This window comes from Phocoena sinus, chromosome 2 (assembly GCF_008692025.1).
Source record: "Phocoena sinus isolate mPhoSin1 chromosome 2, mPhoSin1.pri, whole genome shotgun sequence".
Taxonomy (NCBI): Eukaryota; Metazoa; Chordata; class Mammalia; order Artiodactyla; family Phocoenidae; genus Phocoena; species Phocoena sinus.
In genome coordinates, this window is record NC_045764.1 from 85,071,322 (window position 1) to 85,143,410 (window position 72,089).

A 72,089-nucleotide genomic window follows, 5' to 3' on the forward strand; every position below is an offset into this window, starting at 1 on the left:
CAAAACTTACTGGCTTAAAACAATGATTTAAAAATTTCTCATGTTTCTGTGGATTGACTGGTCATTCTGCTTCAAATGGCGTCAGCTGGAATCACTTACATGGCTGTATTCAGATGGTTGCTAAGCTGAGCTAGAAGGTTCAAGAAGACCTCTCTCACATGTCTGAGGCCTTGAAAATGTGATTGATTGGGGCATCTCATTTCTTCCCTATATGGCCTTTCTCTCCATGTGGTGTCTCTAGGGATTCCCCATGTGATCCTTCTCTCCAGCAGGATAGCATGGAATTCTAGCATGATGGCTCAGGACTCCAGGAGCATGAAAATGGAAACTGTCAGGCCTTATTTTCACCACATTTTATTGGTCAAAGTAAGTTACAAGGCCGGCCTAGATTGAAGGGGAAGGAAAATGGACCCCACTCCTCGAAGAGAAGAGTGGTATGCTTGTACAGGGAGGGGAAGAATTATTTGGGGGCCATCTTTGACAACTATCATAGTCCACCATCTGGCCACAATTCTTGTCCCACCTACATGCAAAACTATACTCACCGCATACCCTAAAAGTCTCATCCCATGATGACATTAGTTTAAGTTCAATATCTTATCATCTAAATCAGGTCCAGATGTGGAGAAAATGCCTCAGGTATTGTTCCTCAGGTGCAGCTACTTGGGGGTGGCTTCTCTCAGTCCAGATTTTCTAGGATAGAAAAACCACACAAACACTCCCAGTCAGAAAGGGGGTCAGGGAAACGGGAGACACAAAACTACAATTGTTGTTGAGGGCCTCTACACTAAAGGCAAAGGATAGTCTTTGACTGTGGTTCTGTTCATCCCTTTAGTGGTGATTTCCTAATCCATCCCTCACCTTGCTTCTTGGCTCCTCCCTCTGGGATTCTGGCTCTGCCCGCCAGTCATTCTTCCTTTTTCCTAAGAAAAGGAAAGCACTGGGTTGGAAATATTTCCTCTAAACTCTTCTTTTAAATTGAACAGTTCCTTCGTTAGCTCATTTCTCTCTTCTTGTACATTATCATCCATAGCTGTACAAAGTTAATTGGTACTTTCATCACTCTGCCTGGAAATCTCCTTAAGACATCTATAAACTCACCAAGTTCACTTTCTATGTTCTTTGTTATGGCAGGCAGAAGTATTGCCAAGCATTCTGTTACCATATCACTCAGGCCCTACATTTTCCAGCATTTAATAATTTCCTTACTGGCTTCTTCCACCCTCTACTAAGAGTCTGTTTACTATTCTTCAAGGCTAATAGCCTTCTAACCACCTGTATTATGTTTCTCCTGCTTGTGTAATATAACACCAAACTTAGCAGGCTTAACCAACACAAATTTATTATTATATAGTTCTGTAGGTTAGAAGCACAACACTGATCTCACAGGAATAAAATCAAGATGTTGGCTGAACAATATTCCTTTCTGGAGGCTGTTAGAGAAGAATATGTTCCCTTGCCTCTTCCAGCTTCTAGAGGCTGCCCACATTCTTTGGCTTGTTGTTCCCCTCGCCCATCTGCAAAGCCAGCAACAGAGTCTTAATTTCGAATCACTCTGACCTCCTCTTATGTATCCCTCTTCCACTTTAAGGACCCTTGTGTTTATATTGGCCCATCTGGATAACCCAAGGTAACCTCTACATCTCAAGATCCTTAATCATATCTGCCAAGTCCCTTTTACCATGTAAGGTAACATATCCATAGTTTCTGGGGATTAGGATGTGGATATCTTGAGGTAAGGGAGCATTATTCTGTCTACCACAATGACCTTTCAGCCTCCACTAGCAGTCTTCTTGCCACTCTTCCAATCCCCAACCTGCTACCTAGTCTTAAAGCCAGTACCATATGTTTCTGCATTTTGTTAAGATTACATGCTACTCCAGATCCAATTTCTCTATCTGTTGCTGAATAACAAATCACCCCCAAAAATGTAGTGTTTTAAAATAATAACAATCATTTATAAATTCTCTTAATTCACTGTTTGACTGTTTATATTTTTTGCTCCCCATGTGTGCTGGGGTCACTTCTGCAGCTGCATGCAGCTCATCTCACTCAGTCACCAAATGTAGGAAAGGCAGGACCTGAAGCAAAGTGGCTCTCTGCAGTTGAGCTAGACTGTGAAGAAACTGGAAGCTGGAGGTTGCTGACCTCATTCCTTGCGGTTGGGCAGCAAGTCCTTTCTTGAAGATGAATCTGGGCAGCATATCTCTTTGCTTACCACAATCCACCCCTTGCTTCATATAGGTCTATTTCTCCATGTATGTTTAGGAAGCAGCTCCTACAAGAGTGAAGGGGCCTCTTTTCCTGAGGGGAACTTAGAAGATAGAGGTTAGTGGGACAAACTACAGTCCCTACTGCTATAGTAAGGCTGTAGAATACAATCAATACTTGTCATCTCCCCCCTCCACTATCAATTCTAGATTTCCCTCATCCTCCACTACCACCTCTGCTGCTGTTGTCGGCTTACCTGGTGTTGTGACCTAGACCCTCATTCCCTGAGGGGTCTGAGTTTCTGCCACCATGCATTTATCAGGATGGAATTGCTATACCTTCTCTTTATATTCACAATTTGTTAAGTGGGCTCCATATTTACTCTTTCCTACCTTAATGGTGAGTGTAACAGGATCCCTATCTCCTTCTGATGATCAGAGTCAATTATCCCTGGCAAGAAGGTGTCCCCTTTTCTTGCCTGCTGGTCTCTGGGCACAAGGAGCCCAAAGTACCCAGGTAGCAGCTGCAGCTTATATTTCAATGGAATTTTTGCTCTATTTCTTAGAAGTGCATCCCTTTTAGGGACCAAGACCTCTCAATATGCAGAGTTCAGAGTTGTGAAGATAGGAAACATAAATAGCACTTTAAGGGTCATTAGAAGTGATTGTAAGGGCTAAGGACACTTCTGCTTTCAACCCTTGGCTCCTAGACCCATATTTTTTGTACTGAGGCACAGTGCCATATAAATATCTTTGATCGAATGCATATAATACATCTTGGAGTATGGCACCTCACTCTTTCAGAGTATTGCCTCTGAACTGGTATTCAGCTGTACCTTCAGCAGGTTGCTCCGAGGCCCTATCAAACTGGCAGTTTCTGGGTGGTGAGATACGTGACATTATCAGTGGATCCAGTGGATAAGGGTCCACTCCTGCACTTCCTTTTTTTGCAAAACAGGGTCCCTGGTTTGATGTGACATTATGTGAGATCTCATGCTAGTGAATCTATTACATAACACTCAGATGGTGGTACTGGCTCTTTGGGTAGGAAAAGCAACCCCATATCTGGAATATGTGTCTATTCCCGTAACAAGAAACAGGTGGTCACTCCAGGATGGAAGGGGCCTAACGTAGCCAACTTGACACTTGGTCTCAAGGAATGGTGTCATATCGGGAGCTCAGTGTTGCTCTCTATTGCTGGCAGTTGGGGCATGCAGCAGCAGCAGAAGCTAAATTAGCCTCATCAGTTGAACCCACACTCTGTCTTCATCCCTTCTCCAGTGGACACTCCATTCATATGCCCAAGGGCCAGCACCAGTTGGCCAATGACTGAGGCAGATGTCAACTGGGCAATTTATTCAGTCTTCTTTATTGTTTAGTGCCTCTTCAGTAGTGGATGCTCTCTGGTGGGTGTTACATGTGATGCAAAGACCTTCACTGTTCATGCTCACGCTCAGTGCCAATATGTCCATCCATAGGCCTCTATTTCAGACTTCCTGTGGTTGATCTTCCAATATTTCTTCTCCTAGGACAATCGCCAGTTCAGCCACCCAGACTACTCAGTTCTGGACAAGCCTTGTGTGCAACTAAAGAGGCCCACTTTCTGTAGAGCATCAGCCATCCAATTCTGGTATTCTTAACTCTATGAGTTCCTTCATGAGTCTCAAGCACCTGATATCCTGCACTCACTAGTTCATTCTCTTCCACAGGTGAACTCTCTCATTTTACCACTGGTGAAAGCTGCCACCTTGAGCCAGGGGCTCCTTATGTTCCATGTGCCACATGTGATGGGTTCCTCACAGGCACCTTAGACCACTACTGGGACCAACTGTCACAGTTCGGTTCTTTGAACATCCTGAGGTGGAATTTGGGCTGCAAGATATTTATCACAGAACACTTGTCAAGGGAAGGGGAAGAAGCAGATTGTGCAGAGGAAGAAGTCAAGCTGCAAAGGAGGAAGCTCTGGAGTGAGTTTTGCCTGACATAATGTGATGCATTAGGCTGAAATGGCAAGGGTTTTACATCCCCATTGTGTTCGGTCCTCAGATCTAGGGAGGATGTGACCTCAGGTAAAGTGTTTTCTATAGCTGCTGCAGATGAAGTGCTGACAGCTGGAGAATTTCTGTCCTCCACAATTCCTGAGGTTCATCAAGTCTTTCCTGGAAGGGGGATCAAGGCAGCACATCTCCATATCTATCAGAGCACCTAATCCATTTGCAAATCATCTTTGGCTCTAACTTCAAATATATCCAGGATCTGACCATTCCTTACCACTCTTTTATTATCATGACTGCTCTTGTCCAAGCAAGTATCATCTTTCACATGGACTATTGAAATAGTATTCTACTTAACTCCTTACCCTTTTACAGTCTATTTTTCACAAATGAGTCAGAATAATCCTTTAAAAATATAAGTCAAATCTTGTCACTCCTTTGCTTAAACCCTCCAATGGCTTCATATCTCACTCAGAGTAAAATCCAAACAACTACCATGGTCTCCAAAGCATTAAAGATGTGACCCCTTATCCCTACTCCACTATGATCCAGTCCTCAACCACTTTTCCCCCTCCCACAAGTTGGTCCAGCTAAACTGGCCTCCTTCCTATTTCCCAAACATGCCAAGTATATTGTTGCCTCAGGGTCTCTGCACATACTTGTTCCCTTTCCTCAGAATGCTATTCTTTGGGTTACCTGCACACTCACTTTCTCTCCCTTCATTCAGGTCTCTCCTCGATTCTACCTTATTGAGGCTCTCCAAGATGACCTTATTTAAAATAGCATCTCTTTCGTGCACCAGCCACTGTTTGTCTCTTACTCTGCTTTACTTTCCTTCTTAGCACTTATTACTTAATGTGCTATATCCATTACCTAGAAAAGAATCTGGCATGTAGTAGGCAACCAAAAATTTCTGTTGAGTGGATGAATCCTGGGATTTCCCTTTGCTGCTTTCTTGATGCCCTCTCCTCCCTTTTGGTTTCTCCCTTCTTTTCTTTCCCCATATCTCCTCCCTCTTGGGTCTCCCTCCCATCCTCCCTATCCCACCCCTCTAGGTGGTCACAAAGCACTGAGCTAATCTCACTGTGCTATGCGGCTGCTTCCCACTAGCTATCTATTTTACCTTTGGTAGTATATATAAGTCCATGCCACTCTCTCACTTTGTCCCAGCTTATGCTTCCCCCTCCCCATATCCTCAAGTCCATTCTCTACTTCTGTGACTTTATTCCTGTTCTGCCCCTGGGTTCTTCAAAACCTTTAGCTTTTTCTTTTTTTAGATTCCATACATATGTGCTAGCATACGGTATTTATTTTTCTCTTTCTGACTTACTTCACTCTGTATGACAGTCTCTAGGTCCATCCACCTCACTACAAATAACTCAATTTCATTTCTTTTTACGGCTGAGTAATATTCCATTGTATATATGCGCCACCTCTTCTTCATCCATTCATCTGTTGATGGACACTTAGGTTGCTTCCATGTCCTGGCTATTGTAAATAGAGCTGCAATGAACAACGTAGTACATGACTTTTTTGAATTATGCTTTTCTCAGGGTATATGCCTTGTAGTGGGATTGCTGGGTCATATGGTAGTTCTATTTTTAGTTTTTTAAGGAAACTTCGTACTGTTCTCCATAGTGGCTGGGTGAGTTTACATTCCCACCAATAGTGCAAGAGGGCTCCCTTATCTCCACACTCTCTCCAGCATTTCTTCTTTGTAGATTTTTTGATGATGGCCATTCTGACTGGTGTGAGGTGACACCTCGTTGTAGTTTTGACTTGCATTACTCTAATGATTAGTGATGTTGAGCATCCTTTCATGTGTTTGTTGGTAATCTGTATACCTTCTCTAGAGAAATGTCTACTTAGGTCTTCTGCCCATTTTTGGATTGGGTTATTTGTTTTTTGATATTGAGCTGCATGAGCTGCTTGTAAATTTTGGAGATTAATCCTTTGTCAGTTGCTTTATTTGCAAATATTTTCTCCCATTCTGAGGGCTGTCTTTTCATCTTGTTTATGGTTTCCTTTGCTGTGCAAAAGTTTTAAGTTTCATTCGGTCCCATTTGTTTACTTTTTTTGTTTATTTCCAATTCTCTAGGAGGTGGGTCAAAAAGGATCTTCCTGTGATTTCTGTCATAGAGTGTTCTGACTATGTTTTCCTCTAAGAGTTTTATAGTGTCTGGCCTTATATTTAAGTTTTTAATCCATTTTGAGTTTATTTTTCTCTACAGTGTTAGGGAGTGTTCCAACTTCATTCTTTTATATGTGGCTGTCCAGTTTTCCCAGCATCACTTACTGAAGAGGCTATCTTTTGTCCATTGTATATTCTTGCCCCCTTTATCAAACATAAGGTGACCATATGTGCATGGGTTTATCTCTGGGCTTTCTATCCTGCTACATTGATCTATATTTCTGCTTTTGTGCCAGTACCATACTGTCTTGATAACTGTAGCTTTCTAGTATAGTCTAAAGTCAGGGAGCCTGATTCCTCCAGCTCTGTTTTTCTTTCTCAAGATTGCTTTGGCTATTCGGGGTTTTTTGTGTTTCCATAGAAATTGTGAAATTTTTCATTCTAGTTCTGTGAAAAATGCCATTGGTAGTTTGATAGGGATTGCATTGAATCTGTAGATTGCTTTGGGTAGTAGAGTCATTGTCACAATGTTGATTCTTCCAATCCAAGAACATGGTATACCTCTCCATCTGTTTGTATCACCTTTAATTTCTTTCATCAGTGTCTTATAGTTTTTTGCATACAGGTATTTTGTCTCCTTAGGTGGGTTTATTCCTAGGTATTTTATTGTTTTTGTTGTAATGGTAAATGGGAGTGTTTCCTTAATTTCTCTTTCAGATTTTTCATCATTAGTGTATAGGAATGCAAGAGATTTCTGTGCATTAATTTTGTAACTTGCTACTTTATCAAATTCATTGATTAGCTCTAGTAGCTTTCTGGTAGCATCTTTAGGATTCTCTATGTATAGTATCATGTCAACTGCAAACAGTGACAGCTTAACTTCTTTTTTTCCAATTTGGATTCCTTTTATTTCATTTTCTTCTGTGATTGCTGTGGCTAAAACTTCCAAAACTATGTTGAATAATAGTGGTGAGAGTGGACAACTTTGTCTTGTTCCTGATCTTAGAGGGAATGGTTTCGTTTTCTCACCATTGAGAACGATGTTGGTGTGGGTTTGTCATATGTGGCCTTTATTATGTTGAGGAAAGTTCCCTCTATGCCTATTTTCTGCAGGGTTTTTATCATAAATGGGTGTTGAAGTTTGTCAAAAGCTTCTTCTGCATCTATTGAGATGATATGGTTTTCTCCTTCAGTTTGTTAATATGGTCTATCACATTGATTGATTTTCGTATATTAAAGAATCCTTGCATTCCTGGGATAAACCCCACTTGATCATGGTGTATAACTCTTTTAATGTGCTTTTGGATTCTGTTTGCTGGTATTTTGTTGAGGATTTTTGGATCTATGTTCATCAGTGATATTGGCCTGTAGTTTTCTTTTTTGGTGACATCTTTCTCTGGTTTTGGTATCAGAGTGATGGTGGCCTCATAGAATGAATTTGGGAGTGCTCCTGCCTCTGCTATATTTTGGAATAGTTTGAGAAGGATAGGTGTTAGCTCTTCTCTAAATGTTTGATAGAATTCACTTGTGAAGCCATCTGGTCCTGGGTTTTTGTTTGTTGGAAGATTTTTAATCACAGTCTCATTTTCAGTGCTTGTGATTGGTCTGTTTATATTTTCTATTTCTTCCTGGTTCAGTCTCAGAAGGTTGTGCTTTTGTAAGAATTTGTCCATTTCTTCCAGGTGGTCCATTTTATTGGCATAGAGTTGCTTGTAGTAATCTCTCATAATCTTTTGTATTTCTGCACTGTCAGTTGTTACTTCTCCTTTTTCATTTCTAATCCTATTGATTTGAGTCTTCTTCATTTTTTTCTTGATGAGTCTGGCTAATGGTTTATCAATTTTTTTAATCTTCTCAAACAACTAGCTTTTAGTTTTATTTATCTTGCTATCATTTCATTTCTTTTTCATTTATTTCTGATGTGATCTTTATCATTTCTTTCCTTTTGCTAACTTTAGGGTTTTCTTGTTCTTTCTCTAACTGCTTTAGGTGTAAGATTAGGTTGTTTATTTGAGATGTTTCTTGTTTCTTGAGGTAGGATTGTATTGAAATAAACTTCCCTTTTAGAACTGCTTTTGCTGCATCGCATAGGTTTTGGGTCTTCATGTTTTCATAGTCATATTTTTCTAGGTATTTTTTGATTTCCTCTTTGATTTCTTCAGTGATCTTTTGGTTATTATGTACTGTATTGTTTAGCCTCCATGTGTTGTATTTTTTATAGATTTTTTTCCTGTTATTGATATCTAGTATCATAGCATTGTGTTCAGAAAAGATACTTGATACAATTTCAATTTTTAAAAATTTACTAAGGCTTGATTTGTGACCCAAGGTATGATCTATCCTGGAGAATGTTCCATGAGCACTTGTGAAGAAAGTCTATTCTGTTGTGGTTTTTTTTTTTTATTCTGTTGTTTTTGAATGGAATGTTCTATAAATATCAATTAAGTCCATCTTGTTCAATGTGTCATTTAAAGCTCGTGTTGCCGCTCCAGAGCCCATGAGCCACAACTACTGAAGCCCACATGCCAAGAGCCTGTGCTCCACAACAAGAGAAGCCCACACACCTCAATGAAGAGTAGCCCCCACTCACCACAACCAGAGAAAAGCCCATGTGTAGCAACAAAGACCCAACGCAGCCAAAAATAAAATAAAATAAATAAATTTAAGTAATAATAAAATAAATAAAGCTTGTGTTGCCTTATTTTCATTTTGGATGATCTGTCCATTGGTGAAAGTGGCCTGTTAAAGTCCCCTACTATGATTGTGTTACTGTCAATTTCCCCTTTTATGGCTGTTAGCATTTGCCTTATGTTTGAGGTGCTCCTATGCTAGGTGCATATATATTTACAATTGTTGTATCTTCTTGGATTGATCCCTTGATCATTATGTAATGGCCTTCTTTGTCTCTTGTAATAGTCTTTATTTTAAAGTCTATTTTGTCTGATATGAGAATTTCTACTCCAGCTTTCTTTTTATTTCCATTTGCATGGAATATCTTTTTCCATCCCCTCACTTTCAGTCTGTATGTGTCTCTAGGTCTGAAGTGGGTCTCTTGTAGACAGCAAATATAGAGGTCTTGTTTTTATATCCATTCAGCCAGTCTATGTCTTTTGGTTGGAGCATTTAATCCACTTACATTTAAGGTAATTATCGATATATATGTTCCTATTACCATTTTCTTGTTTCAGGTTTGTTATTGTAAGTCTTTTCCTTCTCTTGTGTTTTCTGCCTAGAGAAATTCCTTTAGCATTTGTTGTAAAGCTGGTTTGGTGGTGCTTAATTCTCTTAGCTTTTGCTTGTCTCTAAAAGTTTTAATTTCTCCGTCGAATCCGAATGAGATCCTTGCTGGGTAGAGTGATCTTGGTTGTAGGCTTTTCCCTTTCATCGCTTTAAAAATGCCCTGCCACAGAGCATTTCTGGCTTGCAGAGTTTCTGCTGAAAGATCAGCTGTTAACCTTATGGGGATTCCCTTGTATGTTATTTGTTGCTTTTCCCTTGCTGCTTTTAATATTTTTTCTTTGTATTTAATTTTTGATAGTTTGATTAATATGTGACTTGGCATGTTTCTCCTTGGATTTATTATATATGGGACTCTCTGTGCTTCCTGGAGTTGATTATTTCCTTTCCCATATTAGGGAAGTTTTCAACTATAATCTCTTCAAATATTTTCCCAGTCCCTTTCTTTTTGTTTTCTTCGTCTGCGACCCCTATAATTCAAATGTTGGTGCATTTAATGTTGTCCCAGAGGTCTCTAAGACTGTCCTGAATTCTTTAATTTTTTTTAATTTATTCTGCTCTGCAGTAGTTGTTTCCACTATTTTATCTTCCAGGTCACTTATCTGTTCTTCTGCCTCAGTTATTCTGCTACTGATTCCTTCTAGAGAATTTTTAATCTCATTATTGTGTTGTTCATCATTGTTTGTTTGCTCTTTAGTTCTAGGTCCTTGTTAAACGTTTCTTGTACTTTCTCCATTGTATTTCCAAGATTTTGGATCATCTTTACTATCATTTTTCTGAAATCTTTTTCAGGCAGACTGCCTATTTCCTCTTCATTTGTTTGGTCTGGTGGGTTTTTACTTTGCTCCTTCATCTGCTGTGTGTTTGTCTTCTCATTTTGCTTAACTTACTGAGTTTGGGGTCTCCCTTTCGCAGGCTGCAGGTTCATAGTTCCCATTGTTTTTGGTGTCTGCCCCTAGTGGCTAAGGTTGGTTCAGTGTGTTTTGTAGGCTTCCTGGTGGAGGGGACTAGTGCCTGTGTTCTGGTGGATGAAGCTGGATCTTGTCTTTCTGGTGGGCAGGACTGGTCCAGTGGTGTGTTTTGGGGTGTCTGTGGGCTTATTATGTTTTAGGCAGCCTCTCTGCTAATGGGTGGGGTTGTGTTCCTGTCTTACTAGTTGTTTGGCGTAGGGTGTCCAGCACTGTGGCTTGCTGGTTGTTGAGTGGAGTTGGGTCTTAGTGTTGAGATGGAGATCTCAGGGAGAGCTTTCGCCATTTGGTATTACGTGGAGCCAGGAGGTCCCTGGTGGACCAGTGTCCTGAACTCGGCTCTCCCACCTCAGAGGCACAGGCCTGACACCTGGTTGGAGCACCAAGACCCTTCAGGGAAGTCTGAGGTCTGGTGCCAGCATTCAGTAGGTGTTCTGTAGCAGTTGTTCCACATGTAGAGGTATTTCTGATATATTTGTGGGGAGGAAGGTGATCTCCATCTCTTACTGCTCTGCCATCTTGAAGGTCTCTCCAGGATCTCTTTTTTGTCTAGTGCTTGTTCTTTTTCATACTATACCATTCTTGTTTTGTGAATACAATATAGTTTCTTTTTTTTGAAGAGATTTAGTTTTTTTTTTTCCTTTCGTTCTCTGCTTGTCTGTTTCCTTTGGATTTCCCCCACCTCTTTCTAATTAGGAGTCATTCACCAAGTGTTATTGATGGGTGGTGGTCTTCATTGCAGGCTCATTGAGTGTTTAGCCAAACTTTTCACTAGGGTCTTTTTTTTTTTCCTATACAACCTTTTATTCAGGTGACCAAGTAGTTAATCACAGTCATAAATAATGTACAAATTAAAAATTTCTCTTACTCATGAACTTTATGGGTGAGTAAACTTTTTCTCCTTTGGGGGCTGTTGTTTTCTCTGCCTGGATTCAAGAAGTTTACAACCCTTAACAGCCTGTGTGCATTTAAATGTTTGCAGCTTCAGTGTGCTGTTTCTATCACCCTAAATAAAACACACAGAGTTCTTTCCCCTGAGGAGGTGGTAAGGGACACATTTTTTGTGACCCAGAGCCCTGACTTTTGAACCTGATGCTGAAGATCCCGTGTTGTGTCTGCAGCGCTGATGACTCAGGGAACATTTCAGTGAAGCATTGTTCCTGGTGTATTTTACTGTTTTGTTTCTCTCTGTGGAGCTGGTTTCTATCATCCAGGTTACTGGACACAGGGGGTTGTGGCTGGGCGGCTGAGACTGGTTAAGGGGTCCCCACACTAGGGTCTTTTAATTGTCAGTATTTGGAGGCAAAAGTGTGGTAAAATTATCATCTGCAGTAACATGGAAGACAGAAATGTACCTAATACCCTCATGGCATTGGTGAGAGTTTGAGGCAGAATTTTGAAAGAATAAGCTGGCTGCTATTCACTGCAATTTATAAGGTACTCTAAGACAAGCTCAAAAATAAGGAAGTGGTAATGTAAATATTATTGAGAGGGAATATAGAGCCTAGATTGGAAAATGAAATTGTTTTTCACCAAATCAAATGTTTGATCATTAAATATAACCTTAGGACAAAGAACAAATCCAGGGTATTGCCATTATCATGGCCTCAAGTAAAAGACCAAGCAAGGTCTAACTATACACTTACTTTGTACAACCTCTGAAGGAATTAAAGAGATGCCTTTCAGCTAAATCAAAGGGCTACTAGAAAGATTAAGGAAATTAGAAAAGCGGTATGTTCAATACATATACATTTCTACAAACTAAGCCATGAGTACTTTGAATATCTCGGGCCAAACTAGTTAGTGAATGTTTCTCTAATTCTCTTATGCTGGTCTTCCAGACCTTTATTTCCCCAGCAACTCCCATATTTGGGTGAACCCCAATTCCTTTATTAAAGCTCTTCATTCATGTAATACTTTAATGAATCTGCTTTCCTCACCAAATACAGACTAAACCACCTGGCTTCTCTAGAAAAGAGAGGCTCAGGCAAAAATTAAATCTATTACTTTATTAGAAGGGGCAATCTAGGCTGGTGAGAGTAAGGGAGTAAGGCTAGCAGAGATTGGGAGCAAATGCAAATTGATAAATTACTGTATAGCATTTGGTTTCTGTTTCATGAAAAGCCATGAAGAGACACTACTGATAATTTGGCAAGTACAGTTGTTTAGCTACATGGTACGTCTCTGGGCAGGAGGGTGAAAAACTATGCCTCAGAATAGTCCATGATAAGGGAGAGGAATTTGTCCAATGGCTTCTTCTAGTCCATTGATCCAAGTTTTCCAGACTGTTAACTTCACTGCTCTTCCAGACTGCATCATCTAGCCCTTTTGACAATCACTGGGGAAACCCTGTGGCATGATGCTTCCTTGAGTCCAGAAGCGTTGGGATGGGCCAGAGATTCTGAGCACGTGGCTAGTTGACCTCAGGCAGAAGAATCACTCCAGCCTGCTAGTAGTGTGTCACTATGTAGGGTGGTAGCTATGGCAAAGTGGCTGGTGGCCTAGGAAACAGTGGGGCCAAGAATGTGAGAAGGCACTTGAGGAAGGTGTGTCTGATACTATATCCAAAGATGAGATATATATGGGCACAATAATGCTGTATAATAATAGCTATAAGGCTTCAGAAGCATAACAATGGACTTTTCTTGCTCACAAATCTGGAATCAGATAGGTGTCAGTTAGGTGGTTCTGCTGATCTTGGCTGAGATGGTTCACATATATGGGGCTTGACTGGCTATCAGCCAATCGAAGACAGGATTCAGCTAGGGTGACCAGGGTAACCTGGCTCTGCTTCATGCATGTCTCACCCTCAAGGAGGCTAACCCAGACATGTATGTGTTTATGGTGACAGCAGTAGCACAAGAGTAAGTAGCAATACACCAGATGTTTGGAAATACATATGGCCCAGAAAGTACTTGAGAATGTACTTCAAAGGAGCATGAAAAAAAGAATACAGGGAGGAGTAAAAAACTAGTGTCATTTTTACAGTCTTTCATACCAAAGAAAAACAAGACAAGTACAGACAATTCATTGTTCAAACAGGTATTATTATTACTTGGGGGGAAAAACTTAAGATTTTTCTGGCCTTAGTAATAAATGAGGCTCTTATCTTTCTTAAGACAGCTGTAAGATAGGGGCAAATGAGTTCTTTTATCCCCCCTCTCCCTTTTAACAATTATATTTTGTTGGTTTGGAGAGCCAGTTAAATGGCAATAGATTTTGGCTCAGAAAAGTTCAAATTTAGCCCAGAGGAATCCAACTTTGGTCCTGCTTAAATCAATTCAGGCCTTCTTCTGTTCCCAAGGTCAAGTTCTAAACATGAAGAAATCCATTTTAATTCCATTCTCGAAAAATAACTGCTAGCCAGTTATTGCCTATTAACTAATAGGCAAGTCAGCTAGTTTATCTGGCTAAGAGTATGGGACTAATAATATTCAAACCTTATATAATCCATATTCCTTTTAATGAAAAGCATAATATAATGATGACCTCACCGAACCAAATCAGAAGTCCTAGATTCTAGATAAGGTTCTACCACTAATTAGTTGTGTGACCTTATAGGCAAGTTACTTAATCTCTTTAGGCCTCAACTGCCACATATATATTAATCAGGGACTGCTCTAAAGTACAATGTTTCAAATGTTCTATTTCCACAGTATATTAGCAGGTATTACTTATTCAAATAAGTTTAAGAAATACTAACTTAAATAAAGTTCAAAATGTTTATTTCAGGACTTTTCAGCACTTTCATTTTGTGCCTTTTGAATCTCTAACAGGGGAATATAAGGTGCAGCAAACAAATTTTACCAATTACTCATTTATTCATAAAAACACATGTCCCACTGAGTATACTTTGGGAAATGTACTGTTATTTCTAGCACCCACATGGGTGAAATTTAACAGTCAGTGTCCCAGAAAGAGGGCAACTTCGAAAGGGGACATTTGAGAAAAATATAATAAAATTACTATTTACAAAGGTATATGCAGGGTTTAGGAAAACCAGCAAGGTATAATGACCTACTCTGGGGCTATTAAGACCCTAGACTCATCACGATATAAGTGAAAAGGGGTAAACAGAGGGAGCATGGGCCTGAAGTTAACTGGAATAACCGCTGGGAAAGGGATGCCTGTAGGATGACCTTCAGTAGAAGGACACACCCAACCCACGGTGACCTGCCAGGAAAGGAGCAAGGGAAATAAATAATTTCATTTTCCTTTCAACCTTCAATCTCCTGCAGTGCTTCCATTTGCTGATCCCAAGCAAAAGCCAGTGGTCAAGGGGACCTACCTCACAGAGCAGAGAGCAGAATGGGAAAGAGTGGAGGGTGGATCCAGAGGGCAAACAGAAGCTATTCAGCACAGTAGAGTTCCATTCACAAGCAGCTAGATTAGATGATTAAATGGTGTCCTCAGGACTCAGTCTTTTTATCTCTCCACTCTGCTTTCTTTTGCTGGCTTCATTCTAAGGCAAGTTCTTGCCACCTGCAGCAGAGATGTCACCAGTAGCTCTAGGATTATATACATCATGCTTATTTCACAATTTCATAAAATAATAAAAAGAGTAAACACATTTATAGCACTTAGTATATGCCAGCTGCTGTTGAAAGCCCCTTAGATACATTAATTCAGTTAAACCTCACCATAATCCTAAAATAGCTACTGTATTAACCATCTCTTCAGAAATGAAGAAACTGACAAATGACTGGTAGGTGAAAAAAGAAAGCTGAGACTTAGATTTAGATAGTCTAGCTCTAGAGTCTGTGCTTTTAACCACTGCTTTTTGAAAAATAAACCCTATCTCCTAGAGCAACCATATCACTTATCAAGAAGGATGTTGGGACATGTGCTTATCCCTGGATCAATCACTAGGCACTTTGCTTGCTAAACCGGGTCATACGTCCATCCCTGTGATAGGACATGATTGCTAGCAATTTCTCCCTAAAAAAGATGCCAGGCAGATGAAAAAAGCAACAAATGTCCACCACAGACAGGGTGGACTTAAAAAGAAATAGCCCTATGGGACTGGAGCTACAATTCTAGTTCTGCCCATGTTTGCCATTAACCTTAAACAAATTACTTGAGGAGACTCTGTGAGTACAGGTGGAAAGATATGAAGATCTCTAAACAAATATCTAATTATATCTAATTACATATATATATAAATACAACACATTATTATATTAAAATATGGTAATAAAATTGAGATATGCCAAGTTGAATTTTTCAGCCAACACTATCTCTGAAAACTCCCTTAGAAATAACTTCATTTTAAAAAATATGAAGTAAAATAAATAAAACCTTATTTTTTCAAGTGGTCTTACAGACATTATACAGAAATGTTTCCTAGGAATAAACAAAGCACAGTTATAATTTTATTGATTTTAGCAAAATAAAATTACATTAAATGACTTCCTAAAAACTAATGGGTAAGTTTCCTTGTTTCCTTGTCTCCAGGGCATTTGGCATTCTTTACCAACTGGTGCATAAAAGAGTAGAAAAATAAAAGATTATCATATTGTCCTTTGTATTTCTCTTTTAAAATATCAGTATGATAATCTACCAGAAAGTAGTAAATGGCTTCAATTGTGGAAAGGAAGGTATCTGGCTTTCCTTTTTGATGGCGCCAAAAGCAAGTTTTTCTTGTTTTCAACTCCACTTGTAGCAACCCTGCCAAAAACAAATAAGAGAAGCATAAATATTTCCTGTTAACCACAGGGTGTGGTACAATAATAATTTCCCTTAATTACTTTAAGGATTTTCTTTAAATTCCTTCAATCCCAATTCCAAATAGGATATTTTCTCAAATGTATTAAGGTATATACGGAAGCAATATAAAACACAGGATGAAATCTTATCCATGACAGTTATGTATAAGTCTTGGACCTGTAGCAAATTGGTTAAAAGTAGTTAACATTTAAGATGTTCATCTCTTTCTGTCTTCTACTTGCCAGTGTCTTTTTTGACTTTAATCTGTGACAGGACTAAATTCATCAATTTTCAGAAGAGTTTCATTTCCTTGATAAATTGACATTTAAAATATTGTTCTGAAATTCACTGAGACCAGGTAGGCAGGTTAGTGGTCCTTAATACTGTTAAAACTACTTCTGGATTATCACTTTTTGGCTATTATGTTCATGAACAGAGTACCTAGAGCTGTTTCATTAGCTGTCACATCTGTGTTTGAGAGACTCAATAACGCAGTCAGCTAATGCCTTGCTCCTGTATATTTAAAGAGGAAATGACTCATGAAATCATACAATAGTACTCTCATCTCTTACAACTCAGATGTCAACATACAAACCTAGAATGCTTTTAGTACCTTAGACCAATACTCAGACTCACATTATATTTAGTTTGCAAATACTTTCTAAAAATCGTATTTTATTTTAAAGTGAGAAATAAAAGTGAAGAAGGTAATACCAAAATTGGCCCACTGACCCAGATTAGGAACCTCTGAGTCATCAATGATTTCCTACTATCACGCCTCACTTTAACTTAACAGCTACCTAAGAAATGTGGCAGAGAATGACAAGAAATAAATAATATAAAAACATATCAAGATATTAAGAGATATGAAGGATCAAATATATATCTAATAGGAGTTCTGTGGGAGACAGCAAAGAGAATGGATGAGAGATAGCATTTAAAGAGATAATGCCTATGACTGTTTCAGAAACTATTTTAAAAAATGTAAAGTCACAGATACATGACATAACGTATCTCAAGGAGGATAAACACAAAGAAATCAGTGCAGAGATCCTCCTTATAGTAGTGTAACTGCAAAAGAGCAAGACTAAAGAGAATATTTTAAAAGTAGCCATTGAGAACAGAGAGATCATATACAAAAGACAGGTAATCAAAATGACAGGAGACTTTTTATTAGGAACAATAAAATATTGAAGACTCTGGAATAAAATCTTCAAAGTGCCAAGAGGAAATAACTGGCAACCTAAAATTACCTACCCAGCAGAACTATATATCAAGAACAAGAGTGAAAAATATTAATAGACAAACAAAAATATGCCAATAGACATATGCCAACTGGAGATCCAATGGAATGAATTTCTAGATGTATTTCAGAAAAAACAGTCTGAGTTATAAGAATGGTGAGCAAAGAAAATGGTAAACATCTATGCAAATCCAAAGAAATGATGCCAGTATTAAAGAAAAACAATAATAATATCTGTTATTATTGAACAGATAATAAATAAAAGACAGAACAAAAAATAATGAAGAAAATAACAATAACTAGGAGGGGGATGAATCAAGCTTAAGTGTATTAAGGCCTTACAGTGTTCAAAAGGAGAGGTAAAAATATTGTTTGACTTTGAATTTTTTTAAGTTACATGTGCATAGTACAATTCCCCAAAAGAACCAAAATAGGAATATTAAAAAATGGAATATGAAAAATAAAAAGAAAAGCCAGGAAAAGAAAAAAGTAGTAAAGAGCAAGATAAATAAAAATAAAATTAAGATGATAGAAATAGGTCCAAATAAATCAATACTCACAGCAAATACAAACTGATTAAACCTGCCATTTAAAAGACAATGATTATCAGACTGAAATACAACAGGGATGACCTCCACAAGCCTTCCATTCAATACTGCACTGGAGGTCTTAGTTAACACAGCAATACAAAAATAATAAATTAATTAGATGCACAAGAACTGAAAAGGAAGAAACACCTCTGACATACACAGAAAATATTTTTTTAATCTTTGAACAAATTATTAGAAATACCTTGGGGTAGAGAGGATTTTTAAAAGACACAAAAGTGGTAAACATGAAAGATGGATAAATTCTACACTAAGAATTTCAGTTCCTCAAAAGATAAAGAAATTTAAAAGAGGAGCCACAAACTGCAAGAAGATATTTCAAACATTATTATCTATATTCTAGAATATATAAAGAATTTATACAAATAAATAAGAAAAACAAAACACTAGAAAGATGGACATAGATAGTTCATAGAACAGGACATGTGTATGGCCAAATAAGCAAACAAAATGATGCTCAGTCCAATTAGTAATTAGAGAAAGGCACATTACCAATACAATGAGATACCACTTTATACCCACTCTATTGGCAAAAATCAAACATTTGGCAAGACAATGGTAGGAGGGATTATGATCGATGGGAACTCTTACACATTAACTATGGGAGTATAAATTTGTATACCCACACTTTGGAAAACAGGTGGCATTATCTTGGAAAACTGAACATTCTTATATGTAACAACAGAGCTATTCCGCTTCTAGGTTCGTTTCCTAGAGGAAGCTTGCACATGTCCAAGAATGTTCATAGTAGCACTGTGTGTAACAGCAAAAACTAGAAATAATTCAATTGTGTCACCAACAGGAGAAAGAGTAAACTGTAGTATATTCACACAATCAGATATTACACAGCAGTGAAAATGAATAAACTCTAGCTACAAATTTAGAAACAAAATGGTAAGTTTACAATGTGAGTCCTGAAAACCACATACAGGTCAAAAAAAGCAAAACTAAATAATAATTTAATCTAAAAAGAGCAAATCTTTTTAAATCGAAGTATGCCATATGATATTATATGTTACAAATTTCTAATACTGTGATTCACAATTTTTAAAGGTTATACTCCATTTATAGTTATTATAAAATATTGGCTATATTCCCTGTGTTTTACAATATATCCTTGTAGCTTATTTTATACTTAATAGTTTGTATCTCTTACTCCCCTACCCCTCTATTGCCCCTCCCCCCCTTCCCTCTCCCCACTGGTAACCATCGGTTTGTTCTCTCTGTGAGTCTGCTTCTCTTTTGTTATATTCACTAGTTTGTTGTATTTTTTAGATTCCGCATATAAGTGATATCATACAGTATTTGTCTTTCCCTGTCTGCCTTATTTCCCTTAGCATAATGTCCTCCAAGTCCATCCATGTCGCTGCAAATAGCAAAATTTCATTCTTTTTTATGGCTGAGTAGTATTCTATTCTGTGTGTATGTTTGTATGTGTTTATGTGTGTGTGTATATATATATATATATATATATATATATATGTATATATATATATACGTACATGCCACGTATTCTTTATTCATTCATCTGTTGATGGACACTTGGGTTGCTTCCATAACTTGGCAATTGTAAATAATGCTGCTATGAACACTGGGGTGCATATGTCTTTCAATTAGTGTTTTTAGTTTTTTAAAAATATATATCCAGGAGTGGAATTGCTGGATCATATGGTAGTTCAATTTTTAGTTTTTTGAGAAACCTCCACTGTTTTCCATAGTGGCTGCACCAATTTACATTCCCACTAGCAGTGCACGAGGGGTCCCTTTTCTCCACATCCTCACCAACATTTGTTACTTGTGTTCTTTTTGATGATAGCCATTCTGACAGGTGTGAGGTGATATCTCATTGTGGTTTTGATTTGTATTTCCCTAATGATTAGCATCACTTCATGTGTCTGTTGGCCATCTGTATTCCCTCCTTGGAAAAATGTCTATTCAGTTCTTCTGTCCATTTTTTAATCAGATTATTTGCTTTTTGATGTGATGAGCTGTTTATATATGTTGGATATCACTCCCTTATCAGTCATATCATTTGCAAATATTTTCTTCAATTCAATAGGTTGTCTTTTCATTTTGTTGATGGTTTCCTCTGTTGTACAAAACCTTATAAGTTTAATTAGGTCCCATTTATTTATTTTTGCTTTTATTTCCGTTGCTTTAGGAGATGGATCCAAAAAAATATTGCTCTGATTTATGTCAAAGAGTGTTCTGCCTATGTTTTCCTTTATTAAAGTATCTGGTCTTACATTTAAGTCTTTAATCCATTTTGAGTTTATTTTTGTATACGATGTTAGAGGATGTTCTAATTTCATTCTTTTACATGTAGCTCTCCAGTTTTCCCAGCACCACTTATTGAAGTGATGAATAATAGTTTTAACAATTTTGACTCCTTCTCCAACAAAAAGAAACCATCCTTCCCCACTGCATTCCCCCAAGCCTTTCTGTGGTGGATCTTCAAGGATGTTATGCCATTTTTCACTTGAGGGCTTACATTTTATGATTAAATTAGGCACTCAAACTTCAAATGTTTTATTTTGACAGCAGTAAAACATCTACAGCTCTCTGTCTGTAAAGTCTGGCAAAACAGTATGTTACATTGTTAAGGGGATTCTTAATCTCAACATTCATAATAAGATAACAGAAACAAACATTCCAATACACTACATTTGAGGGTTTAAACTGAGGTTTAGAGTTGGTTTGTTCAGTTTAATCCTATCAAATGATAAACTGTTTTAAAACCTAATGGCAATGATTTATAACAAAAAAGGGCTGTTTCTTGTGGAAGTAACTTGGCTTATCTGGAAACTGGTATTTCACATATGTAGAGATTATAAATATGCCAAGCCCTAAATATTTCCTGTGGTGCAATGAGGAGCCAGAAGAGGCAGGGGGTGAAATAGGGCACACAGAGAAGACTGACTCTAGAAATCCATTTACTTCATGATTTTGAAGGGTTTAAGAAATCCCTTTTAAAATTCTGATGTAGCACAGAATTGAAATATATGATACTTCCTATGTGATCTGAGAAATAGAAATTTTTTGTACAAATGTGATTTGAAGCCTTAAGCACAACAGCTGAAAACATATTTGAATTGTACCTCAACAGTTCCTTTTACAATTTTTTCAAGTGTTATCACTTATGTTCTTCACTTGACCTTTTCAATTACCATATAAAGTAATTTAAAGAAAAGGCTCAGGAAAATCTTCAAACTGAGGAGTAACTTGCTGCTGTAACCATCCAAGGTAACGTGGCAGGCAGTACTCCAAAGAGCGGGACTTTAGGGTTTCATCTATTAAACATTAGCAACAACGCTGCAAATCTTATGCTCCGTCATCTTTCTCTGTCTCTGTCTCTCTCTCATACACACACACACACACACACACACACACACACACACACACACTTCTTTGTCTCTATCTCTCTGCCTATCTGTCACACACACATACACCCAAGCACACAGAATTAGAATGACAAAGCAATCTTTCTAACATGTATGCTGTTTTCAAGAGATATAAACAATATAAATTAAGTTAGGTAAATCTAGCATTGTCGCTCACTTTAGCTTGGGACTAATTATCACAGGATTCCAAAAAGCGTCATAAACTTTCTTTTCTAGAGGATGGATATTTTTAACAATTGCCTGGGAGAAGCTCTCCCAGTTTGAAACTGTTTTGGAAACTGCCTAATACCAGCTGGGTAGCTCTTGTGCTTTCTAATCATACATGGTACACAAATAGAGCCATCAAACAGCTAGAAATAAACCTAAAGTTTTTAGAGAAACTACTGAGAAAGACTGAAGCACTGAGTAAGGTGCAAGGGAACAAGACAAGTAACTTTCTTCATATTACTAGTTGTGTTATTGGGCAAGTAAAGCAACTTTTTTAAACCATTATTATTAGACACTAAGTTTTTCACTCTAAGAGAAAAACATACAAACATAAAACAAAAGAAAGTAATGTTAAATCTGAATTGGAACTATCCATGTGAACTCATAATATATATCTATTTATTTCTTTTGGCTCTGTCCACTGAAGCAATGACATCCAAGCAGTAATAAATTTACTAGATCTTGGTTTCTAATACCATTCCCCACTAAAAGAACCACAGCTCCTTCAAGTAATTAATTCTGGGTCTGGGGCAGGAAAAAAAGTACAAGTGAACTTGGGACATCCTGTTGTAACAGAAAGACTAATTAGGCCATGCCACAAAGGACTTGAAGGGCTCCCAATAGCAAAATTTTAGACAATTTGGACATCAAAAAGAATACAACCATGACACATTATAATACACTGAACTAAAAGGAAATCCGTAAGACCACAGTGATCTCAAAAAGAGAAAAAAAGAAGAGAGGGGAAAAAAGAAAAGCTCTTCTTCACATAAGAATGCCAGCTAACAAATGTAGAAGAAATAATAATATTAAAATTTCATCATTTTGTAATCCTTAATGTAATTACTGATTTAGGCAACAGTCATCAATAAATACTAAAACCACTCAGTAAAAAGCAGTTGGGAATAGTTCACCGTCTTAAAGCATCACCCCACAGATTACTACTAATTTCAATGAAGAAAATAACCTTTATAATGGAGAAATTTGGCAATCACCACTTTAATCAAGGAATTAAAGTTATCAGCAGTAATGGAACAACTTACATTATATCCTCCTGATCTGATGTATACAACCTGAGCTATGAATAGGTTAACCATATAATTAATCAGCCAAACAGCTTCATTTCCGAGAGTGAAAGGGGATGCTATTAATAATTATATCAAAACAATAGATATAAACTGGAATTGTCATGGACAACCCTGTATTTATCCTTATCTGAAGTATCTTTGCAAAAATATTTAAATTGAATCTAATATTGAAACATTCAGACAATTGACCTATCCTCTTCACACAAGTCTAAGTCATGAAAAACAAAAACGGGACTGTTCTACATTAAAAGAGACTAAAGAGACATAATAACCAAATGCAATTTGAGTTTACATGCTGCATCAGAGGAAAAGAGCTACAACAGATACTTTGGGGTTAATTAGGGAAATATGAATATGGACTGCATATGAGATATCATAGAACTTTTCTTAATTTTCTTAGAGTGATAACGGTATAGTGATTATGCAATTATTCTTAAAAGTTGTACACTTAGGTATTTAAGGGTGATGTATTGCAAAGCCTGCAACTTACTTTCAAATGGTTCAACCAAAAACATATATGATATCTAAGTACACAAACATACATATAATAGAGGAGGAAAAATAAAGCAAATGTGGCAAAATGTATGTGTATTCAATGCAACTCTTCTTGCAATAAATCTGTAGGTTTGAAGTTCTTTGAAATGAAAGTTGGGGGACAGAACAATCAAAAACATGCAACATTTTTTTTCTTACCTTGCAGTCTCTCATCAGTGAATATTTTGTTTGTTTGGTTCCAGGTGCTATCTATGAATACAATTTTTTTCAGTGTTGTGTCTTTGCACTTGCTGTCATTCAAATCCTGTTCTTCAGTTTTCTTGCGTTTAATGAATGGCTTGTCAAGGTCATCATTTTTGCCTCCAACATTATTTTGAATCTTTTCTTGGAGATGAAAAGAAATTTCTTTTATTGAAACAGAGTTAGGTCCAGGAAAAACAAGTGCAACCTAAAGCAAAGAAGCTTAAGTTAGTAGTGTGCTATTATGATCTTCAAAATTAATAAATTCTGACTTAAAACTTTAAGAGGAAAAAATATGTTGAGTATCTGAGAAACAAGCATTAGGTTCTATTATATGTGCCACTTTAATATATATGGTAAAGTTTTTGGCTCTTCCCTAGTAATTTATAATCATAATACACTACCTAGAATTATTTTTGTACTTCAAAATAAGTTATTCACCTATTGAGAGAAGCTCAGTTAATTGTACCTTAAATCAAAAAACTAAAGTCTATAATATTTCATAAGATAAAAGGCAAAGTATGGGGTACTTTGTAAAAGAACCATTGAAAAGTGCTCAATAATTAAATACCATTTTCACCTATATAATAAGCAACGATAAAACAAATGATACAGTCAATGCTGGTGAGGAAATGGTGTAATAGGCCTTTACTGACATCAGGTTTAAATAGTATAACTCTTTGTGAAAGCAATTTGGCAATTTAAGTCAAGAGTCTTGAAATGTTCATACCCTTTGGTCAAATAATTTCACATATGGGAATTTATCTTAATAAAATAATTCTAAACACACACATACAATACCCAGAATATTTGTTAAAGTATACTTATTACAGTGAAAAACTAAAACTAAAGAAATCTAACTTTCAAGGAACAATTCAGTAAATTATGGCACCTCCTTTCTTTCAGCATGTTTTTACTGAGACCTTATATACTGTACTGTATATCCAAAGTATAAAAACTCCTGCCACAAAGCAGGCACCCACTAAATATCTGTTAAATGAACAAATGTTGATAGAATTACAGATGTTATCCTCCATACGTTTCTCTATTTCCCAAGTTTTCTTGAATGAAAATGTATCATTTTTAATATGAAAAAAATATTAAAATAAACTTTAAAATCTTGAATTTATAAGCTTCGACATTATAAAAGTTTTTCAGACATTCACAATGCATGCCTACATATCCCCCATACCCAACAAGCTAAGTCCAGGGCTTTTTAGTTTTCTTGGACTATAAGCATGTCACATCTTTTTATATTGACATAGATGATAACCTAGCTGACCAGAGAAGGAAATACAAATATATTCCTAGATCCGAAACTCATATATTTTTTACAAACACAACTTTCTATAAACTCAACCAAAAAATATAAATATATTGATGGGAAAGGAAAAACTTACCAAGTTCTTCCTTGAACAAATGAATGCATTTTTAATTTTGCTTCTAAATTAACCATACCAACAAATGTTCCCCCAAAAGACCTATGTGCTTCTTTCAGAAGTATTCAAGCCCTAGTCTTTTGAGATCTATTGCAACATCACTTTTCAACAAGACCAGCTGTCACTAACGTGACCATTTCAACTATGTGAAAACCAATTAAGAATCTAGAAATGAGTAAGGAAGGCCTCTGAGTAGCCAAAAGAAATATTACAAAGGCCATGTACTAATGCTCTTAATTTAGAGAGAATTTCTAAAAATCCTTCTACCTTAGTCTGTCTCTTCTTCTTCTGGAGAAATTCCAACAACATTTGTAATCTGGTTTCTCAGTTTGTATCAAATTAGACTATCTATGTGTAGTATAGGAAGGAGAATGGAGACAGGAGAAAATTAAAGGCAGGCCTAGTAGTACTGGCAAAGAGTAAAAACCTGAAGAAATAATGCAAACAATAAAAAGTAGAAAGACAGACTCAAAAAAGCTCAACATCTAGGATCATTTGATCTTTGAAAATGATGAAGTAAACTGTACGTTGTTTAGTGCTATATAAGATTTAACCCTAGATCACTAAACAAAATATTAAATTATGTTCAAGTAAGTTCAGAAAGGCAATGGGGTTTAAAATTCATGTTTTGATTCAACGTGAAAAGTTGTAAAAAAAAACATAAGCTGCCTACTTCATGGTCCTTTTCTTCATATTCTGGAATACAAGGATATGTATAAATATTCACAAATTCAGGTGCTAAGAGTTTTGCATGTATAGCAGTGCTTTTGCCGTCTGTTTCATTTGGATGTTTAATGATGTCAATCTTCAATGGAAGCTAAAATTTAAAGAAAAAAGACAAATGAACAAAACAAATATAAAAATTCTAATTTTTACATTAACAAAAATCGTCTTTAAAGCTTAAATAGCAAGTTCACACTAAGATCCTATAAATACACTTATGGATTGAAAAGTCATACTTTTCTAGAACAAATACTAAGAATGGTAACAGTCATAAAGGAAACACAAATTTATTCCTCCATATTGTTAATCATGTACTAGAACAACTATTTTCAACTCATTTAACGTAGAATCTTCTCTTATAGCAATGTTCCAATGTCACTTTCATTTAAATCACATTGGCACTGAGTCATATTCTTTGCATTTCAATATCTGTGCCAAGGACATTTTTTATAATTCCTATAAACTTTTAGGTCTATTAATTTTACAATATATTAAAAGGAAACATAAGTTTGGGCAAAAGCTTTAGATCTAAAACTCAAGCTAAAATTTTGTTCCTTAAACATCAGGTCAAAGGTATTATCTTTTATTTTAACATCATGATTCTCAGCATAATTAACAGCACAAGTGAAATTAATTATTAACCGGAAAAAACAGTAACAGAATGGTTCTAGGAGGTACACTCTTTATATAAGAAATAACTCTCTTCAAAATCATTTTGCCTATTTTCCTTAAGGTTTCATTATTTAATTACTATGAACTATGTCCTGTCTCTACGCAAAAATAATATTATCTGCAAATTTCTTGAGTTAGATTTTTCTATTATTTCACTGACTTGTTTGGTTTCGTTTTCTGTATAATGCTTGTACAAGTCCTGCATTCAGCCATGATTATGAAAATAAAAGACAAGTCATATCTCCCCCATTATATATATGAAACTCTCTGAGATGGATTCTTCACTGTAGAGTTCAAATGACTTGTTATGATAAGCACTCTTCCAGCTCCCATCCCACACTAAAAGGCAAGAATCTAGGCATTTACCCTGGGGCACATAGCTATTTTACCCTGGTTACAAAATAGTTACAAAACTATTTTTCTTGTTTTTTAAAACAGCTTTATTAAAGAGATAAAATTGATACAATAAATATATTTAAAGTGTACAATCTAATCAGTTTTAACATGTTACACCTTTGCACTCATCACCACAATGAAGATAATGAACAAATCCATCACCCCCAAAAGTCTTCCTGTGCCTCCCTCCTTCCCCTTTTCCCCATCAACTACCACCCACAGTCCTTAGACAACCATTGATCTGCTACCACTATAGGTTGGTTTTTATTTTCTAGAATTTTGTATAAATGAAATCATAAAATGTGTACTCTTTTCATCTGATTTCTTTCACTTAGAATAATAACTGTGAGATTCACCCACGCTGTGTGTATCATTAACTCCAGAACTGTTTTTTAAAGGGGCAGTTGCTGTATGCTACTAGATGATCCCAACCGTACATAGTTTATCTTTCAGGATGATTATATGGAAAGAGGATAGTATATACCCTAGAAGGGTCATAAATATCCCAAATAGTTTTCAATCTAGGGTTTCAAACCCCATGTCTCCTACCCTCCCACTCAGGCCTAGTGATCATTTATAAGTTGGAGCCAATTGCATCAAACCATCAAACCAACTTCTAGTTATAGAACATTTGCCATTTAAGTAGGCAGTTCACAAACAATTTTACATTAGTCTACCTCTGGCTGAACTCTACATCAGACTTTCCTCATGACGCTCAGTCCCAGCTGATATTACATTCCCTTTCCCCAGGGTCTCTCAGTACCAGCTCAGCATTATCTTAGCCCAGGTAAGGTAGGAAAGAGGAAAGAAGAAAAAGAAAGCAGGTCATGACAAAGTATTCTAATACTAATGAAATTGACTTTCTAATACGGCCGATGAGTAGAGCTGAAAATTCCAAAGGTAATCACCAACATTTCTGATCAGCTGGCTATCTCTGAAGGATATCATTTAAATCAAAAATGCAGGACTGGGGGATTCCCTGGTGGCGCAGTGGTTGAGAGTCCACCTGCCGATGCAGGGGTCACGGGTTCGTGCCCTGGTCTGGGAGGATCCCACATGCCACAGAGCGGCTGGGCCTGTGAGCCATGGCCGCTGAGCCTGCGCGTCCAGAGCCTGTGCTCCGCGACGGGAGAGGCCACAGCAGTGAGAGGCCCAAGTACCGCAAAAAAAAAACAGGATTGAATGTTATTAATGTATTTTACAAATCATGAACCTAGCTATTATGGACTAACATCTACAAGTATAAAACAATTATGCCAAATTTGTGCTCAAAAAGTATTCCTGGGTGCCCGTCCAGGTATATTTAGTTCCCCCTGAGTAAGCCTGAGAATTATACTATGAAACAAAAGCCCAGACATGGGTCAAATCATGAAAATAGGTAAATATATATTTGTGCTCTAGTTTGTACATTTTAAGGGAAGATACATCTTAAATAATGACAGGGTGCAGAGTAATACCACTAGAGTTGACCAGACTGAGTTCAAGTAGAAATGTTCTGTTTTCAAACATTTAAAGAAGATCAATCTGTTCTCTAACATCTATGTTTTCTATAAGAGATTTACCACAAATCTTTCTGCCCAAATTTATCAAAATGCCATTAGCAGAAAAACCTAAGCCTTTTTCCATGTGATTATCAACTTTCCCAAAGAGAGTCTTTTCAATTCTAGGACTCTAATAGAGCTGAAACTTTCTTTTATCTTATGATTTTTTTTCTCCTTTTTTTAAAAAAAAAACCAAGAGCACCTTTTACCTTTGCTTATGCATTTGTCACGACATTTAAAAAATTATACTCTGCATTAAAAAGATACATATTTATGAATTTAATCCCTAGACTAAAATTTATAGCTTGGGAGGTACTTACTCATGTAGTCATCTTCCCTTCCCAAGCAGGCTATCTAAAAGCAAATGCTAAACAATTTGTAAAAATAAAGTAGAAATTAGAAAGAAAATTTTGTAGAGTTTTTATTACTACTAATAGTAACAGTATTTTAGTATTTATATTAACATATAAAATTTTATTTCTGGCAATTAAAATAAAACACTTCAGAAAATTCTGCACCATCCAGTAGGCCATTTAGAGTTGATCAAACTCTTGGCATAGTGTTTTGAGTCATTTTGATTAAATAGTGGACATTAGACCACTGATTTGAAAAATAATCCTCAATTATTAAATTCCTATGAAAACATTAGCTCTGCCAATATATTATTAACTTTTATTATTCTGATCTTCAATCCTTTTGAATAAAATATATCTTAAGATAAAACTTTTAATGGGATATTTTCTATATGTGGCTATGACATAAATAGATGAAATGATTCTGTGTATATCTCCAAAACTATACTTCAAAATGTAATATTCTTATAAGATAATGGCAACTTTAAAAGAATTATTGTCCTCAGGCTCTCAGTTTTTCTGAGGTAACTGTGAAGCTGATTGGATTCCATTCTTACTTATTCTTGGCCAGTAAACTTTCCAATAGCCTATAAGAGTGATCTGAGACCCCTAAGCAGACCATGGACTTGCCAAGGTGACATGTAGGCTAAACTACAATTCAGGTAACAAAATATGAGTGTTAAAGTATTTTTCTTACTTGAAAACTTAAATGAACCTTAAAATCACCACATTAAATATCTTTAAATATAGTTACAACTTTCATACTGGCAAGTTCTAATGAGTCCATGTGTAGGTTTGGTCTCTTTAAAGTTCTAACAGGCAGCAGTCAAATTTCATACACTATTTGATTTGCTCCTAAAGTTCGGGTCACTGTTAGGCAAGTTAACATACACATAATAAATTTTTTGATTACGTAGACATGATGGTCTACAGACCTTTTATCTACTCAAAAATAGTCTTGGTAAGCAACAAGTATAAGGTAAGCAATCAACTCAAATCAATTTTTTAAATCTGGCTTTAAATCACAACAATTATAACACAGCCCAATGAGTAGGTCTTAGTCTTTCAATTTTAGTTTTGTTTAGTTTTGGTCACTGACATGGGCTCCATCTCCACGTACAGGATGGGGCTGAACTCATGATTTTGCCTAAGCAAAAATCAACCCTAGTTCCTTCAGGATATGTTTTCTCAAAGGGCAGTCCAAAGCCCTTGAGGTAGTTTTTGAGGCTCCTTCATGTAGTCTGTAAACTTGTCTCTTGTAGTATTCAAGTTTATACGATGTTTTTTTCTATGTAGTAAATGAATTATAATCATTAATTTAAAAAAGTAACTGATTTCATTAAAAACAAGAGCATTCATCTCAGATGCAAGTGTTTTGGCAATGTGTGCCTCTTTTTCTAGAGACGAGGAAAAAAAATATAGGTTTACCAATCTACAGGATTAAACTTTCTATTAATACAATTCATTTTCATAATAATATCATTTATCAAGCTTATCAGTTATATTAGAGTAGGTATATATGAGATGTGTTTTTAAAATCTATTTTCCTACTTCCAAACAATTAAAGTTCTCACCAACCTTCACACGTGGTATCTGTTCAATAGGTACATTCTCAACTGGGACGTAACATGTATAGCAGTAGAACATTCTTGAACCACCACACTTGAGACATTTTGATCTTCCATTTTGTTGAGCTTTTTGAAGAACTTCTTGAGATGCTAAGCATAAGTTTTGAAGAGGATATTCTGCAGCTATGGATGTAGTTTGTGACTGTTGTATTTCCACAAATTTTGAATTATCTTCTTCCCTTTCTTTGAGAAATATAGGTGTATTGAGAGACATTTTTCATTCAGACCAAAGTTTAACTTTTATTTCTAAAACACATATCATAGATGCACTGAAAAAAAAAGTGGGAGACAAAATAAAAAACAGAAAACATTTTACTCACTGTTTCTACCAAAAAAAATTACTCAATTTAATTCACAACTGTGTGCTGTTTTTAGTATTTATTAACAAACGTTAATAAGTTTTCTAAACCACTAAATTAGTATGCTTTAAAATACAAAATGAAAAAGCAATATATTCAAAACAATAAATTACCCTTTTAAGCTATTCCCTCCATAAAAATAGGAAGGCTCTTGCCTAGAAAAACTATTTCAAATATAAAGTTTAGGTATGAACGATCTATTTTTCAGTGACTATTTTTGTCCCAGAAACAGTAATTTTGTTTAATATTAGGAATGTAATGTTTTAATGTTAGTATCAGCCAGGAGAGTATTCAACCATGTAAGCTCTGACTTTCAATTAATATTACGTGATATCAGATCTCAGTCTGAACGCTAATGAAAATCCAAGGTTCCAGTGAAATCAGTAAAATTTAGTTAATGTTCTAAAAGATGTAGTCTTCTCCAACATAAATTAAAACACATAAAAATATAACTAAACATCCATTAAAATAAGAGGCATTCATTACCAATTATAACTTGTAAAATATCCCAAAAGGTGAAATACATGACTATATATAAAGATATATGCATATATATAAAGATTAAAGTGTAATCTTATAAATGTTAAAATTTTACAGAGTAACATCAATGTTCACCCACTCTAAGAATTCACACTGCTTTTCAAAAATATATACCATTCAGATTCTTCAGTTCTAGAGGTAAAATAGTAATTTTCCCACTTAAATATTTCCTTCAAAGAAGGATGATGGCTGCCAAAACTGTTATTCAAATCTTTTGTAAGCACAATATACTTCGAGGGAGAAAAGAGACTGGGGCCCATTTGATTTGATATGCATTCCAAAGCTGTCAAATGATTCTCATATTCTAAAGCCTTATGGCATTGTGGTGTTTAACTATGAGACTCCAGGCACTTTGAGTACAAACACTGACAGGAGAAACGCTGTGCTGCAACAGAAAACTTTCTGTGCTCTCCCAAACAGAAAGTGAACAGAGTCCAGTGGAACATAATATACAACATAATTTACTAACAAGAAGTTAGTGATACTAATTTAATTAGTCATCAGGAGCTTTTTATAGATTGTAAATCCCAGGGAGCTTGAGACCCAAATAAAGAAGTACAAAGAAAAAAGATGATAGCCATTGAAGGAAAAGTAAAATATACTTGCCAAACTTACCCAAGGGGAAAGCCAAAATACAATAAATATTTTTGACGTGTACTGATTAGGTACAGGTTTACATTTTGGGTTGCTCAGAGAAAGTGATATTTGAAAATTATGATCCAACCCCTTCTTCTTGCCTCACAAATGGAAAACATTATCTGACCTCCACTCCAAATCATCTACCTAAAAATGGCTTTTATCTTTGTCAATATGCCCTCAATGACTGAGAAAGTGCAGGACATTAAGCTGCCACCTTTTCTTGAGGCTCATATCCTTTTAACATTGCATGACAGTCTTCGACCTTATCTCTAGGAAAATGTACTTACAGACACAACATTTTGCACACAATTTCAGGTGGTTTGCAGATTTCTAGAGTCCATCTACAAATCTGGGTAAAGAAATCTTGCCTAAGATCAAAAATTCATTCTAAGGACAGGAGCAGCCTTAAAAGACTGGGAAGAGATCCTATTAGTCTCCAGAAACCAGAGCTACAAAACCTTTGTTGGCCAAAAACAGGTCAACTCTCACAAGCCAACAGAGGTCTCATCACTACACTTAAGAAGTTAATTGGTACCTAAATCCTCTTGGTTTGGGTTTGTTCTGGTGTTGCCTGAGGTTCTTAAAAACATTTTTAGGCTAAGTCTTGAGTTATCCAGGTCATGGGGCTCAACCTAAAAATGAAATTGGAGTGGTCTAATTCAACCTGACTCCATTTCTCTGGGTATTCCAGTAGCTATGTAGGGGTTTGCATGTGCTGCCATACCAGGCCTACTGGGGAAGTATGCAGTCCCCAAGGGTGTCATGAAAGTCAATGTGGTTGCCTGACATTCAATGAAATACTGCTGGTGAGTTTTTCTAGAGCCCCAAAGTGCACTCCTCCCGAGATGTCTCAGAAATATCCCCCTGGGCTTCCCTGGTGGTGCAGTGGTTGAGAGTCCGCCTGCCGATGCAGGGGACACGGGTTCGTGCCCTGGTCCAGGAAGATCCCACATGCCGCGGAGCGGCTAGGCCCATGAGCCATGGCCGCTGGGCCTGCGCGTCCGGAGCCTGTGCTCCGCAACGGAAGAGGCCACAACAGTGAGAGGCCCGCGTACCGCAAAAAAAAAAAAAAAAAAAAGAAATATCCCCCTATATTTCACTTGGACTTCCATCCATATAACTAAATGAGTATCAGCAAAGCCTTATATAAAATGTGCTTCCTCTACAAAAATCAGACAACACAAATACCTTCAGACAGTGAAAGGTAAATGCCGATGGCTCCCCGCTTTGCCCCGCCTACACACTCACCTAGGGCTGAGGTGGCTACACAGAAGAGGCGAGCAGTTCCAAGTTAGGGGTGGCTCCCTCCAAAGGTCTCTAAAACCATATGACCAGGATATCTGTCCTGACCTAATCAACAGCCTGCCTCTAATATGTACAAATCATTTGTTGCAAACATGATGATTCAAAACATACTTGTTAACATCAAATATGTGTGGGAAACACAAGTGAAGTGGTGGGGGTTACTGAGAAAACATTAAAAAACTTTATTCCTAAGAAATTAACAAATATTTTTTTTTTTTTTTTTTTTTTTCTTTACGCGGGCCTCTCACTGTTGTGGCCTCTCCCGTTGCAGAGCACAGGCTCTGGACGCGCAGGCTCAGCGGCCATGGCCCACGGGCCCAGCCGCTCCGCGGCATGTGGGATCCTCCCGGACCGGGGAACGAACCCGCGTCCCCTGCATCGGCAGGCGGACTCCCAACCACTGCGCCACCAGGGAAGCCCAACAAATATTTTTACCTTGATGGTTCACCCATCATTCTGCAACCTGGGTTGAAAACAAATTAATTTTTTCTCCTTCTACCCTCTTTATCCCCCAACTTAATCAAGTTGTATCAATTCTACCTTGCACATAATCCTCTATTTTTAGTCTCAAAGTCAGGATTCTAGATGGCCCATGGCCATCTAGAATCTCTTACACCTCTTTACTTTCATGCACTTATTACTAGTTTCACATACTGTACTTTAATTTGGAGTTACCTTTTAGTGAAATTATCCCTCCTAGCAGTCAACTCTCCAACAGCAGAATTCTTTACGGATCTGTCCTGTTCCTATGTCTTAGGGCAGCATGAGGAATTCAACAAATACTTGTTAACTAAATCAAAACCATTCCGAAAAAGAAGTATCCACTATGCACCTGCTACTGAAGTATCTGACAAACATTTATGGGCCATCTGCAGCATGGCAGAATTAGCAGCCTGGCAGATTTTTTTTTTTTTTCTAAAATAAAAATGTAAAAGGCTCCTAGCTACAAGTTGACTCAGTTCCCAATGGAACATTATATAAAACTCCCCTATTCTGTACTTTGGACCAATTCAGTACTAGATAAAACCTACTTCAATTTTTTTTCCCCTATTTTTAAGAACCTGGTCACATATGTACAAGTCCAACATCCATGTTAAAAAACCCAAGGTACCAACTTTTTCATACAGGTTAACAGCACCCTCCATACACACGACCCAACATGTGGTAGACAGACTGTCTTGCCTTAGTTTTTCACGGTACATTGGGGCTCCGACAGAAGTAATTCTTAAAGTATTGTGGTTTTGAGTCAAGCAGCGATTTTATCATCCAACTTCGTGGAATTGGCAGTTTGCAGTGTTAATATACTTCCTGACTTATCCTACATTCCCTCCAAATAATTCAGGCATAAGGAACAGTCTCCTTGCTTATTATGTAATCATAACCTTAATATTTTAAATACATTGCACGGCACACTATGTCTGTACTAAGTTTCTCCTTCCCTGATAACCAAGGCCCCAAAACCACTCCAAACACTAAAAAATAAAGAATAGGGTTCCTAGGGGACTAACTTTGCCTGGACAGACTTTTCTTGGGGTGGAATGCACTGAAAAAAAAATTTTTTAAGGGAAAATTTGGACACCCTTTTCCCAGAGGGCCCGCAAGATCTTAATGTAAGCGCCCGCGCAGAAACCAGGTCCCCGCTCACAAAGAGACACCCGGTACGACCTGCGGCAGGGCCCGGCCAAGGAGCGCCACTCTCGCAGCTGCCGGGCTCCGGCCAGACGGCTGGTCCCCACAGAGGCGCGGAGACCCAAACGAGGGATCTCGGTGGGACTCACACCTGCACAACCCACGGGTCCTCGCACGGCTCCACGCGTCTTCCGCTCCGCCCAGGACCGCTGCGCGCGCCCGGCCCTAGTCCCGCCAGGCGCGGCGGAGCGCTTTCCGGGCGACACCGGAGGGAGGAGCCCAGCCGTTGCTAAGGCCGTTGCTAGGGCCCGGCTCAGCGCGGGCCCCTCTGGCAAAGGTAACGGGCGGGGAGGGCCGCGGTAATGGGTTAGACGGAAAGTCCCTCCTCAGCGTCTCCAGTGGTCGGTGGTGTTGCCCTTTTCCGGAGAGACGGGATGGAAGACCAGGACCCTGCTCTGTGAGACTGACCCGGACCACTAAAGTGGGACGCGGTTCTCGAAACAAACTGTCAAGGTGCAGTTGCAGTGAGTTGTGAAAAATGCGGTTCCTACAGAACACTTCCCCATTTACCAATTCCCAAAATATTTTAGTCGTGAGAACTTTGTTCTACAACGTTTTTTAAGGCTATGTCAAGAGAAGTATTTCGTGTGCTGTTAGAAAAATTATATCTTGATAATTTGGTTTGCTTTAAAACTACACACTCGTGTAGAGATGGGACTGCTTTGTGCACTTTTCCAGTTTGAAATTAAGTGTAATTTGTGGGTGGATTATTAAACCTTTTTTCCTTGCCCCACCTCAAAGAAAATCCAAATAGAAGGAATGCATGTTGACAATTGTGAGATTTAGAAACACAGTGACCGGATATTGAGCAATGGATTTATTGAATACTCTGAATTTAACAAGTGAGAGATAAAAGACAGAACCTTACCCTAGAGGACCTTACGTATCAAGTTAAGAGTGGGTAGTACAGAAAATACAATATGACTAATAAATTATAGGAATTTCAAAAGAGCTCAGAGTCGTCAATGAAGTTTTATTGGCTGAACTTGAGTAAAGCCTTGAAGAATGATTATGGTTTAGGGCAGTGTTATTCAAAGGGATGGTGTGGTCCATCCATTGGTGGAGGTCCCATTTGTAAGCAAGGAAATCTATTTAGTCACAACTACACTTTTTAAAAAATGAAATGGTCTAGTGTGGAAATATCAGTGCATGGCACTTGGTAAAGTTACGTTTTGCTTTATGGAGTTTTAAATTATGTATGTGTGCATGTATGTGTGCATTAGGTCACGTTTATAAAATGGATTTCTCATTGTGTGTTTCTCTTAAAAAGTTTGAAAGGCACTGCTTTAGGGGGAAAGAAGAGTAGCAATAGCAAAGTCTCCAAGCCAATAATAAATAATTCACACCTTTATCTTTTTAAACTAATTTAGTTCAAGCACACAGATTAAAAAGCAAATGATTCTGTTTATTAATCGGAGTGAGTATTGGGTTACTATTGCTATGTGATAAATTACTCCAAAATATGGTGGCTTAAAACAACCATTTTATTATGTTCATGAATTTTGTGTTCAGTAGAACATAGAGGGACAGCTTTTCTTCTGATAACTCAGCTGTTAAGACTGAATGCTAGCAGAGCTCCTGTGTATAGCCTCCCCATGTGGCCTGGGCTTCCCCACAGCATGGCAGTGGGGTAACCAAACTTCTTAGCCTAGGACCAGTGCTCCAAAGTCAAATGTTGCAATGAACAAGGCAGAAACTACATGTTCTTTTCTAACCTAGTCCCCAAAAGTAACACAGCATTACTTCTCTCACATTCGTTTTATTATAAATGAGTTTCAAGACATGTCTAGATTTTAGGTGAGGGGACGTAGATGCCACTTCTCAAAAGATTGTCAAGGAATTTGTGGCTGTTTTTTTAAAAACCAACACACTGAATTTACAGCTGTCACAGAAAACCCCAAAATTTCAGTGGTTTCATACAATAAATTGTAATTTCTCACAAGAAATCCATTGTGGCTATTACTAGTCAGATGAAATGTTAAACTTAAGAAAGTAGGTTTCTTTTTATTTTTAGTGGTTGTGCTGTCTCCTACAACTTGGAGCCACAGCTAACCTGTCAAGAAAGAAAGCACAGTGAATCACACAAAAATTTTAGAGGTCAGCCCTAAAAATGGTGTATGTCACTTTGCCCACATTTCATTGGCCAGAATTTAATCCAAGTTCCCCTCTAACTGCAAGGGAGCCACAGAAATGTAGAGAAACATACAGGTATTGGTGAGCAGTAACAGTTTGCCACATTCCAAGTTTTTAACCAACACCCTGTAGTCCCCAACCCCTCCTCTTATCTCAATTCTTTTCTTCAAAGGAAAATTCTTTCAAGTATTTTAGATACTTCTGTTATTTACTCCATATGTCAAAATATACTGCAATTTCTTGATTTTTCACTTTCTGAGAGAAGTCAATGATAAAGCTGTTTTATAACACCACGCCCAAGTGTGTGAACATTCCTTCTCTCCCTACCCCTACACACTCTTATCTCCTCATCTCTTAATACTGTAGTATCAAAGTTTTTGTTTAAATTAACATTTGTAAATATTATTCAAGCATGAGCCACATATGATCACATTAACATTTTTTTTGGCAGTCTTTTTTTTCCTTAACATATTTATTGGAGTATAATTGCTTTACAATGGTGTGTTAGTTTCTGCATTATAACACAGTGAATCAGCTATACATATACATATATCCCCATATCTCCTCCCCATCACATCTCCTTCCCACCCTCCCAATTCCACCCCTCTAGGTGGTGACAAAGCACCGACTGATCTCCCTGTGCTATGTGCCTGCTTCCCACTAGCTATCTATTTTACATTTGGTAGCATATATATGTCCATGCCACTCTCTCATTTCATCCCAACTTACCCTTCCCCCTCCCCATGTCCTCAAGTCCATTCTCTACATCCGTGTCTTTATTACTGTCCTGCCCCGAGGTTCTTCAGAACCATTTTTTTTTTTTTAGATTCCATATATATGTGTTAGCATACGGTATTTGTTTTTCTCTTTCTAACTTACTTCACTCTGTATGACAGACTCTAGGTCCATCCACCTCACTACGAATAACTCAATTTCATTTCTTTTTATGGCTGAGTAATATTCCATTTTATATATGTGCCACATCTACTTTATCTATTCACCTGTCAATGGACACTTAGGTGGCTTCCATGTCCTGGCTATTGTAAATAGAACTTCAATGAACAATGTGGTATGTGACTCTTTTTCAATTATGGTTTTCTGAGGGTATATGCCCAGTAGTGGGATTGCTGGGTCATATGGTAGTTCTATTTTTAGTTTTATAAGAACCTCCATACTGTTCTCCATAGTGGCTGTATCAATTTACATTCCCACCAACAGTGCAAGAAGGTTCCCTTTTCTCCACACCCTCTCCAGTATTTATTGTTTGTAGATTTATTGATGATGGCCATTCTGACTGGTGTGAGGTGATACCTCATTTTAGTTTTGATTTTTATTTCTCTAATGACTGGTGATGTTGAGCATCCTTTCATGTGTTTGTTGGGAATCTGTATATCTTCTTTGGAGAAATGTCTATTTAGGTCTTCTGCCCATTTTGGGATTAGGTTTTTTGGTTTTTTGATATTGAGCTGCATGAGCTGCTTGTAAATTTTGGAGATTAATCCTTTGTCAGTTGCTTCATTTGCAAATATTTTCTCCCATTCTGAGGGTTGTCTTTTGATCTTGTTTATGGTTTCCTTTGCTGTGCAAAAGCTTTTAAGTTTCATCAGGTACCATTTGTTTATTTTTGTTTTTATTTCAATTTCTCTAGGACGTGGGTCAAAAAGGATCTTGCTGTGATTTATGTCATAGAGTTTTCTGCCTGTGTTTTCCTCTAAGAGTTTTATAGTGTCTGGCCTTACATTTAGGTCTTTAATCCATTTTGAGTTTATTTTTGTGTATGGTGTTAGAGAGTGTTCTAATTTCATTCTTTTACATGCAGCTGTCCAGTTTTCCCAGCACCACTTATTGAAGAGGCTGTCTTTTCTCCATTGTATATTCTTGCCTCCTTTATCAAAAATAAGGTGACTATATGTGCGTGGGTTTAACTCTGGGCTTTCTATCCTATTCCATTGGTCTATATTTCTGTTTTTGTGCCAGTACCATACTATCTTGATTACTGTAGCTTTGTAGTATAGTCTGAAATCAGGGAACCTGATTCCTCCAGCTCCGTTTTTCTTTCTCAGGATTGCTTTGGCTATTTGGGGTCTTTTGTGTTTCCATACAAATTATGAATTTTTTCGTTCTAGTTCTGTGGAAAATGCCATTGGTAGTTTGATAGGGATTGCATTGAATCTGTAGATTGCTTTGGGTAGTAGAGTCATTTTCACAATGTTGATTCTTCCAATCCAAGAACATGGTATACCTCTCCATCTGTTTGTATCATCTTTAAATCCTTACATCAGTGTCTTATAGTTTTCTGCATACAATTCTTTTGTCTCCTTGGGTCAGTTTATACCTAGGTATTTTATTCTTTTTGTTGCAATGGTAAATGAAAGTGTTTCCTTAATTTCTCTTTCAGATTTTTCATCATTAGTGTATAGAATTCCTGTGCATTAATTTTGTATCCTCCTACTTTACCAAATTCATTGACTAGCTCTACTAGTCTTCTGGTAGCATCTTTAGGATTCTCTATGTATAGTATCATGTCATCTGCAAACAGTGACAGCTTTACTTCTTTTCCAATTTGGATTCCTTTTATTTCTTTTTCTCCTCTGATTTCTGTAGCAAAAACTTCCAAAAACTATGTTGAATAATACTGGTGAGAGTGGACAGCCTTGTCTTGTTCCTGATCTTAGAGGAAATGGCTTAGTTTTTCACCATTGAGAATAATGTTGGCTGTGGGTTTTGTCATATATGGCCTTTATTATGTTGAGGTAAGCTCCCTCTGGGCCTGCTTTCTGTAGGGTTTTTTATCATATATTAGTGTTGAATTTTATCAAAAGCTTTTTCTGCATCCATTGAGATGATCATATGGTTTTTCTTCTTCAGTTTGTTAATATGGAGTATCACATTGATTGATTTTCGTATATTAAAGAACACTTGCATTCCTGGGATAAACCCCACTTGATCATGGTGTATAACTCTTTTAATGTGCTTTTGGATTCTGTTTGCTAGTATTTTGTTGAGAATATTTGCATCTATGCTCCTCAGTGATACTGGCATGTAGTTTTCTTTTTGGGGACATCTTTATCTGGTTTTGGATTTGGGGTGATGGTGGCCTCGTTGAATGACTTTGGGAATGTTCCTCCCTCTGCTATATTTTGGAAGAGTTTGAGAAGGATATGTGTTAGCTCTTCTCTAAATGATAGAATTCACCTGTGAAGCCATCTGATCCTGGGCTTTTGTTTATTGGAAGATTTTTAATCACAGCTTCAATTTCAGCTATTGTGATTGGTCTGTTTATATTTTCTGTTTCTTCCTGGTCAGTCTCAGAAGGTTGTGCTTTTCTAAGAATTTGTCCACTTCTTCCAGGTTGTCCATTTTATTGGCATATAGTTGCTTGTAGTAATCTGTCATGATCCTTTGTATATCTGCAGTGTCAGTTTTACTTCTTCTTTTTCATTTCTAATTCATTGATTTGAACTTCTCTCCTTTTTCTTGATGAGTCTGGCTAATGGTTTATTAAGTTTGTTTATCTTCTCAAAGGATCAACTTTTAGTTTTATGATCTTTGCTATTGTTTCCTTCATTTCTTTTGATTTATTTCTGATCTGATCTTCATGATTTCTTTCCTTCTGCTAACTTTAGGCTTTTTTTTGTTCTTCTATCTCTAATTGCTTTAGGTGTAAGGTTAGGTTGTTTATTTGAGATGTTTCTTGTTTCTTTAGATAGGATTGTATTGCTGTAAACTTCCCTCTTAGAACTGCTTTTACTGCATCCCATAGGTTTTTGGTCATCGTGTTTTCACTGTCATTTGTTTCTAGGTATATTTTGATTTCCTCTTTGATTTCTTCAGTGATCCCTTGGTTATTTAGGAGCATGTTGTTCAGCCTCCATGTGTTTGTATTTTTTACAGATTTTTTCCTGTAGTTGATACCTAGTCTCATAGCGTTGTGGTCGGAAAAGATACTTGATATGATTTCAATTTTCTTAAATTTACCAAGGCTTGAACTGTGACTCAAGATATAATCTATCCTGGAGAATGTTCCATGAGCACTTAAGAAGAAAGTGTATTCTGTTGTTTTTGGATGGAATGTCCTATAAATAGCAATTAAGTTCCATCTTGTCGAATGTGTCATTTAAAGCTTCTGTTTCCTTATTTACTTTCATTTTGGATGATTTGTCCACTGGTGAAAGTGGGGTGTTAAAGTCCCTTACTATGATTGTGTTACTGTCGATTTACTCTTATATGGCTGTTAGCAGTTGCCTTATGTATTGAGGTGCTCCTACGTTGGGTGCATAAATATTTACAATTGTTATATCTTCTTCTTGGATTGATTCCTTGATCATTATGTAGTGTCCTTCTTTGTCTCTTGTAATAGTCGTTATTTTAAAGTCTATTTTTTCTGATATGAGAATTTCTAATCCAGCTTTCTTTTGATTTCATTTGCATGGGAATATCTTTTTCTATCCCCTCATTTTCAGTCTGTATGTGTCCCTAGGTCTGAAGTTCATCTCTTATAAACAGCATATATATGGGTCTTGTTTTTGTGTCCATTCAGCCAGTCTATGTCTTTTGGTTGTAGCATTTAATCCATTTACGTTCAAGGTAGTTTTCGATATGTATGTTTCTATTACCATTTTCTTAATTGTTTTGGGTTTATTATGTAGGTCTTTTCTTTCTGTTGTGTTTTCTGCCTAGAGAAGTTCCTTTAGCATTTGTTGTAAAGCTGGTTTGGTGGTGCTGAGCTCTCTTAGTTTTTACTTGTCTATAAAGGTTTTAATTTCTCCGTTGAATCTGAATGAGATCCTTGCTGGGTAGAGTAATCTTGGTTGTAGGTTTTTCCCTTTCATCACTTTAAATATGTCCTGCCACTCCCTTCTTGCTTGCAGAGTTTCTGCTGAAAGATCATCTGTTAACCTTATGGGGATTCCCTTGTATGTTATTTGTTCTGCTCCCTTGCTGCTTTTAATATTTTTTCTTCGTATTTAATTTTTGATTGTTTGACTAATATGTTTCTTGGCATGTTTCTCCTTGGATTTATCCTGTGTGCAACTCTCTGTGCTTCCTGGACTTGATTAGCTATTTCCTTTCCCACACTATGGAAGTTTTCAACTATAACCTGTTCAAATATTTTCTCAGTTCCTTTCTTTTTCTCTTCTTCTTCTGGGACCCCTATAATTCAAATGTTGGTGCATTTAATGTTGTCCCAGAGGTCTCTGAGACTGTCCTCAGTTCTTTTCATTCTTCTTTCTTTCTTCCTGGATTTGATTGACTATTTCCTTTCTCATGTTAGGGAAGTTTTCCACTACAATCTCTTCAAACATTTTCTCAGTCCCTTTCTTTTTCTCTTTTTCTTCTGGGACCCCTATAATTGGAATGTTGGTGTGTTTAATGTTGTCCCAGAGGTCTCTGAGACTGTCCCCGTTTCTTTTCATTCTTTTTTCTTTATTCTGCTCTGCCGTAGTTATTTCCACTATTTTATCTCCAGGTCACTTATCTGTTCTTCTGCCTCAGTTATTCTGCTATTGATTCCTTCTAGAGAATTTTAAATTTCATTTATTGTGTTGTTCATCATTGTTTATTTGCTCTTTAGTTCTTCTAGGTCCTTGTTAAACGTTTTTTGTATTTTCTCCGTTCTGTTTCCAAGATTTTGGATCATCTTTACTATCATTACTCTGAATTCTTTTTCAGGTAGACTGCCTATTTCCTCTTCATTTGTTTGGTCTGTTGCGTTTTTACTTTGCTCCTTCATCTGCTCTGTGTTTCTCTCTCTTCTCATTTTGCTTAGCTTACTGTGTTTGGGATCTCCTTTCTGCAGGCTGCAGGTTCGTAGTTTCTGTTGTTTTTGGTGACTACCCCCAGTGGCTAAGGTTGGTTCAGTGGGTTGTGTAGGCTTCCTGGTGGATGGGACTGGTGCCTGTGTTCTGGTGGATGAGGCTGGACCTTGTGTTTCTGGTGGGAAGGGCCGTGTCCAGGGGTGTGTTTTGTGGTGCCTCTGACCTTATTATGAATTTAGGCAGCCTCTCTGCTAATGGGTTTGGTTGTGTTCCTGTTTTGCTAGTTGTTTGTCAGAGGGTGTCCAGCACTGTGGCTTGCTGGTCATTGAGTGGAGCTGGGTCTTAGTGTTGAGTTGCAGATCTCTGGGAGAGCTTTTGCCCTTTGATATTACATGGAGCTGGAGGTCTCTTGTGGACCAATGTCCTGAACTTGGCTCTCTCACCTCAGAGGCATAGGCTTGACACTCGGCCAGAGCACCAAGACCCTGTCAGCCACATGGCTCAGAAGCAAGGGAGAAAAAAATAAAATAACGTTGTTAAAATTAAAAATTTAAAAATTATTTAAAATTCAAAAAAATAAAAAGTAATAAAAGAAACAAATAAAGAAGAGAACAAGTTAACCAAAAAACAAATCTGCCAATGATAACAAGTGCTAAAAACTATACAAAAAAAAAGGACAGATAGAACCCTAGGACAAATGGTAAAAGCAAAGCTAAGCAGACAAAATCACACAAGGAAGCATACACATACACACGCACAGAAAGAGAAAAAGGAAAAAAGAATATATATATATATATATATATATATATATATGTAAAAGGAAGACAGCCACCAAATCAATGACCAAATCTACCATTGATAATAAACTCTAAATACTAAACTAAGATAAACATAAAACCAGAAACAAATTAGATTTGCAGAAAGCAAACCTCAAGTCTACAGTTGCTCCCAAAATCTACCACCTCAATTTTGGGATGATTCATTGTCTATTCAGGTATTCCAGGGATGCAGGTACATCAAGTTGATTGTGGAGATTTATTCCGCTGCTCCTAAGGCTGGGAAAAATTTCCCTTTCTCTTCTTTGTTCACACAGCTCCTGGGGTTCAGCTGTGGATTTGGCCCCACCTCTGAGTGTAGGTTGACTGAGGGCATCTGTTCCCACCCAGACAGGATGGGGTTAAAGTAATAGCTGATTAGGGGGCTCTGGCTCACTCAGGCCTGGGGGAGAGAGGGGTACAGAATACAGGGTGAGCCTGCAGCCGCAGAGGCCATGTGACGTTGCAACAGCCTGAGGCAAGCCATGTGTTTTCCTGGGGAACTTTTCCCTGGTTCGCGGCACCCTGGCAGTGGCAGGATGCACAAGCTCCTGGGAGGAGAGGTGTGGATAGTGACCTGTGCTTGCACATAGCCTTCCTGGTGGCTGCAGCAGCAGCCTTAGCATCTCATGCCCATCTCTGGTGTCCGCGCTGATAGTCGCGGCTCACGCGCATCTCTAGAGCTCGTTTAGGTGGTGCTCTGAATCCCCTCTCCTCGCGCACCCCGAAACAATGGTCTCTTGCCTGTTAGGCAGTTCCAAACTTTTCCCCGGACTCCCTCCTAGCTAGCTGTGGCACACTAGCCCCCTTCAGGCTCTGTTCACACAGCCAACCTCAGTCCTCTCCCTGGGATCTGAACTCCGAAGCCCGAGCCTCAGCTCCCAGCCCCCACCCTTCCCGACTAGTGGGTGAGCAGACAAGCCTCTCAGGCTGTTGATTGCTGGTCAGCAGCGATGCTCTGTGTGGAAATCTCTCCACTTTTCCCTCTGAACCCCTATTGCTGCGCTCTCCTCCGTGGCTCTGATGCTTCCCCCCTGCTACCCCCCCATCTCTGCTAGTGAAGGGGCTTCCTAGTATGTGGAAACTTTTCGTCCTTCACAGCTCTCTCCCAGAGGTGCATGTCGCATCCCTATTCTTTCGTCTCTGTCTTTCCTTTTTTCTTTTGCCTTACCCAGGTACGTGGGGAGTTTCTTGCCTTTTGGGAAGTCTGAGGTCTTATGCCAGTGTTCAGTAGGTGTTCTGTAGGAGTTGTTCCACATGTAGATGTATTTCTGATGTATTTGTGGGGAGGAAGGTAATCTCCACGTCGTACTCCTCCGCCATCTTGAAGGTCTCCCTCCACATTAACTTTTTTTTTTTTTTTTTTTTTTTTTTTTTTTATGCGTTACGCGGGCCTCTCACTGTTGTGGCCTCTCCCGTTGCGGAGGACAGGCTGCGGACGCGCAGGCTCAGCGGCCATGGCTCACGGGCCCAGCCGCTCCGCGGCATGTGGGATCCTCCCAGACCGGGGCACGAACCCGTGTCCCCTGCATCGGCAGGCGGACTCTCAACCACTGCGCCACCAGGGAAGCCCCACATTAACTTTTAATACAGGCTTTTATCTTCCTTTGTCTTAATTGTCATATTTTTATTGTACTTATTAATAATCTGTCCTCAGAAACTCTGCCAAAGTGATAAAACATTACATTCAAACACATCAATTAATCTAGAAGATTTTTTTTTCCTTCCAGATATTCCCTCTAGAGCATTTCAACCTCTAGTTCATTCAGTATTGGTTTCTTTTACCAATCCGATAGTGCTCTCCTGTGTTGGATTCCTTGATTCCTTTTTCTTTATGGAATCCTTTGTTTTTATGAAACATATCCTCTAGTAGATTCCTGAGAAAAGGTAAATGTTGTAGACAGATAATAACCGCCCCCCCATCCCTGCCAAAGATGTCCACACCCTAATCTCCAGATCCTATGAATATGTTTTCTTATATGGCAGAAGGGACTTCGTGTACGTGATTAAGTTAAGGATCCTGTAATGAGGAAATTGCTGGATTATCTAGGTGGATCCAACATAATCACAAGCATCCCTATAAGAGAGAGATAAGAGGTCAGAAAGGGAAGAAGATGCTACACTACTGGCTTTGAGTTTTGAAGAAGGAGCTAAGGAGCAAAGCAATGTAGGGGATTCCTAGAAGCTGGAACAAGCAAGGAAGCAAATTCTCCCCTAGAGCTTCCAGAAGGAGTACTGTAGCTCTGCAGATCCATTTCAGGCTTCTAAAATGCAGGGCTGTGAGATAAGTAAGCCTGTGTTGATTTAAGCAACTAAGTTTTTGGTAATTTGTTACAGCAGCAATGTGAAACCAATACAGGGAGAAATGGTGATTTTTTTTTTTTTAAACTGGCTTGCAGATCTGAAATATGCCATGTACTTAATTGATGGGCTGTCTATATTTAAATTTCTAGGTTGAAAGTCACTCTCCGGAAATGATCATCTAAGTTCTTATCTTTTTTCCTCTGATTCTTTTCTTTAACATTTTTTATTCTAGTTTCCAGAAGATTTCTTCAGCTATTTTCCCCTACAAACTTTCTTAAATAAGTAATTTATAGCATTATATTTGTACCTTCGTTTTCTTTTTTTTTTTTCTCTCATTTTAACATCTTTATTGGAGTATAATTGCTTCACAATGGTATGTTAGTTTCAGCTTCACAACAAAATGAATCAGTTATATATATACATATGTTCCCATATATCTTCCCTCTTGCGTCTCCCTCCCTCCCACCCTCCCTATCCCACCCCTCCAGGCAGTCACAAAGCACCGAGCTGATCTCCCTATGCTATGCGGCTGCTTCCCACTAGCTATCTACCTTACGTTTGGTAGTGTATATATGTCCATGCCTCTCTTTCGCTTTGTCACATTTTACCCTTCCCCCCCCCATAGCCTCAAGTCCATTCTCTAGTAAGTCTGTGTCTTTATTCCTGTTTCACCCCTAGGTTTTTCATGACATATTTTTTTCTTAAATTCCATATATATGTGTTAGCATATGGTATTTGTCTCTCTCTTTCTGACTTACTTCACTCTGTATGACAGACTCTAGGTCTATCCACCTCATTACAAATAGCTCAATTTCGTTTCTTTTTATGGCTGAGTAATATTCCATTGTATATATGTGCCACATCTTCTTTATCCATTCATCCGATGATGGACATTTAGGTTGTTTCCATCTCTGGGCTATTGTAAATAGAGCTGCAATGAACATTGTGGTATATCATTCTTTTTGAATTATGGTTTCCTCAGGGTATATGCCCAGTAGTGGGATTGCTGGGTCATATGGTAGTTCTATCTGTAGTTTTTTAAGGAACCTCCATACTGTTCTCCACAGTGGCTGTATCAATTTACATTCCCACCAACAGTGTAAGAGGGTTCCCTTTTTTTCCACACCCTCTCCAGCATTTTATTGTTTCTAGATTTTTTGATGATGGCCATCTGACTGGTTGTGAGATGATATCTCATTGTAGTTTTTGATTTGCATTTCTCTAATGATTAGTGATGTTGAGCATTCTTTCATGGTGTTTGTTGGGAATCTGTATATCTTCTTTGGAGAAATGTCTATTTAGGTCTTCTGCCCATTTTTGGATTGGGCTGTTTGTTTTTTTGTTATTAAGCTGCATTATAAATTTTTATATATGCTTGATATAAATTTTGGAGATTAATCCTTTGTCAGTTGCTTCATTTGCAAATATTTTCTCCCATTCTGAGGGTTGTCTTTTGGTCTTGTTTATGGTTTTCCTTTGCTGTTCAAAAGCTTTTAAGTTTCATTAGGTCCCATTTGTTTATTTTTGTTTTTATTTCCATTTCTCTAGGGGGTGGGTCAAAAGGACCTCGCTGTGATTTATGTCATAGAGTGTCCTGCCTATCTTTTCCTCTAAGAGTTTGATAGTTTCTGGCCTTACATTTAGGTCCTTAATCCATTTTGAGCTTATTTTTGTGTATGGTGTTATTGAGCTTATTTTTGTGTATGATCTAATCTCATACTTTTACATGTACCTGTCCAGTTTTCCCAGCACCACTTATTGAAGAGGCTGTCCTTTCTCCACTGTACATTCCTGCCTCCTTTATCAAAGATAAGGTAACCATATGTGCATGGGTTTATCTCTGGGCTTTCTATCTTGTTCCATTGATCTACATTTCTGTTTCTGTGCCAGTACCATACTGTCTTGATTACTGTAGCTTTCTAGTATAGTCTGAAGTCAGGGAAGCCTGATTCTTCCAGCTCTGTTTTTCGTTCTCAAGATTGCTTTGGCTATTCGGGGTCTTTTGTGTTTCCATACAAATTGTGAAATTTTTTCATTCTAGTTCTGTGAAAAATGCCAGTGGTATTTTGATAGGGATTGCATTGAATCTGTAGATTGCTTTGGGTAGTAGAGTCATTTTCACAATGTTGACTTCTTCCCAATCCAAGAACATGGTATATGTCTCCATCTATTTGTATCATCTTTAATTTCTTTCATTCAGTGTCTTATAATTTTCTGCATACAGGTCTTTCGTATCCTTAGGTAGGTTTTATTCCTAGATATTTTATTCTTTTTGTTGCAATGGTAAATGGGAGTGTTTTCTTGATTTCACTTTCAGATTTTTTCATCATTAGTATATACGAATGCCAGAGATTTCTGTGCATTAATTTTGTATCCTGCTACTTTACCAAATTCATTGATTAGCTCTAGTAGTTTTTCTGGTAGCATCTTTAGGATTCTCTATGGTATAGTATCATGTCATCTGCAAACAGTGACAGCTTTACTTCTTCTTTCCGATTTGGATTCCTTTTATTTCCTTTTCTTCTCTGATGGCTGTGGCTAAAACTTTCCAAAACTATGTTGAATAAGAGTGGTGAGAGTGGGCAAACACTTGTCTTGTTCCTGATCTTAGTGGAAATGCTTTTCAGTTTTTCACCATTGGAGGACCTGATGTTTGCTGTGGGTTGTCATATATTGGCCTTTTATTATGTTTAGGAAAGTTCCCTCTATGCCTACTTTCTGGCAGGGTTTTTTATCATTAAATGGGTGTTTGAATTTTGTCGAAAGCTTTCTCTGCATCTATTGAGATGATCATATGGTTTTTCTCCTTCAATTTGTTAATATGGTGTATCCATTTGATTAGATTTGCGTATATTGAAGAATCCTTGCATTCCTGGAATAAACCCCACTTGATCATGGTGTATGATCCTTTTAATGTGCTGTGGATTCTGTTTGCTAGTATTTTGTTGAGGATTTTTGCATCTATGGTTCATGAGTGATATTGGCCTGTAGTTTTCTTTCTTTGTGACAGTCCTTTTGTCTGGTTTTTGGTATCAAGGGTGATGGTGGCCTTCGTAGAATTGAGTTTGGGGAGTGTTCCTCCCTCTGTCTATATTTTGGAAGAGTTTGAGAAGGATAGGTGATAGCTCTTCTCTAAACTGTTTGATAGAATTCACCTGTGAAGCCATCTGGTCCTGGGCTTTTGCTTTGTTGGAAGGATTTTTAAATCACAGTTTTCAATTTTCAGTGCTTGTGATTGGTCTGTTCATATCTTTCTATTTCTTCCTGATTTCAGGTCTTGGCAGGTTGTGCCTTTCTGAAGAATTTGTCCATTTCTTCCAGATTTTCCATTTATTGGCATAGAGTTGCTTTGTAGTAATCTCTCATGATTTTTTTGTATTTCTGCAGTGTCCAGTGTGTTACTTCTCCTTTTTCATTTCTAATCTATTGAGTCTTCTCCCTTTTTTTCTTGATGAGTCCTGGCTAATGGTTTTCAATTTTGTTTATCTTTTCAAGAACGAGCTCTTAGTTTTATTGATCTTTGCTATCGTTTCCTTCATTTCTTTTTCATTTATTTCTGATCTGATCTTTATGATTTCTTTCCTTCTGCTAGCTTTGGGGTTTTTTTTTGTTCTTCTCTTCTCTAATTGCTTTAGATGCAAGGTTAGGTTGTCTATTCGAGATGTTTACTGTTTCTTAAGGTAGGATTGTATTGCTGTTAAACTTCCCTCTTAGAACTGCTTTTGCTGCATCCCATAGATTTTGAGTCGTCGTGGTCTCCATTGTCATTTGTTTTCTTGGTATTTTTGATTTCCTCTTGATTTCTTCAGTGATCACTTCATTATAAGTAGTGTATTGTTTAGCCTCCATGTGTTTGTATTTTTTGCAGGTCTTTTCCTGTAACTGATATCTAGTCTCATAGCATTGTGGTCAGAAAAGATACTTGATACGATTTTCTTAAATTTACGAAGGCTTGATTTGTGACCCAAGATATGATCTATCCTGGAGAATGTTCCATGAGCACTTGAGAAAAATGTGTATTCTGTTGTTTTTGGAATGGAATGTCCTATAAATATCAATTAAGTCCATCTTGTTTAATGTACCATTTAAAGCTTGTGTTTCCTTATTTATTTTCATTTTGGATGATCTGTCCATTGGTGAAAGTGGGGTGTTAAAGTCCCCTACTATGAATGTGTTACTGTCGATTTCCCCTTTTATGGCTGTTAGTATTTGCCTTATGTATTGAGGTGCTCCTATGTTGGGTGCATAAATATTTACAATTGTTATTATCTTCTTCTTGGATGGATCCCTTGATCATTATGTAGTGTCCTTCTTTGTCGCTTCTAATAGTCTTTATTTTAAAGTCTATTTTGTCTGATATGAGAATTGCTACTCCAGCTTTCTTTTGGTTTCTATTTGCATGGAACATCTTTTTCCATCCCCTCACTTTCAGTCTGTATGTTCCTCTAGGTCTGAAGTGGGTCTCTTGTAGACAGCAAATATATGGGTCTTGTTTTTGTATCCATTCAGCCAGTCTGTGTCTTTTGGTGGGAGCATTTAATCCATTTACATTTAAGGTAATTATTGATATGTATGTTCCCATTCCCATTTTCTTAATTGTTTTGGGTTCGTTATTGTAGGTCTTTTCCTTCTTTTGTGTTTCTTGCCTAGAGACGTTCCTTTAGCAGTTTTTGTAGAGCTGGTTTGGTGGTGCTGAACCCTCTCAGCTTTTGCTTGTCTGTTAAGGTTTTAATTTCTCCATCAAATCTGAATGAGATCCTTGCTGGGTATAGTAATCTTGGTTGCAGGTTTTTCCTCCTTCAACACTTTTAATATGTCCTACCACTCCCCTTCTGGCTTGCAGAGTTTCTGCTGAAAGATCAGCTGTTAACCTTATGGGGATTCCCTTGTGTGTTATTTGTTGTTTTTCCCTTGCTGTTTTTATTATGCTGTATTTAATTTTTTGACAGTTTGATTAATATGTGTCTTGGAGTATTTCTCCTTGGATTTATCCTGTATGGGACTCTCTGTGCTTCCTGGACTTGATTAACTATTTCCTTTCCCATATTAGGGAAGTTTTCAACTATAATCTCTTGAAATATTTCTCAGTCCCTTTCTTTTTCTCTTCTTCTTCTGGAACCCCTATAATTCGAATGTTGGTGCATTTAATGTTGTCCCAGAGGTCTCTGAGACTGTCCTCAGTTCTTTTCATTCTTTTCCTTATTCTGCTCTGCGGTAGTTATTTCCACTATTTTATCTTCCAGGTCACTTATCCGTTTTTTCTGCCTCAGTTATTCTGCTATTGATCCCATCTAGAGTATTTTTCATTTTATTTATTGTGTTCATCATTGTTTGTTTCATCTTTAGTTCTTCTAGGTCCTTGTTAACTGTTTCTTGCATTTTGTCTATTCTATTTCCAAGATTTTGGAACATCTTTACTATCATTATTCTGAATTCTTTTTCAGGTAGACTGCCTATTTCCCCTTCATTTGTTAGGTCTGGTGGGTTTTTTATTTTGTTCCTTCATCTGCTGTGTGTTTTTCTGTCTTTTCATTTTGCTTATCTTACTGTGTTTGGGGTCTCCCTTTTTGCAGGCTGAAGGTTCGTAGTTTCCTGTTGTTTTTTAGTGTCTGTCCCCAGTGGCTAAGGTTGTTTCAGTGGGTTGTGTAGGCTTCCTGGTGGAGGGTACTAATGCCTGTGTTCTAGTGGATGAGGCTGGATCTTGTCCTTTCTGGTGGGCAGGTCCACGTCTGGTGGTGTGTTTTGGGGTGTCTGTAGACTTATTATGATTTTGGGCAGCCTCTCTGCTAATGGGTGGGGTTGTGTTCCTGTCTTGCTAGTTGTTTGGCATAGGATGTCCAGCACTGTAGCTTGCTGGTCGTTGATTGAAGCTGGGTGCTGGCGTTGAGATGGAGATCTCTGGGAGATTTTCCACCGTTTGATATTATGTGCAGCTGGGAGGCCTCTTGTGGACCAGTGTCCTGAAGTTGGCTCTCCCACCTCAGAGGCACAGCACTAACTCTCTGGCTGCAGCACCAAGAACCTTTCATCCACATGGCTCCTTAATTTGGGATGATTCGTTGTCTATTCATGTATTCCACAGATGCAGGGTACATCAAGTTGATTGTGGAGCTTTAATCTGCTGCTTCTGAGGCTGCTGGGAGAGATTTTCCCTTTCTCTTCTTTGTTCTCACAGCTCCCAGGGGCTCAGCTTTGGATTTGGCACCGCCTGTGCGTGTAGGTTGCCGGAGGGGCGTCTGTTCTTTGCTCAGAAAGGACGGGGTTAAAGGAGCCGCTGATTCGGAGGCTCTGGCTCACTCAGGCCGGGGGGGTAGGGAGGGTCACGGAGTGCGGGGCGGGCCTGCGACGGCAGAGCCGGCATGACGTTGCAGCAGCCTGAGGCGTGCTGTGGCGTTCTCCCGGGGGAGTTGTCCCTGGATCCCGGAACCCTGGCAGTGGCAGGCTGCAGAGTCTCCCCGGAAGGGGGGTGTGGATAGTGACCTGTGTTCGCACACAGGCTTCTTGGTGGGCAGCAGCAGCGGTCTTAGCATCTCATGTCTGTCTCTGGGGTCCGCACTTTTTAGCCGCGGCTCGTGCCCGTCTCTGGAGCTCCTTTAAGCAGTGTTCTTAATCCCCTCTCCTCGTGCACCAGGAAATAAAGAGGGAAAAAAAAAGTCTCTTGCCTCTTCGGCAGGTCCAGACTTTTCCCCGGACTCCCTCCCAGCTAGCCGCGGTGCACTAACGCCCTGCAAGCTGTGTTCACGCCGCCAACCCCAGTCCTGTCCCGGCGCTCCAACTGAAGCCAGAGCTTCAGCTCCCAGCCCCGCCCCGCCCGGCGGGTGAGCAGACCAAGCCTCTCGGCTGGTGAGTGCTGGTCGGGCCCTGATCCTCTGCGCTGGAATCTCTCCGCTTAGCCCTCCGTACCCCTGTTGCTTTTGCTCTCCTCCGCGGCGCCGAAGCTCCCCCACTCCGCCACTCGCAGTCTCCGCCCGCGAAGGGGCTTCCTAGTGTGTGGATACTTTTCCTCCTTCACAGCTCCCTCCCGCTGGTGCAGGATCCGTCCCTACCCTTTTGTCTCTGTTTATTTTTTTCTTTTGCCCTAACCAGATACGTGGGGGGTTTCTTGCCTTTTGGGAGGTCTGAGGTCTTCTGCCAGCGTTCAGTAGATGCTCTGTAGGAAGTTGTTCCACGTGTAGAATGTATTTCTGGTGTATCTGTGGGGAGGAAGGTGATCTCCACGTCTTACTCTTCCGCCATCTTCCCTGTACCTTCATTTTCTTTTCTCTCACCTCATAAAATGCTGTTTTGGTTTCAGAGATGCATTATCTTATCATATCTCTCTAAGAATCTTAAAGATGTTTTAAAAGTTTCCTTCTGTTCCCTGCATTGTCTGTATCCTCTCATATTTTATTTTGTTATCTGTATGGATTTCTATTTTTTTATTTTTTATCTTTTTTGAAATTTTACATCTATTCCTTAAATATCTAGTAAGCCTAGGATTTCTGTTCATATTGAAGAATAAAATTTAAAACAGTGATATAAAGCTCAAGCTCACTGTCTTCAAAAGAGGATCAGATTTTTCCATTGGGAAATTCTCAGACATCTGTAGAATAAAGGCACTAATGAAGATAAGATCAGAAATCAATGAAACTGAAAAACAAATGTGCAGTATAGAAAAGCAACAAGGCCAAAATTAGTTCTTTGAAAGGATTAATAAAATTGAAAAGCTTAGACTGACTGAGTAAAAAAGAGAAAACTCAAATAGCAGGAGTGAAAGTGGAAACGTCCTACAGATGGTAACAATAATAAGAGGATATTAAGAACAAATACTTATGTCAAAGTGTTTGACATTTTTTGTTTTTCTTGAAAAACACAATTTACCAAACTGATGAAAGAGGAGATAGACAATCTGAATTATTCTATAACAATTTTGAGAAATTGCATCTATGTTAGTCTGCTTTAGTTGCCATAATAGAATACCACACTTGGTAACTTAAACAACAAAAATTTGTTTTCTCACAGTTGTGGAGGCCTGAAGTCCAAGACTAAGGTGCTATTCATGTTGGTTTCTGGTGAGACTTCTCTTTCTGGCTTGTAGATGGCTGCCTTCTCACTGTTTCCTCACATAGCCTTTGTGCATGCATGCAGAGAAAGATCCTTCTGGTGTCTCTTCCTCTTCTTATAAGGACAACACTCTTACTGGACTAGGGTCCCATCCTTATGACCTCATTTAAACTTAATTTCCTCCCCAAAGGCCCCATCTCCAAACACAGTCACATTGGGGCTTAGGGCTTCAACATAGCACCCAGGAAAAAAATAGAGTCTGAAATGAAGACTTCACTGGATGCACTTAACAACATTAATTATCCAAACTGAAGCACAGAGAAAAAAAAACCCAACAGGGGACTTCCTGGTGTTCCAGTGGTTAAGACTGTGCCCTTCCAATGCAGGGGGCGTGGGTTTGATGCCTGGTCGGGGAATTAAAATCCTGCATGCCTCACTGAATGGCCTAAGAAGAAAAACCCAACAGACTCAGTGACCTGTAGAACAATCTCAAGCTATCTAACATAGATGCAGTTGGAGTCCCAGAAGGAAAGATGGGCAGAAGAAAAAAACATTTGAATAAATAATGATGGATAATTATCCAAATTGATGAAAACTATAAATGAACACATTCAGAAATTCAGCAAACCCAAACAGAATTAAGAAAGGAAGGACCAGGGGAAGGGAGGAACAGGGAGGGAGGGAGGAAAGAAACCCCACTGACTGATGCAAACCAGTGATAAATATAATATTTTTAAAAACAGCCAGAGGAAAAAGACATACTACATATAGGAGAACAAATATATAAATGATTAGAACATGTTCTCTCTCCTTTATTTTCTGCAAGATTATGTGTAAGATTTGTGTCATTGCTTCCTTAAATCTTTGATATAATATACTTGTGAAGCCATTGGAGTCTGGAGTTTTTCTTTGTGAGATTTTTCATTACAAATTTAATTTCTTTAATTGTCATAAGGTATTTACCTTTGGTAGCCACCTAAGTGGAATTAAAATGTATCCACAGACTTGTATGCAATTTCATAGCAGCTTTTTCCCATAATAGCTCAAATCTTTAAACAAGGCAATACACACACAAACACACACACACACACACAAAAATGGATATACTACTCAGCAATAATATGTAGTGATCTTGGATATTTCACAGAAAACTTATGTTGAGCAAAAAAAAGCCAGATACAAAAGAGTACATAATGTTATGATTTCATTCTTATGAAATTCTAGGACCAGCAAAGCTAATTATAACTAACTAGTCTGTAGTTACAGAAAGCAGATCAGTGTTGCTAATGCCAGTGGTGGGATATTTTTGTGTGGAGTTGTAGGGATCAACAATAAAGTAGCACAAGGAAACATTTTGGGGTGATCTAAATATTACACATTTAATTGTAATGGAGGTTACATGGATGTATGCATTTTTCAAAATTCTTTGAACTGTGACATAAAATGGTATTTTTTACATAGTAATTATGTAGTAAATTATACCTCAATATAGCTGATTTAAATAGAAAAATCATTTATATTTCTATTTACTAGGAAGAAACAATAGAAAAGGACATGTTAAAAATACATTTGCAGTTTAAACATTTAAAACATACTGTACAATAGGAACAAAAATCATCAAGTATCCTGGGATAAATCTAATGAAAGAGTGTCCAAGTTCTGTAACAAACAGTACCAAAGGAAAATTTTAAAAATCTAAATTAATGGAGAAATACACTATTTTCATGTGTTCAAAGATATAATATTGTAAAGATGTTAGTTACTCAAATTGATCAATATATGTCATCTAATCCTAATCAAAGTTCCAGTAGGTTTTTGCAGAATTTGACAATCTGATTCCTAAAACTTAAAGGGAAATGTAAAAGGATAAAAATAGTGATGAGCAACTCAAAGAGGAAAACTAAGCTGGAGTATGTAAACTATAACATATTAAGATTTAAAATAAAGGTACAGTTATTGAAACTGTATGGTATTGTCAAAAGAACAGAAAATTACACCAAAGGAACAGAACTGCGTGTCCAGAAACACACCTACATCCTGACATATATAGTCACTTGAATATATGGCTAGGTGGTACTGAAATGTAGCAGGAAACACAGTCTTTTAAAGTAATTAGTTCTGGATCAACTGGAAATTCATGTGGAAAAAAAAAAAAAAAACCCTCGATTTATTACCTAACCTAAAACACAAAAGTCAATTCAAGGTAGATCATAGACTTAAATGTGAAAGTAAAGAAGTATGACATTTAGAAGGTAAAATAAAAAACCATCTTTTTACTTTGGGGTAGGTTAAAAATTTCTTAGATAAGATAAAAATGCATAAGTAATTGCCTTTACTAAAATTAAAGCATCATAATAAAAAGCATTAAAATGGCGAACACTATTTTGCCTTATCTGACAAAAGCTCTACATCATAACAATAAAAAATTAATAAAAATGCCATCAATCAATATCATAAAATCAGTTAAGAATACCAACTCCCAAATAAAAATTGAGCAGAAGACTTGAACATTTGCTTCACAAAAGAATATATCCAGATTGCCAACAAGCAGTTGATCGTCATCATTTTTCATCAAGGAAATGCAAATTAAAATCACAAGATACAACTATGTGACCACCAGAATTGCTACATTTAAAAGTATTGACAATACTAAATATACAGTAGTACTAAAGAATACTACATTCTTTAGTAAGAATGTGGAATTACTGGAACATTCATACACTTCTGTTCAGAGTGAAAATAGGGACAACCACTTTGGAAAACTACTTGACAATATCTACTAAAGCCAACCCAGCAATCTCACTCCAAGTTCTATATCAAGTATACCAAAAGACATTAAAAAAGATTTCTTATTATCTTGATATAATAATATACAACATAATTTACATAAACAGAAAAGGACTCAAATGTCCATCAAAAGTAGAATGGTTAAATTTTGGTATATGTTATACAATAGAATATTACACAGCAAAGAAAAAATATTACTACTATATGTTGAAACAACATGGATGAATCTTATAGACACAGTGTCAAGTGAAGGAAGGTAGAAAGTGTGCATATTGATTATTCCATTCAAATGAAGTTCAAAAATAGGCAAAACATCTAGAGAGGTAGAAGTAGAATAGTGTTTATATTGGGGAGGCAAATGGCTGGAAAGGAGTAAGACGTTATTCTGGGTTACTAGCAATGTTCTGTATCTTGATTTGTACATTGGTTATAGGGGTGTACAGATTTGTAAAAAAAAGAGTTATGAATCCATACACTTAAGAGCTGTGCAGTTTACTGTATGTGTTTTTTACTTTAACAAAAAGATTAAGAAACACAAATTAGTTGCACATATGACTTGGAAAAAACAAGCCATAATTATAACTATTATATTAATATTGGAACTATAAATGAAGGCATAACTAAAGGTATTTTTAAAGGAATTGTGATAAAATGGATATAGGAAATAAGGCAGGAGAAGGAAGAGTCTAAGATAATTCAGACTTCAAACCTGGATGATTGTGAAACCTTTATAATTAAAAATAACAACAAGATTTACTGAGTAAGGACTTGTGTTTCAAGCAATGATCATGAATTGTGTTTTGAAAATACTAGGTTTGAATTTAAAATACCTAAATGTAAAATATTTATGCTCAAGTCTTCTATGAATCTTTAGAATAATGTGTCTTAAAAGTCATTATTATGAATAAAAATAAGTTTTAAACCATCAATTACATAGAATTTTAAAATTCAGACATTAAAGATGACCAAAAATCTCATAGCTTTGAATCCCACTCAACACTGATGATACATTAAAGACAATGTAAAATTTTATAACTGATTTTGGAATTCCTGGGGTAAACTACACGTGAGCGTGATATATCCTTTTCATATCTGACTGGCCTCGAGTTGGTAGTAATTTGTTAAAGATTTTTGTATCTATGTTCTTGAGGGACATTTGGTCTATAATTTTTTTTTGTAATCTTGTAAGACTCTATTATCAAAGTTATTCTGGCTTTATAAAATGATTTAGGAAGTATTCCCTCCTCTATTTTTGAAAGTTACTATATCATCTTCTTTCAACTGTGGTAATTTTTCCTTTTAAGGATTTGTCCATTTCATTTAGGTTGTCAAATTCATTGACATAAGTTTTAAATTATGTGCCATTTAGTCATTTAATGTGTGAACATTCCCTAATGACATCCCCTTTATCATTCCTGGTATTGATCATTTATATTTTTTCATTTTTTCTTCAATCTATTAAGGTATCATTTTTTTTATCTCTTAAAAGACCAGATTTCAGTTTATTGAGTTCTCTATTGGTTTTATATTTTTATTTCATTAACTTCTGCTCATATCTTTTTTATTCCTTTTTCTACTTAGTTTTTAAATTCTTCTCAGTTTTTTTAGCTTCCTAAGCACTGTGTTTTCTTCTAAGCATAGATTTAGGTGCATCCCACAAATTTTAATACATTGTGTTTTCATTATCTTTCATTATCATTCAGTTAGAAAACTTTCTAATTTTTCTTATTGTTTCCTCTTTGAGCTAGAAATGGATTATTTAATATTCAAGGATTTCCTAAATGTCTTTTTGTTACTATTTTCTATTGTGGTCAAAGAACACACTCTGAATGATTTCAGTTATTTGAAATCTTTGAGACTTGTCTTATGGTACAGCATAGGTCCATCTTGGTGAAGGTTCCATGTTCCATTACTTTAAAAGATTGTGGGAATTCCCTGGTGGTGCAGTGGTTAAGAATTCACCTGCCACAAGAATATACAGTGGAGAAAAGACAGCCTCTTCAATAAGTGGTGCTGGGATAACCGGACAGCTACATGGAAAAGAATGAAATTAGAGCACTCCCTAACACCATACAAAAAAATAAACTCAAAATGGAGTAAAGACCTAAATGTAAGGCCAGACACTACAAAACTCTTAGAGGAAAACATAGGCAGAACACTCTATGACATATATCACAGCAAGATCCTTTTTGACCCACCTCCTAGAGAAATGGAAACAAAAACAAAATAAACAAATGGGACCTAATGAAACTTCAAAGCTTTTGCACAGCAAAGGAAACCATAAACAAGACCAAAAGACAACCCTCAGAATGGGAGAAAATATTTGCAAATGAAGCAACTGACAAAGGATTAATCTCCAAAATTTACAAGCAGCTTATGCAGCTCAATATCAAAAAAACAAACAGCCCAATCCAAAAATGGGCAGAAGACCTAAATACACATTTCTCCAAAGAAGATATACAGATTGCCAACAAACACATGGAAGGATGCTCAACATCATTAATATTAGAGGAATGCAAATCAAAACTACAATGAGATATCATCTCACACCGGTCAGAATGGCCATCATTAAAAAATCTACAAACAATAAATGCTGGAGAGGGAATGGAGAAAAGGGAATGCTCTTGCACTGTTGGTGGGAATGTAAATTGATACAGCCACTATGGAGAACAGTATGGAGGTTCCTTATAAAACTAAAAATAGAACTACCATATGACCCAGCAATCCCACTACTGGGCATAAACCCTGAGAAAACCATGACTCAAAAAGAGTCATGTACCACAATGTTCATTGCAGCTCTATTTACAATAGCCAGGACATGGAAGCAACCTAAGTGTCCATCGACAGATGAATGGATAAAGAAGATGTGGCACATATATACAATGGAATATTACTCAGCCATAAAAAGAAATGAAATTGAGTTATTTGTAGTGAGGTGGATGGACCTAGAGTCTGTCATACAGAGTGAAGTAAGGTAGAAAGAGAAAAACAAATACCGTATGCTAACACATATGTATGGAATCTAAAAAAAAAAAAGTCATGAAGAACCTAGGGGCAAGACGGGAATAAAGACGCAGACCTACTAAAGAATGGACTTGAGGATAGGGGGAGGGAGAAGAGTAAGCTGGGACAAAGTGAGAGAGTGGCATGGACAAATATACACTACCAAATGTAAAATAGATAGCTAGTGGGAAGCAGCCGCATAGCACAGGGAGATCAGCTCAGTGCTTTGTGACCACCTACAGGGGTGGGATAGGGAGGGTGGGAGGGAGGGAGATGCAAGAGGGAAGAGATATGGGGATAGATGTATACGTATAACAAATTCACTTTGTTATAAAGCAGAAACTAACACACCATTGTAAAGCCATTATACTCCAATAAAGTTGTTTAAAAAAAAGAATCCACCTGCCAATGCAGGGGACCCGGGTTCGAGCCCTGGTCCGGGAAGATCCCACATGCCTCGGAGCAACTAAGCCCATGTGCCACAACTACTGAGCCCACGTGCTGCAGCTACTGAAGTCCATGTGCCCTAGAGCCCATGCTCCGCAACAAGAGAAGCCACCGCAGTGAGAAGACCGAGCACCGCAAGGAAGAGTAGCCCCTGCTCACTGCAACTAGAGAAAGCCCACACGCAGCAACAAAGTCCCAACGCAGCCAAAAATAAATAAATTTAAAAAAGATTGTGGGGCTTCCCTGGTGGTGCAGTGGTTGAGAGTCCATCTGCCGATGCAGGGGACACGGGTTCGTGACCCGGTCCGGGAAGATCCCACATCCTGCGGAGCGGCTGGGCCCGTGAGCCATGGCTGCTGAGCCTGCGCATCCGGAGCCTGTGCTCCGGAATGGGAGAGGCCACAACAGTGAGAGGCCCGCGTACCGCAAAAAAAAAAAAAAAAAAAAAAAAAAAAAGATTGTGTATATTCTACAGTTGTCAGGTATTGTTCTATAAATGTCAATTAGGTTAAGTTCCTTGATAATGTTGTTCAGATCTTTTATCTCCTTACTGATTTGTGTGTGTGTGTACTTGATTCATTAGTTACTCAAAGAGATTTTAAAATCTATTGCCTATTATATGATCAAGCCCCTCAAGATGACTGCTCTCTTCCTCTTTATATATGCCCTGCTCGACCAGCCCCTTCCCCAGCCAGTTATTATTCTAATCCTTAGACCAAAACAGCTCCACCTGCTACTTTATCAAAGAGAAACATCTGCCCTCATTAACCGGAGGGGCTGTGAAGGACCCTTCTCTGCCGGTTTCCCCGGTAACTGATGAGCCAACCTGATGTTAATTGTCCCTATAAATAGTAGCCTCCTTTTCCCGTAGTAGCAAAGATGTCTGCTGTGTCTTGTCTGCTGTCGGAGGTGAGGTGTGGCTCCAGGCCTTTGGAGTTGTAATTTCCTATCTGTTAAACTATTGATGTCTCTGTCGCTGTTTTCAGGTTCTTTCTTCAGTCTTGCAACTGAGCAATTACAAGGCTTTCAGGCCTGTGAGGTGCAGCCCAACACCTATATTTCCCTTTAGTTTTATCAACGTTTGCTCTTTCTTTTGAAGCTCTCTTATTAGATGCAAATGAATTTGGCATTGGTATGACTTCTTAATGAAGTGACCTTTTATCAGTGGGAAATAACCTTATTTATATCTGGTAATACTCCTTGTCTTAAAGTCTACTTTGATATTAATATAGACACAGTTTTCTTATGTTTCGTATTTACATGGTTCTAGAAATCCCATTCGCTTCTTTTTTAGAATTTCTATTTCTCTTTAAATACTCCATGTCTTCATGCACTATAATCCAACCTATATTTTAAAATCTTTAATGTATTTATAATAGCTGTTTTTAAGTCCTTGATGCTAATTACAATCACTGGATTCTCAGTGACTTGGTTTGTATTGACTGCATTTTCTTTTGATTATGGATCCCATTTTCCTTCTTTGTATGTCTTGAAATTATATTGTGTATTAGACATTATGTGGAAAAAATTGTGGAGGCTGAAGTTTTAGTTTTAGTTTTGAGAGTGCAAGCCTTTTTTCTCTCCTTAGTACTTCAAGTGAGAGGCTGATTTTGTTTTTTTTTTTAAATACTCCTAGATTTGAGTTGGGCTTTAGGGTTGGCTGCAGCTTTAATTAGATTGAGTTAACTTGTGACTAACCCAAATTCCAACCTCCCTCTTCACAGCCACCTGTTATATCTTGTCAACGTTGAGTTGGTACACGTGTGGAATGAAGTTTTTAGCTATTATTGGTTCACCTTTGTACTCAATTCTGTCTGGGCTTCTGGAACCCAAGTACTATAAGAATGTGTTGGCTTACATAAGCTCTGCATCTTTCCAGCCCCTCCTCTTCTGCTTTCTAACAAAACTCAGAAGTAAGACTTGGGGGCGGAGAAGGGATAGTTTGGTTGAGTCATTTATTCTTTCATTTGGGTATCTTTCAGACTCTGGTTAATTCCCCAGCTCATGGTGACTCTTGAGGCCCAGCTGATTTCTCTTGATCTCTTTGAAGTTACTGCGCCGTGGAAGGCCAACTCTTCCCTCAGTGTATGCACAGAGCTCACTGTTGGGTAAGGAAGCTGCCACAGCTTTATGCTCACTTAAGGAGATGTTCCCCTCTGGATTTCAGGTCATCAAGGCTTACAGGGAGAGCGGCTTCATGGGCTTGCAAGCTGTGCAGTTGCATAGGACCTACTGATTAGAAGAACCCTATACTAGGTTTAATAGCCTGATGTTACCATCTTAAAATTCTTATTTTTTGAACAAGGGACTCTGAATTGTGACAAATTATGTAGTCCTGCTTACTGGCATCCACCACTTTTCACTAACCCCATAGAAAAGTAAGATTTTTATTTGATCTGGGATTTTCATATTGTTACCATGGAAGCATCGGTGTTTTTGCATCCTTCTACGTCCTACCAAGGTCATGTCTGTTTAATTTATGCCTCACCTCCTTTTAACTTCCCCACTATAGAACTGTGGGATTGTATATTGAAATTATCTGAAATTTTCCTATGCAAGTTTCACTTCTTCAGTTCCTTTTTCTAATTCCCTTTAGTTGAAATGTGGGTATTTTTAGGGCTTTGTACTAGAAGTGGTTTGACAGCCATTACAAAGGGGAAAAAAAGGTAACATTTAAATTGTTTTAAATTGGCTCCTTTGTATTCTGTGCATTTCAAAATATACTGATAGCTTTCTTCTAGTGAAATTGCTATACTCACTATCCCTGAAGATTATACTGTGAACGTTTTTTTTGTCTCTAAGCATTCTGTGCACACCATCTCTTATTTCTTATTCTTCTCAATTTGGCTAGGCCTAGAGCCTGTGTTTTCCATAAAATTTCTTGACAGCTCTGTGCATCTTTGCTTCTGTACACTTGTTTTTTATAATGACTGTCACATATGTCCTTTATTTTATTATTGTATTATCTGTTATATATTTACTTATGTTCATCACATATTTTAAACAGTATTAGGACAGTGAAATATTGTATTCAACCTCAAATGTGTAGTTATTTTTGCAAAACATGGTCTTGTGATTTGTAATCTTGATCATTTTATCTATTGATGTGAAATATGTTCTAGTAAATTAAACTATAATACAATCTTTTCAGACATGTCATCATCAGAACATTAGGGTATTATATTAGGATATTCTGAATTCTTGTTATTTTTGCCTTCTTCTCACTGGTTTTTCATTCTCTAGAAATGGTTTTATTATTTTTTAAAATACCTACACATTTCTTTGACATTCGTCTACTCATTTATTCATTAATTTATACACATCACAGTACTTAATTATGCACTGACCATTGGCCAGTCACTACATGAAATTTCGACACTTCAGCAGTGATTACACTACAGTTTTTGTCCTCACAGAGATACAAATCTGCTGTTGTTACCGTAAAGAATCTTTTGGGGGGCCAAGGAGGGCTTCCTAGAGAAAGCAACTTTTAATTTGATATTTGAAATAAGAGTTAAATAGGCCAAGAATGAATTGGAGGGAGAGGGTTTGGGGCAGGGGAGCCTTCCAAGCAGAAGGACGAATGTGCACACAGTGCCTAAGGCAAGGAATAGCAAGATGTCTTGATTAAAATGAATTTGTCTAATGAAAGAATACATTTTCAACTTACAAAGAAACTACTAGCAAAAATGGGATTATTACTTACTACACTGAAACATTCAAAGATTTAAATTATTTTCACCAGGTCACTACTGTGCCTTTTAAAATATTCCATCAGTAAGAGGAGAATGTTATTATATTACTGGCTCTGAATTTATTGTCGACACCATCCAAGATAGCCCAAAATATCTTGGAACTCTTGCTGGAATTGGAAATGAGGATATTCATCAGGATTCATATGGAGCTTTTCTCCAGGAGCAGTGTATGAGAGGGAAGCGTTTTACAGAATTTGGTTTGGAGGCTCAGAATTTAAACATTGATCTCTGTCCCTTTTCAAAGTGCAAGGACTTAACAAAAGTGAATATTTAACAGTATCTTACAGCTCTGAAAATTATAACTTAAGTCCAGTATCATAATGTACTGAAATAAATTAGGTGTAAGCATCATATAAACAATCTGAATTTATGTTAATGAACAATATTGATTTTACTTCATTAGAAAATGCAAGAACCTCCAAAGAACATTGAAGAATTCTTAAAGCTTCAAAACTTGGTGAGTAGAATATACTGTTTTATGGGACTTTGATATATGACTGGTGCACATATCAGTCTTCTTCCTTTAGGAAAAAATAACAATTCTTTTTGATTGCTTATAGAATTACTTTGTCAATTTAAAAAGAAATTGTTGAGAGTTTGATTAGAATTACAGTAGGCTTTTGAAATTACTTTTAGAGACTTAGTCCTTTTAAAAAATACATTCTAAAATTATATAATGTTAAAGCTATAAAGACTTTATGTGCCACCCTCATCTATCTACCTCCTTAAATGTAATTTTTTACGTTTCAAAATTACCAATATGTTTTTTTTCTAATTATGACTATGATAGTCATTTTAGAAAATTAAGAGATAAGCACTGAAAAAGATAAGCATCCTAATTCTATCATTTATAGATTAATCACATATATCTCACTTTTTAAAGTAGGGAAATCATAATCTAATCAGGCTGGTAGAATTTCAAGATACTTTATTCACCTCATACTGTAATTCAGTATCTTGGACAAGAATTGTGATATCTCAAGTCTGGCATAAAGGCTACCTTTTCATAAACCTTTGTGCATATTGTAAAATCTGTTCAAATTCATTTCCATTTTAGCCTCTCCCCACTTTCCCAATGTCCCTAACAATAGCAAGTGATGACTCATACGTAAGGACTATGTTTTCAAATCTGGCTGTCATTCTAATTTGACAATGTTTGTCTCCAGGGAGTATATCTTGTGATCATATCTTATTTTTCTGAGATCTTTGTATTTTTGACACATCCAGATTTTAATGCTGGAAAATTTCCCCAGGTGGTTATGTGTTTTGTTTAAGATGTATGTTTATAGGATTTGGGAGAGGGCACTTATGTATCTAAGTAATATTCTCTTTTTCCAAAATGGCAGGGGCACCTAGATCCTGCTGGGAAACTTCTCCAGCATTAAAAGCTGGGTATTATTCAGGTACCTGTTATCATTAGAGAATACAGTGGGTTTAGGAAGCTTTTAAAGGAAGAAAAATGGAGGTAGAATAGACCAACACAGGTTTAAAATTTCTGATCTGCAGACTTCAGATTTATTCCCATTTAAGCTAAATTCTCAGAATATCTTACCCAAATTCCTCTTAAAGAGTTTCATCCTGTGAAAGTTCCTACTATTCCAGAAAGCATTTTCTTATTCACAAACCTTTAATTGTGTCAGCTGTATTTCTTTGTTTTGGTATTAAACAATTTTATTAAAAGATAAACTTAGATTTGCAAATATTAATGTGGTGATTCCTCTTTCCTTCCCTTCATTTCCCTTTCTTTTCTTCCCTTTCCTTGTTCTCCTTCCCTTCCTGAACAATGTACTCCTAAGGCCATTTGGCGGCCAAAACAAGGCAGTATCCACATTGGCGGGGGAGGGGAATGTTCTGTGGTCACCCAGAGCAGCCTTTCTGAACTCAGCCACCGTGGGGGAAGGTATCCATGTGCTACCACGGGTGCTGGGGTCCAAGGGGGTGAGGATGGTATTCACATGTGGCCTTGGGTGGGGAGGTAGTTCAGGAAATGTGGAGGTAGGCTATGGCCTGTTATGAGAAGTCAGAGCCTAAGCAGGATGAGAGGGGCATGCACATAGTGAAGAGTCTGGCAATGGATAGGAGAGATTGGCTACCTGAAAAGATGGATCAAATAAGTACATATATTTAAGATCATGGCAGCTAGGGTTTTCATTGTTTGAGATGTTAATTATAATATGGAAAGAGAAAACTAGAATGTTTGAAACTGGAATTAGAGTTATCAGTATGAACTTGTGGTTTTAATTACATAGACTGAGGAACTGTTGTAGACTGAAGGGGACTAAAGACATATGATGCTTAAACACAATGTGTGATACTGAACTAGAGCCTTTTGCTATAAAGAGCATTATTGATTTAGTTGATGAAACTTGAGTAAACTCAGAGAATTAGATAGGAACAATGTAACAATGCCAATTTCCTTATTCTGATGGTTTGTTTTTAGAAAATAAATGCTAGAGTATTCAAGGATGATGGGGTCATCAGTCAAGTAAGCAACTTACTTTCAAATGATAAAAAAGGGTTTTATAAAGCATCTGAAACTTCTAAAGTTTATGTTTTTTCCCACAAATTAAAAAAATGCATTTAATAAAAAATGATGCTATAGAATAAAGCCTGAATTTCAGCTCATTGATTTTTGAACTCTTCTATTTAAATTCATTTTAAAAATGATTTAAGTTGTATTGTCTCACATTTTTTGCAGGATCACTGGCCAAAGGAAATCCATTTTGGGGATAATGATAAATTGTTATGTACTCTGAAGAAAATAAAAGAAGATAGTTCATTTACTTCAATTTATACACATCTATGGGGAAATGTCCCGCGAGAACATGATGCAGCCATGGCCATGGAGTCAAGATTAGCAGAGTGTTCAATTCTTCTGAAAAACCATGTCTCTGGAATATTTGAGTGGAACAGAATAACTTCCAGGACAAGTAAACCTTATTTTTTATATGCGTAAAGTAATTGTCGCTTGTGTGTGTGTCTATCACTGTGTGTGTGTATTCTCATAAAGAATGAAATCCTAAGATATAAAATATCAAAACATAAATTTATTCTATTTTAAAACCTCTTCATTTCAAAATGGTCCAATTTGGATTTTTAGTTGAAAATGAACATTTGGATTCAAAGAAAGTGTTGCTAGGATAAAGCCTAAAACAGTTCTGACCTTTGGGCTGGAGCAGAAGTAACCAAATATCAGGAAAACAGGGTTGCATCGACGAATATTGTTACCAGAGACAAGTAAGTCAGCAAGAGTCAGGAGATTAAAAACAGTTAGACCTACAACCCAAAGTAAAAGGAGTGAGACTTAAACTATATGAGCTAAGTTAATCTGTGGAAAGTACCTAGCATTCACTATTGGATAACTGCAGACTGAGTGAAAAGCGTATCTGTAAGTAATGATAATTTTTACTACTTTTCAGTATTTATATAACCTTTACCTAGTTGTGTTTATTAACACTTTCACAATAGTTTTAGATACTAATGGTGATTCTTATCTTTTTCTTTATTTAACGGGCGAACTTGTAATATATGTCTTTTTTTTTTAATCTTTATTGGGGTATTATTGCTTAACAACGTTGTGTTGGTTTCTGCTGTAAAACAAAGTGAATCAGCTATGTGCATATGTATATCCTCATATACCCCCCCTCGGGCACCTCCCTCCCACCCCTCTAGGTGGTCGCAAAGCACCGAGCTGATCTCCCTGTACCATGCAGCTGCTTCCCACTAGCTATCTGTTTTACATTTGGCAGTGTATACAAGTCCATGCCACACTCTCACCTCGTCCCAGCTTACTCTTCCCCCTCCCTGTATCCTCAACTCCAGCCTCTACATCGGATTCTTTATTCCTGTCCTGCCCATAGGTTCATCAGAGCCATTTTTTTCCTTTTTTTTTAGAGTCCGTATATATGTGTCAGCATACTGTATTTGCTTTTCCCTTTCTGACTTACTTCACTCTGTATGACAGACTCTAGGTCCATCTGCCTCACTACAAATAACTCAATTTTGTTTCTTTTTATGGCTGAGTAATATTCCATTGTATATATGTGCCACATATTCTTTATCCATTCATCTGTCGATGGACACTTAGGTTGTTCCCATGTCCTGGCTACTGTAAATAGAGCTGCAATGAACATTGTGATACATGTCTCTTTTCGAATTATGGTTTTCTCAGGGTATATGCACAGTAGTGAGATTGCTGGGTCATATGGTATTTCTGTTTTTAGTTTTTTAAGGAAGCTCCATACTGTTGTCCATAGTGACTGTATCAATTTACATTCCCACCAACAGTGCAAGGAGGGTTCCCATTTCTCCATACCCTCTCCAGCATTTATTGTTTGTAGATTTTTGATGATGGCCATTCTGACCAGTGTGAGGTAATCATTTCTCTAATGATTAGTGATGTTGAGCATTCTTTCATGTGTTTGTTGGCAATCTGTATATCTCTGGAGAAATGTCTGTTTAGGTCTTCTGCCCATTTTTGGATTGGGTTGCTTGTTTTTCTGTTACTGAGCTGCATGAGCTGTTTGTATATTTTGGAGATTAATCCTTTGTCAGTTGCTTCGTTTGCAAATATTTTCTCCCATTCTGAGGGTTGTGTTTTGGTCTTGTTTATGGTTTCCTTTGCTGTGCAAAATCTTTTAAGTTTCATTAGGTCCCATTTGTTTATTTTTGTTTTTATTTCCATTTCTCTAGGAGGTGGGTCAAGAAGGATCTTGCTGTGATATATGTCATCGAGTGTTGTGCCTATGTTTTCCTCTAAGAGTTTTGTAGTGTCTGGCCTTACATTTAGGTCTTTAATCCATTTTGAGTTTATTTTCGTATGTGGTGTTAGGAAGTGTTCTAATTTCATTCTTTTACATGTAGCTGTCCCATTTTCAAAGCACCACTTAATGAAGAGGCTGTCTTTTGTCCATTGTATATTCTTGCCTCCTTTATCAAAGATAAACCCATGTACATATGGTCACCTTATTGCTAGGCTTTCTATCCTGTTCCATTGATCTATATTTCTGCTTTTGTGCCACTACCATACTGTCTTGATTACTATAGCTTTGTAGTATAGTCTGAAGCCAGGGAGCCTGATTCCTCCAGCTCCATTTTTGATTCTCAAGGTTGCTTTGGCTATTTTGGGTCTTTTGTGTTTCCATACAAATTGTGAAATTTTTTGCTCTAGTTCTGTGAAAAATGCCAGTGGTAGTTTGATAGGGATTGCATTGAATCTGTAGATTGCTTTGGGTAGTAGAGTCATTCTCACAATGTTGATTCTTCCAATCCAAGAACATGGTATATCTCTCCGTCTGTTTGTATCATCTTTAATTTCTCTCATCAGTGTCTTATAGTTTCCTTCATACAGGTCTTTTGGCTCCTTAGGTAGGTTTATTCCTAGGTATTATATTCTTCTTGTTGCAGTGGTAAATGGAAGTGTTTCCTTAATTTCTCTTTCAGATTTTTCATCATTAGTGTATAGGAATGCAAGAGATTTCTGTGCATTAATTCTGTATCCTGCTACTTTACCAAATTCATTGATTAGCTCTAGTAGTTTTCTGGTAGCATCTTTAGGATTCTCTATGTATAGTATCATGTCATCTGCAAACAGTGACAATTTTACTTCTTCTTTTATGATTTGGATTCCTTTTATTTCTTTTTCTTCTCTGATTGGCTAATACTTCCAAAACTATGTTGAATAATAACAGTGGGAGTGGCCAACCTTGTCTTGTTCCTGATCTTAATGGAAATGGTTTCAGTTTTTCACCATTGAAAATGATGTTGGCTGTGGGTTTGTCGTATATGGCCTTTATTATGTTGAGGTAGGTTCCCTCTATGACTACTTTGTTCAGGGTTTGTTTTTTTTAATCATAAATGGGTGCTGAATTTTTTAAAAAGCATTTTCTGCATCTATTCTGATGATCATATGGTTTTTATCCTTCGTTTTGTTAATCTGGTGTATCACATTGATTGATTTGAGTATATTAAAGAATCCTTGCATTCCTGGGGTAAAGCCCACTTGATCGTCGTGTGTGATCCTTTTAATGTGCTGTTGGATTCTGTTTGCTAGTATTTTGTTGAGGATTTTTGCATCTATATTCATCAGTGATATCGGCCTGTAGTTTTCTTTTTTTGTGATATCTTTCTCTGGTTTTGGATTCGCGGTGATGGCCACCAGATAGAATGAGTTTGGGAATGTTCCTCCCTCTGCTATATTTTAGAAGAGTTTGAGAAGGATAGGTGTTAGCTCTTCTCTAAATGTTTGATAGAATTCGCCTCTGAAGCCATCTGGTCCTGGACTTTTGTTTGTTGGAAGCTTTTTTTTTTTTTTTTTTTTTTTTTTTTTTTTTTGCGGTACGTGGGCCTCTCACTGCTGTGGCCTCTCCCGTCACTCCGGATGCACAGGCCCAGCAGCCATGGCTCAAGGGCCCAACCACTCTGCGGCATGTGGGATCTTCCCGGACTGGGGCATGAACCCATGTCCCCTGCATTGGCAGGCGGACTCTCAACCACTGCGCCACCAGGGAAGCCCCCGTGTTGGAAGGTTTTTAATCACAGTTTCAATTTCAGTGCTTGTGATTGGTCTGTTCATATTTTCTATTTCTTCCTGGTTCAGTCTCAGCTGGCTGTACATTTCTAAGAATTTGTCCATTTCTTCCAGGTTGTCCATTTTATTGGCATATACTTTATTGTAGTAATCTCTCATGATCCTTTGTATTTCTGCAGTGTCAGTTGTTACTTCTTTTTTTTTTTTCCTAATTCTGTTGATTTGAGTCTTCTCCCTTTTTTCTTCATGAGTCTGGCTAATGGTTTATCAATTTTGTTTATCTTCTCAGAGAACCAGCTTTTACTTTTATTGATGTTTACTATTGTTTTCTTCATTTCTTTTTCATTTATTTCTGATCTGATCTTTATGATTTCTTTCCTTCTGCTAACTTCGGGGATTTTTTTTGTTCTTTCTCTAACAGCTTTAGGTGTAAGGATAGGTTGTTTATTTGAGATTTTCCTTGTTTCTGGAGGCAGGATTGTATTGCTATAAACTTCCCTCTTAGAACTGCTTTTGCTGCATTCCATATGTTTTGGGTTGTCATATTTTCATTGTCATTTGTTTCTAGGTATTTTTTAATTTCTTCTTTGATTTCTTCAGTTATCTCTTGGTTATTTAGTAGTGTATTGTTAAGCCTCCATGGGTTTGTATGTTTTACAGTTTTTTTCTTGTAATTGATATCTAGTATCATGGCGTTGTAGTCGGAAAAGATACTTGATACAATTTCAGTTTTCTTAAATTTACCAAGGCTTGATTTGTGACCCAAGATATGATCTATCCTGGAGAATGTTCCATGAGCACTTGAGAAAAATGTGTATTCTGTTGTTTTTGGATGGAATATCCTATAAATATCAATTAAGTCCATCTTGTTTAATGTATAATTGTGTTTCCTTATTTATTTTCATTTTGGATGATCTGTCCGTTGGTGAAAGTGGCCTGTTAAAGTCCCCTACTCTGATTGTGTTACTGTAGATATCCCCTTTTATGGTTGTTAGCATTTGCCTTATGTATTGAGATGCTCCTATGTTGGGTGCATAAATGTTTTCAATTATTATGTCTTCTTCATGGATTGATCCCTTGATCATTCTGTAGTGTGTTTCTTTGTCTCTTGTAATAGTGTTAGTTTTAAAGTCTATTTTGTCTGATATGAGAATTGCTACTCCAGCTTTGTTTTGATTTCCATTTGCATGGAATATCTTTTTCCATCCCCTCACTTTCAGTCATATGTGTCCCTAGGTCTGAAGTGGGTCTCTTGTAGACAGCAAATATAGAGGTCTTGTTTTTGTATCCATTCAGCCAGTCTGTTTCTTTTGGTTGGAGCATTAAACCATTTACATTTAAGGTAGTTATCAGTATGTATATTCCTATTACCATTTTCTTAATTGTTTTTGGTTTGTTATTGTAGGTCTTTTCCTTCTCTTGTTTTCCTGCCTAGAGAAGTTCCTTTAGCATTTGTCGTAAAGCTGGTTTGGTGGTGCTGAATTCTCTTAACTTTTGCTTGTCTGTAAAGGTTTTAATTTCTCCATCAAATCTGAATGAACTCCTTGCTGGGTAGAGTAATCTTGGTTGTAGGCTTTTCCCTTTCATCTCTTTAAATACATCCTGCCACTCTCCTCTGGCTTGAAGAGTTTCTGCTGAAAAATCAGCTGTTAACCTCATGGGGATTCCCTTGTATGTTATTAGTTGTTTTTCCCTTGCTGCT

General features: G+C 37.4%; 1 protein-coding gene across 7 annotated transcripts; it reads right to left on the reverse strand.

Annotated features, from left to right (window-relative positions):
- Positions 1 to 13,566: 13,566 nt before the first annotated feature.
- Positions 13,567 to 35,027, reverse strand: DTWD1 (DTW domain containing 1). 7 transcript variants are annotated; one of them, XR_004348692.1, is made up of 7 exons: positions 33,799 to 34,989; positions 30,231 to 30,549; positions 25,641 to 25,784; positions 23,487 to 23,736; positions 16,101 to 16,207; positions 14,829 to 15,022; positions 13,567 to 13,852 (listed from the first exon to the last, which is right to left on the reverse strand). XR_004348692.1 is itself a non-coding variant. In XM_032624516.1 (6 exons), exons 2-6 carry the CDS (start codon positions 30,492 to 30,494, stop codon positions 14,966 to 14,968), a joined length of 822 nt encoding a protein of 273 aa, XP_032480407.1. In that variant the 5' UTR covers positions 30,495 to 30,549; positions 34,904 to 35,027; the 3' UTR covers positions 13,567 to 14,965. The 7 variants fall into 7 exon arrangements, 6 of the variants coding, with proteins under 6 accessions (XP_032480407.1, XP_032480406.1, XP_032480403.1 ...); XM_032624516.1 differs by having other exon boundaries at positions 13,567 to 15,022; positions 34,904 to 35,027; XM_032624515.1 differs by having other exon boundaries at positions 13,567 to 15,022.
- Between the last annotated feature and the right edge of the window lie 37,062 nt (positions 35,028 to 72,089).

What these genes read in the sequence shown, in the direction of transcription:
- DTWD1 (XM_032624512.1), bottom strand. Translation starts at nt 30,494, where the DNA reads ATGTCTCTCAATACACCTATATTTCTCAAAGAAAGGGAAGAAGATAAT. An exon ending in ATGAAGAAAAGGACCATGAA is followed by an intron (nt 23,737 to 25,640) that starts GTAGGCAGCTTA and finishes TCTTTGCTTTAG; the next exon opens with GTTGCACTTGTTTTTCCTGG. An exon ending in CACTGATGAGAGACTGCAAG is followed by an intron (nt 16,208 to 23,486) that starts GTAAGAAAAAAA and finishes TGTTTTTGGCAG; the next exon opens with GGTTGCTACAAGTGGAGTTG.